Raw genomic sequence first — 67,284 nt, 5'->3', positions numbered from 1 at the left:
CAAATCCAGTATATATACATGGATTTATTATTGCTCTGTGTGTAAGTAGTGAACTGTCAAAACATGGTAAGTCTACTCAATACGTTTGAAACAAAATATCTCTTTTAACTGTAACGTGTAAACCCCGTTTCGTGTTTACATGCATGTCCTGAGACGTTCAACATATCAAGGCTAGTGACAAAGATTACAGAAGCACAGCCAGTATAGATCTACTCATTGTTTACTTCGTACATGAACCATAGCAAAGTTAAGGTACATTTTTAAGAATCAACTATCCTGCAGGTTGCACTACAAGAATGGCAGATACGAAAAACCAAAACATTGACTGATGTCATGATGGTCGGGATTTTTGTTGTTTGATTTATTTTTGTTTCCTTATGAGACAGTTTCGCAGACTTGGAATAAATTATATAAATAACAATTCATAGGATTCATTTATACAGTTGCAACACGTTTACTTTGCACTTTTGCGGGTCTCTGGTTCGATCCCTGGATTCAGTCAGTTTAAGGGACAATGTTTGCTTATTACTGATACATGTCTTGAATGTGTGCTTGTGCACGCTCTTCTCCATTCCAAAACCCGATCATGTCATCGTTCCTGCTGTCTATGATATCCGCTCTTAAAGAACGGTTATTAATTATTTTGTACTCATTGTAAGTTTGATATATGGTGTTTATGTTATGTATATCTATATTTTGTGTAACTCCTCATAAAAGATTTTATCTAATGTTTGTCATTTTTATTCATGGCTTAAAATGGCACTGTTTACCTTTAGATTTTGCCTACGTGAGTAGGGCCTGTTTTAGGGGTATTAAAGAAAGAACAAATGGGGTGGGATCTATAAATAAGTGCCTTCGTACGTCTTGATAGTTACTAATAATATAATTATTTGCAAACGTTTTTACGAGATTCTGTTTTTTTGCTATTGGACAGATCGGTCAGGTGATATATTAAAAGAATGAACTTAATTGTTATTGGATGTGTTAAGTAACATTAACAGGTATTTTGAGTTATTAGAAGGAGTATATGATCTGTCACGTGGGATCGTGTTGTAAAATATTTTCCAAATAGAATGTGTTTATAAGCGGAGAACTGAGCGATCAATATTCGTTTCTACTTTGAAGTCACTCTTATTTATTGTGCTCCTGTCGTAACACTAAGCCTGCAGACGGGTTTTATGTTTTATGTAGATAATTTGTGAGAGGGGAAACAAATTTTAGAATGGAATAAAAATAACTTTTGCAATAATTTATGACAGTGAATTTTTACATCGTTTTGAAACTAAATGCATTCAGAAGACAATTCAACTCTGAAAATGATATCAATTTTAGTGCTCTAAAATTTAATTTGTGATACAGTCACTAGTTACAATATTGTCAAAAATGAAATAACATCATGTGTGAGACACAAGAATCTACAGATTTCCACAATCAGTGAGTGTCTGGTAAACTCCACAGGTAATTGTAAAGAGCGGAGAAAACTTGTTAGATACATCCACATAATCACGTGATCTTTAGACACTATGAAAGAAGTTTACAATATCAGCGTTAAGTCTTTAATTAAGTAATGTAAGTATACAAATCAATGTAACCTTTGTTTGAATAGAACGTCACGCCATCGGCACATATGACTCCAAAATTGTTTGTATCAGAATAACTTTCAGATTGTATTAATTAATGAACACAAATGTCGTACCCAAAATAATTGTTTGTGTATTCCATACATTTTAAATGTGCGAGCCTTACCTGTTGCAAGAAGACGTCCAATCCATTATTGCTGATACAATGTTGCAAATATGCGCTCTCAAATATATATATATTTTTAATGGAATGTAAAATTGCACAAATGGTAAACATACATAATTGAATTATAGGTGCAGGGATAGGTCGTTTCTCTTGCTAACCACTATAAATGGTATATGTCTTAGGGCCACTGGCGCATGAGATTAAGCACAGTAAAATGAGAAATCCTTGATGACATGTACGAGTATTTCTCGGAAGAAGGCATGCCACTATTGCAGGTGACATGAATAAAAATTTGAAAGATTGCTTTAGAGATAATGCCCGTAGATAGGATAAAAATCGTGTAAATGCGATTAATAGTGACCAAAATGTACCGATATGAAACATTAGCATGCTTGTCTTCAAACCGTTCTCGACTACATTTCGAATGACACCTACATTAGTTCCAGTGTTAAACGCTGTGAAAAAGACCAGGAATGTACACTTCCTTACACATTAGGCAGCTTATGTTATGTGTATCTACAGTTTTCGTAGCTCTTTTTACGTCTATAGTATGTGTACGTATTTTTATGACTATAAATTGTAGTGAACTTTTATAAACATTACCAAATGTAGCTATTTAGTATGTAACATTATAGCATTCAATTTTAATATATTAAGAAGGTAGCTTTAGCAGGATCTATAAATAGTTATTAACGTATATGTTTACGATCATTCAAAATAATATTATTAATAATTCCTGGTGACGCGTTTGGGCAATTTCTTTTTGCTGCGATCAAGTGTGTTCGAAAAGAATTAAGTTAGTTCTCATTGGATGGGTTAGGTCATGTGAGTAGATATTGTTAATTAATTGGTTGAGTAGTAAGTAAGATATGTCACGTGGGGTATATCGATGCGTATGGTCGTAAGAGACATTTGCAGATGTACATAAGGAGATAACTGAGCAATCTGTTTACTCCTATATTGATTGATTCAAACTTTTGAGAATTATCTTTTGTGTTCTTAAACGACCAAGATAGTCACAATGCTAATCAGTAGTGGTTGTATATTAGTGGCAACAATTCTATAGTTGTTTCCTGCTCATCACCATTCCGAAAACTAGCTTACGTCACCATATCTGCTACCGATAATAGTTGTTCCGGTACTGTTACAAAATTGGAAACGTGATGTTAACCTACATTTTCATTTGCATGTGATTACCTTATGTAGGTTCTTTGTTTTCAGAATGGTGTTATCTTTCAGGCGATCAACACAGATACCTAGGTTATAGTTGTATCTTTATGATAACATACTATCCCAAATAAAGTGGATTTTGATAACCTATATACCTCCAAAGACATGTTATTGTTGTTGATTTTGGGCTTAAGGCCATTTTGCCAGCACGTGATTTACTGTGTATTGTGGTAAAGTGTATCTGGTGTAGGAAGCGCCGAGAAAAATCCTGGAAAGAGCTACCACGGGAAGTCTCCTGCAAGCTTTTTCACATATCCACAATGCCGACACAAACACTGGAACTCAAACGGACAGCGGTGAGATGTTGCTAATCTGTGAATGCGGAAGCTCTAACTACTGGGCCCCGGATTGGAGAGAGAGATAGAGAGAGAGAGAGAACGGAATGTGCTAACCTTGGTTTCTAGAGAAGAATGCTTGTTAATAGTAGACAGAAGTAATATTTAATACAAATAATAATACCGCTCCAGTGGATGCGGCAGGTCATATGTTCAATCCCCAGCCGAGTCATGTCAAAGACTTGCAAAAATTGTACTAACAGCTGCCTCGCTTGGCGCTCAGCATTAAGAGGTTAGTGTTAGGACTGGTCGGCCTAGTGTCATGATAATGTGAATGGGTGGGACATCGTGCTACATGTCTGCGGCATGATGCCCCAGTGCTAGATATCACTATAAATTGTCACACTGCAGACAACGTAGCGATATGACTAAAAAATTGTTAAAGCTACGTTGAAAATTTAAATTACACACACACACATACACACACACACGCAAATAATTCTATCATACAGGGTAGATAATTTTTAGTTCACACTCTCAGACCTGTGATCGAATCCCCGTAGAGTACGAATTAAAATTTATCGAACCTGTACGTCGGTATTATTTGTATAACTTTATAATGGCGACCCAATTTTTAAGTGTGTGTTATATAAGGGACAAACGTGGATCTTAAATTAAAATATAATGGTGTCACGTGCTGCAGCTAATGTATAATAATACAGTTAACTACGTCAAATTATACTTTTAATTCTTGATCGATATTATGCCTATTTTGGAAATGCAATTCGAGGTCATAGGTCATATATCTTCTGAAACTAAAATATAAAACAAATGAATTAATGAAATACTGCAGTTATTGCAGTGGTTTATATTAATGTATACGTAAAGGCACCTGTTTCTAAAATATTAAAATTAATGTGATCAGTTAATGTTATTGTACAATTATTCTCTGTTATCTATTATATAATATCAAACAAGAAAAGCGGATCTTTTATGGATTTATGTGTATTATTTGTGAAGAGGAATTGACATGTCACTTATATATATGTGTGTGTGTGTGTGTGTGTGTGTGTGTGTGTTTCATTTAATTTCATATTATAGACAGATATTTGCGTGCATGTATGTTAATACTTGTATAGAATGTGCAAATATAGAAGTAAACTAATGTAGAGTTATGTAAAATGAAGTAAATTAATTTGTCTCATATTTATTGAAAAGGACAATATAAAGTGGATCTTTGATACTTACATTTCGGTTTATATCTTTATTATCTGGCAAGATACAGCATCAGGTATTGGTGTATTATAATATAAAAATGTTGATGCAATCATTTAAATTTGATTGTGAATTTTTCAACTTAATTCCTGGTTTCAGTTACAAGCATTTTCTATACGTTTTCCATTTTTATTGAATTTGAACATTACATCCTAAAAGATGGTCTTGACTACAAAATATTCTCTTGTTATTTTAAGGGGAACTCAACATGCCAAAGACATGGGAGGTTCTTTTCTAGCGAACTATACTACAAACAAATGACAAAATGACCTTTCTTTTCAAGTTGGCACAGGCGAATTTATAAATTATTATTCACTTGGGTAGCATTTACGATTAAACCTAGCGCGATGTCCTTGTTTAAAAAGAAATGTGAGATATTATTAACAGACTGTGCTTTCAAAAGCTGATGATAATATAAAAGCTCTGCAATCTGAACTTGATTTATCCGGTGTGGAGATTATCTACCAAAGCATGCAGCGTCTCTAGTCCTTAATTAACGAATAAACAATGATGTCGCAATGGCCTTCAATAAACGCGAAATATCATAGGTTTCACACCGAACGTTTAGAATAACCTACGTTGACAAACTCGGGTTGTTTATAAATGTAATTTTCTACCATGTAAAACTGGTCAGTGTTCGTCATCCATAGACGGGACTCTTGTTTTGAAAAATGTAAAATTCCTCCAAAAAAAAAAGAAGCAAGGTTAATCGAAATGACCCCAAGTAATTGTTAAATTGACTAGATCATTATATAAATTTATTTCTTATATCAAATTATCGTTTCTTAATGTATGTGATCAAAAATTAAACGCCATTGTTCGTATATTATCGCTTAAGGTAAATCACATTATCTCCCTTTAGCACATTCATTTCACGAATACTGTTACGAATCAAGCTCCGTACAAGTAGCATGATGTCCCACCCAGTCACATTATCCTGACACCAGACCGACCAGTCATAACACTAGCCTCGTAATGCTGAGCGCAATGCGACGCATCTATTAGTATCATTCTTGTTAGTCTTTGGTCGGACTCCGCAGAGTTTCGAACCCACAACCTTCCGCTTATGAGGCGGAGGCTCTAACCACTAGGCCGCCGGATCGGTGTGTAATAGAAAGAAGCAAAACCGATAAATAAGTAAAATCAACAAGTTATTTATTTGTTTACAATATAGACTTAAAATGAAAGAGACACAGTCACTTCAATTCCGAAAAATCACAAATGTCCTATGACAGGTCCAAAAGCACAGAATGTTCGGACTGAATTCTGAAAACCCTGATGTAACACATTGATTCAATCTATAAATGTCTTTAAATTAGCTAGCAATAATGACAAAGTACTGCGTATAAATCAAAAGATCAGTCAAAACGCAATTCGGTAATTCCAGTAAATAATTTAAATAAATTATTACTCTTATATTATATCATAGAGAATTACTTAAAAAGGGATTAATTATGTGTTTGTCAAATCTATATTTATATACCTTTACATTAACTATATCATAATCTAACTGTAAACAGGAGTGACCTTGAGGTTTTGCTATGTAAGATATTGTTTACAATTTATAATCATGCACAACATTTCCTATATAAACATGTTCTTTACAACTTATATTCATGCACAAACTTTAAGCATGCAATATAAATTAATGTGCATAACAAATACATGTAAAGTAATACAGAAATTCGTGCATACCAACTTTCATATCCTATGTCCCTTGTTATTTTCGATTTGGCTTACATAAGTATTAACGATATAGGTGTTATCTATCTGCCTGTGTTATATTGTATGTGTACCTGTCTTTCGATGGAACATATGATACTATGACACTAAGACTTCTATTGCAATTATGTACACGTCAATAGAGGGAATGGTCGTTCGCTGTAAACTGAGAAGTATGTAATACGATTTTATAACCTTCAAAATAGATGATATTGCCTTTTTTGTATACACACATATTAATACGTTTGAGGCATGGTAAATTATTTTTTTTTTATTTTTCTTTTTCGTATTTTGTCTATTTGATATTATATGTGCCTCCTGTATGTGGCGTTGGCAGGGAAGTGGACACAATGCCCCGTTTCCCTTCACCATGAATACTTGAAGGGAAGCCACGTGAAACATTTGATTGATATTTATTTGTCTATTTCTTTTGATGCACACGCCGCTATCATATCACGGTCAGTTGATCTTTCGATTAGCCAATCTCCGTTCGGTAAAAACAAAATTTCTAACAATAAATCTCTCTAGCGAGAAATACGGCATTTATCTGATCGGTTAGGAAAGTAAATCGTTGTTGATCATGTGATAAAATAATTAAGCTTTTCTTGTCAGATCTACTTATAATACGCATATCTCATTAATATTCAAATTAAAAAATACTAATTGTTATTCGAGTGATGCTTAATATTCAAGTGATCATTGATTGCTTATTGAAGTTTCATACAATTTTCTTCAAAACCATTGACCATACTAGAACTGTTTCTGACTTTTTTTATTTGACAATGATATTATGAATTATATAAGTTTATTTTAATACTATCTATAAATATATATGCAAAGCGGACATATACACATATTATTGTTTAATGTGTAATGCAAATGAACTCTGGTGAACGGTCAATTTAAAGAATATTATGTTTTGCATTCATTTTACTATATCTTTGAAGATTTCATGCTCGTGCTCTCTAAAATTCCGCCACGACAGGAAACATCTTATTTTGAATGGAAGAGGGTAATGTGATAGTTAGAAGGTGAATATCATAGTTAGGGCAGTGAATATTGAATGGAGGACATGTTCATTTCACGCAAAACCTTAAGTTTTAGTTCGACATTTCCAAAACATTTATCGAAGCTCACTAGCTTTACGTTTTGTTCGTATGCCAGCTAAAATGTCAAACTGAAGGTTTTGCTGTAATATCGATTAATTTGATAATATGTGGCCCAGGTTTTCACTCAAACGTTTGGGCCAGATTTCTATATAAGACTTTGGGACATCACAGGCCCATGTGTTTCTAACAACTGTGGGACTCTGTAACCTTTATTTCTTGACAGGAATCTTGGGCCCAGCTGGCCCAGGTGTTCCTAAAACGCTCTTGGATCAGAACATACGTGTTAGAAGTAGGCGGTCCAGCGTTTTTCAACTATTTTAACATGACTTATTCGTTTGAGAACCCATTTAATGTCGTGGCAATAATTAACCCAGCATTTTAAACTGTAAATCACCGGCTAAACGACTAAGATCATAAACTTTCTCTCTCTCTCTCTCTCTCTGCCGTGAACATTCAAACATACATGGACATGCATTTGCGTTAAACTATTTTCTTCACTTGCATTTATAATTGTTTAGATTTTATTAGAAATGTATATTGGTTCGTCCAGGAAAGGAAAGGTTATGTGAATATTTATGTGAAGGATGATTCAAATTTAACGTTTTTCTACGAATATGGCTTCGTTCCTTATTTTGGGGATTAGTGATGTGTCAATAATAACCCTACGTTATGTATTAAATCCTCGGTTCTGAAGAAAGAATTTTTGTCAAAATTATATATAGAACGCATTATACTGCCTTTACAATTATACAAATTCCCTAATACATCAAATTTTAAATTTGTATTGCATATATTTGTCCACTGTATTAATATTACACTCCATAATTTTACCAATCAATCAAAATAATTATCTCGTAGTGATGCATCATTCTTGTTAACTCTCATTGATTTCAAGATTATATTACACAAATTAAATTTCGCTAATCTAACAAAAATGCCCTAGAGTCATTTTACGAGTTAATAAAGAAATCTAGTACTCAGTGCTTCCCTTAAGATTTTAAATTCGAAGAAAGCTGCCTGATGATAGCAGCCATCGCAGGAAACCGATTGCAATATATTGTTAATCCGATTTAATTTTGTATTAATTGGCAACAAAAAAAGCATACAATGCAAATATGCAAATGATCTGCTGCATAAAGTAACACATTAAGTTTTAATAATTGTTTAATATTTTCTTTAAACCTTTACTTACTTCAGTAATATGAAACACGGATGTGATGTAAACATATTGCAAAAGTATTTCAATTGTGACAAACGATGTAAGCACTTCTAGACCGTCATTCGGAATCACTCTACTGTGACCGATAAAATAAAGGTAAAGAAATAGAATAACATCAAAGAAACGAACATGTGGCTTAAATCAACATTTTAAAAGCCATCATTATAATATATAAGGCAAATATTGGGATCGTAAGTAACGCTAACAAATGTTCCATCTTGTTCTGACTTAAGGTCAGAAATGGGAAGCATGTGTCAGCAATATAAATAAATTAATTACATTGCCTGTTTCCAATTGTAGTCCTAATTCGTAGCAAATAACGTTATTGAATGAATTGTTGCAAGGTCTGATTAACACACCAAGAAGATATCATTTTACTATATTCTAGTCATGATTGCACGATTGCCATACAATATATATATATATATATATATATATATATATATATATATATATATATATATATATATATATATATATATATATATATATATATATATTGTATATATATAAAGTCCACGCCTCATAAAATAACTTCAGAATTATTGACTAATCTTCGTCAGTCTGTTGTTCTTCATCCTTTAATATATGTATTTCCATCTCATTGTCATCTTTAATTTTGTCTTTCCTTATGGAATATATCAATGCAAGTACCGTTGATATGAATGCAACAATTTTCAATCCGAAATCTACAGAAATCAGCCTCGTTCTCATTGCGTGACTGTCATAAAACGAGCATGCGCCCTCTTTTCCACACGTTTTATGCCATATAAGACACACCGTATCAAAGATTTTTCCGTACACCAAATGTGCTGGGAGGAATACTGGAATAGAAAAGAATCAGTATTCACCTGCTGCAATCCAAAGGCCGAAAAAATGAAAAAAATAAAGATAATTTCAAACCTCCAAGTAACATAATACAATTTATATCATAATTAATGTTTGATTTATGTAAATTAAATTATTTTCATTTGATCGTAGTAATCGCTAAACTTATTCGAAAAATTCATTTACAAATCGTAGGGTTAAGATTATGAAAATGTTATGACATACTTGCAAATCCAAAATTTAAAACAATGGTAAATTCAATTGACCAGTCAAGTATATATTTAAAGATCTATCCATTTCCAAGTTCAGCGAAATAGTGACGCATCTAAGAAAATCTTTTTCTTTCAATTTTATGTTTCGCAGACCCATTCTATATTTCAGCTGAGCGATCGGCACCAATTCAATAACTTATTATAATGCATAAATATGATTAAATCTATTTCTATCTATCTATCTATCTATCTATCTATCTATCTATCTATCTCTCTCTCTCTCTCTCTCTCTCTCTCTCTCTCTCTATATATATATATATATATATATATATATATATATATATATATATATATATATATATATATATATATATTTATATACCTAGGATGGCTTGCAGGAAAGAATGCAATCCGATAGCAAGGGACCGGTCTCGATCTGTAGCGGAGCTAGAATGTTGAAAACAGAAAATTATTACCAAGTGCCCTGTCTTAATCAGAACAGCATATTAACGATTTTGAAAATAACACTTATTCAGTGGAACGCTTGAACACTGTGTAATTTTAACACATATTCATATGAATGATGATGTTATTAATACATAATTAGTGTAGCATAAAAATCAATGTTGGTAATCAGACATAATGAATAATGTTGATATTAACATATTGCTAATCTACCTTTCGATAGGCACCAACAGGTGTCAGAATGGCATCATTCTTCATGTCTGTTAGATATTCACATAGTAGTCATGGAAACATGAATAATAACTATACGTGGCTTATACTAAATTATGTGCTAATGGAGTAAGTTTCATAATCTGAAAACAAATGTTCCTCTCTGATTTTGTTTTCTCTGTAGGTGTCAGTTTTCTTCTTCTTCGTAGTTTTGGTTTCTTATCTTCTCAGAAATATCTAGCGACAGAGTAGCCGAGTGATTACAATGAACAATTGTGATATATTGGTAACATAAACACATCAGCGTGCTGACACGTTCGCACCTTTGTACCTCATTTCATTTTGTCTAGTAAAACGAGTGTTTCTTCAAGTAATGTTTACACTTTTGTTTCTTTTTACTTTGGGAGGCAATAGCATGTATTTTGATTGATAATATACATGTCATTCGGATGACTTTGTCCGTAGGCACCTATAGTTACATGTAACAGGCATCTACCACTTCAAGATAGTCACTATGTGCTACGTTTACATCCTAAAGATTCAGAACGTGTCGCTTTCAGCAAAATTGTCCTTCTAAAACAAAATTTTGTCAGCTTCATAAAAGATCTTTAATAACCATGTCCATTTTCTTTATTTATCCTCGGTATCCTGAAAATTACCCTCTCTTCGTTGTATATTCAGTGTCTATCGCATGTGTTTCTATACAAAAGCGATGGACAGATGATGTCGCTATAATAAAAACCTTTTTTGTATTCAACATTTATGATATTTACGTTCCTTTAGGTACATTAGTTTTGCTGAAAGCGACACGTTCGAGACGTGGTTGAGCGAACAACACAAGTTGCAAATGATTTCTTTCATAGGTACAAGATGTCATATTTAGTGAAGCCTAAAGCGCATCCCACTTTGCCTGACGGTATTGTTTAATCAGACGCGAAAACAAACACAAAAAAACATACATCATGCTGTCATCTACATTATATTTAATCACGTGATAAAACCTGATGCATAGTTAAACATTTCTACCATGTCATTTATTTAAAGACGTACTAGTCAACTAGAGCTGCAAAGATTGACACTTTTGAAATATGTAACACGTACAGTAAGTAGTGCGTTATGTGTTTTTATTGTTGACGGAAGATACTTAAAGGATTATGTAGACTGTTGTATAATTTGAAATCTTTGTAGATTGAATCATTTCTGGCTGACCTGACATAGTCTAAGATATTTCACTTGCTTTTCTTTTTTGTTAATTTGAACATCCTTGATGATGATGTTCTAAACTCATCTTGTACCAAACAAATTCCAATTTTATTGCAAGAGAACCAAGCAAGGAGTTAGCAGTAAATGGGGCCACTTTAGCCTCAATGGGAATTAGCATTAAAACACCCCTGGGCCACTTTAGCCTCAATGGGAAATTTAACATTACGAAAACACCTGGGCCACTTTAGCCTCATGGGAAATTTAACATGGGAAAATTTTTTGGGCTTGTTTAGCCTCAAGGGGAATTTAACATGGGAATAAATCGTGGGCCTGTTGAGCGTCAAGGGGAATTGTACATGGGAATAGATCGTAGGCCTGTTTAGCGTCAAGGGAAATTGAACATGGTGAGTCTGTATAGCGTCAAGAGGAATTGAACATGGTGGGACTGTCTAGGGACAATGATGGTAGAGGGTCAAACACAACAGAGACAGAGACATACATACACTAGTACAAGCCTGAGATTTATATATAAAGACCTGAAATCTTGCTGGGGTGTTCAAAAATTTGCATATTTGTAATGATGCTATAAATAGCTATAATCAAGGAAATGTTCAACGACAAAATGGATGTGACTAAAAGTAACGCTAAAATGACGAAATTGTCCCAGAATTTAAAGGAAAATAAACATATCCCCGAAAAGTAAGTTACAATAGTTTAGACTAAAATGGATAAAATTAGTAACTACTTACAATATCAACTTGTGTGACGATCGTGGATAAACACCCATGTATCTATTTATTGCTATAATCAGCTAAAATTCACATGAAATCCCACTATCTATTTATACTACAACTTGTGGGTTATTCCTTTGGAAAATCCCACTATCTTTTTATAGCCTCAGCTTGAGTGACGTTCCTGTTTATGAACTCTAGTACATATGTATAGCTACAACCTATGGAAATCCCCAAGTCCATATTTATAGTCTCGAAATTTCCAGCGTCAGTGACGTCACTGTACTGAACACTAGGGGATAAATGTCAACAGTGTTGCAAGTGGCTGACCTGAATACACGCTACTGCAGGTAGGTAGGTAGAGTGTATCTGATAGGGATAAAGTGAGTTTTTATAGGGACAAACAGAGACCAATACACACACACCCACACACACACAACGTACGCGCGCAGACATACGCACACACACACACACATACACACACACACACAAACACACACACAGGGAAGAGGAAAAAACAACCCCCAAATATACTATCAACACAGAAGGGAGATAATACAAACCCCAAATAAACTATCCACACAGACGTACGCGAACGCATACAAACCCCAAATATATTATCAACACAGAAGGGAGATAATACAAACCCCAAATAAACTATCCACACAAACGTACGCGAACGCATACAAACCCCAAATATACTATCCACACAACGTCGCTAAAGCATACAAACCCCAAATATGCTATCCACACTGGGGAGGAAGAAGAAAAAAAACAACCAAATATACGATCTACACAACGTACGCGAACACACACACACACACACACACACACACACACACACAGAGGGAAGAGGAAAAAACAAACCCCAAATCTACTAACAACACAGAAGGGAGATAATACAAACCCCAAATAAACTATCCACACAAACGTACGCGAACGCACACAAATCCCAAATATACTATCAACACAGAAGGGAGATAATACAAACCCCAAATAAACTATCCACACAAACGTACGCGAACGCATACAAACCCCAAATAAACTATCCCCACAAAAATACGCGAAAGCATACAAACCCCAAATATACTATCAACACAGAGTGAAGAAGAAAACGTTTTTTGAAAGCACCTAAGCCCTCACCTGCAATGACCAACTCTGCCAAACACCTACACCCCACCCCCCACTCCCAACACTACAAAACCCATTTAACCCGTTATTTTATGGCATCAGTGTGTGATTTAGAAGACATCAAGACACAAAATGATGGATGAATATACTGACTATTGTTTACCGACTTGCATGCCTAAAGAGCGTGCGTGAAGGAAAACATCCTTCCATTTCAATTCTAACTAAAACATGATCCAGAGGGAAAGAGAGAGGTGAAAGAGCACAATTTCATAAAGTGTGAGTAAAAACAAAACACGCCATCCTTATTATACAGTGTTAAGACCAAGAGACACTTACGTTTTCTTTCTGGTCTATTCTCTTTTAGAAGGTAGTATGAAATTTCACATCAGGGCCAACGCATCGGCTCACATTGTCAATTTTTCCATTTCCATGTCTTCAATTTCTTCCTCATCTTCAGTTTCTTCTTCTTCTGAATCCCTCTTCTCTTTTTCGTCTTGTTTCTGTTTCTTCTCTTTTCTCTTAGGGCACTCTGAATCCCAGTGTCCTTTCTCCTGACAACGATATTAGGTATCTTGACTTTTGTCTCTCTTTCTTAGACGAAGCAGGTATTCTGGAGACAAATACCCATTTACCTTTGCAGATATAGCAAACTTCATCAGCACTTACACACTTTCGTATGACTCTCATCAAATCAACGACCAAAAGAGTAAGTTTTGTTGCCACTTTCGCCTGTGAATTATGCTTTCGTATGGCTTTTAGCATATATTCGACCAGCAGGTCGATTGTGCTGACTCTTCCATCCTCTTGATCGTTTGAGACTGGAATGAATACTCTGACGCTAAGACACTCTCCCTATATACAGGGACCTGCTGCGTATGAAACCTAGTCAAATGTAATTTTGCAATAAGATGAAACAATTTCATTGAGAAAGTAAAAGGCAATGACGTGCCGCGTCGCCTCACACAAGACCTGAAGTGTTAGCTCAAATCCGTGTCAGCGATTTCGAAGACGACATAACTGAGCTTTAATCAATGCTCTCCATTTATGCCACAAAACCACGAGTCCTCATTCACGCCAAAAGAAATTTCTTTCGGTCCATAAAAAATAGTATCACATCTGAGAAACGCAAAAACGAACTTCCAGAAAACTGAGAACGACGGCTTACACCTACAGCGTGAAATGAATGAGTTCAAGTAGTGCGTAAAACTTAGTCAAATTAAATTTTTTATAGTCAAGACGAAACGATCTCTTTTCGAAGAAGAAAGCAGACACCAAGCGACAATGGCGATCCGTGTCACACAACACTTTTCAAAATGTGTATTACTAGAGGTTTGTTCTAGCGATCTGCACGGTTAAATTAAATGTTGATGTATTTTTCAGTAAGACGGACACAATTTCCATGGGATCGCCCATGGTACCATTGTTCGTGCATTAGTTTAATTTTTTTAAATATTATTTTATATAAATCGCCTATAGGATAGACCCAGTAAAGCATGGCCATTCTCGTCACTGTGTGAATAGCTAATCAAGTCAATTCGAAGTGAACGCGGTAAGAAAATAGGTATAGCCAATGAAATGGCTTACAACGGGTGATGCATTGTTTTGTTCTAGGACTGTGTGGCATAATAATCCCTACGCTCTTGCGTTGTTACCATTACAGTGCAGACAGACTGGAATGTGAACTTACAAGCCCTCTTTGTGTATTGTACCATTTCTTCTTACCACATCAAAATACTGAGCGTCACAGTATTGGTTCGCGTTTTCAAGCTGACCATTTTTTTATATCTTACTTAAACATTTTAAGATAAACACTCACACTCACATCGGTAGAGTCAGACCAGACGTGTTACAGTATTGAGGGGCATGTTATCTTTTTTTTTTTCTTTCTTCAAACTAATAAATTTGGGGTTTGTATGAAGTAAAGAACCGACAGTACAGTGAACCTCAAGGATGATGACCCAATCTGTCTGTCTATTGATGCGTGTATTTACTTAAGAAGAAATATGACCTCTAAAACACAAAGAGATACGGCAAGCATGATTAGAATGAACACAACGATGTTTTCCTTCACGCCCGTGTAATTTAGAGTTTCAATCCTCTTTCAAGACAAACTTGGTCTCCTTTTGTAGGGCTTGAAATAAAAAAATAAAAAACTGAAAAATCTTAAGCACTTTGCTATAGATAATTTCATCAACAGACTAAACAACATAAATACCGTTACAACACCAGAAAGCCTTAAATCTTCTATCAAAAAGAAATGCATCAAAAAATTAAAGATTAACCATAACTAACCAATGAAACCGAATTTAACAAAGGCAATGACATGTGAAGAAATGTCTCTCACTTTGGAAAGGTAGGCGAATGTAATATGTCATGCACCATCAACTTGAAAAAATTATAAGAGAAATCTGAATTCAATATTCATTTTTTTTAAAAATTGTTTGGTTTCTTTTTTCTTTTTTGGAACAAATCTAAGCACTAATATAGAGTTGAAAAGGGAAAACGCGCATAAAAGCTTTGATATTTCTGAAAAAATGAAGGGATATTCCTAACGTTCATAATAACCTATATATGCTTGGACTTGTCTGTGACTTATCCACAAAACAAGATGTACATATTTCTGGTCAAGCTGCAAGTGTGTGCGTGTTTTGGAAAAGGATAAAAATTGGATATACAATTTTCTCGTGACACTTATAAAGTCAAGAGTCTGTGCAAGTGTCAAAAGCCAAAGTCATATAAGTTTTGTATTTTGTACGGCTTGTAAAGATTTCTACTTTAGAAAATGTGAAGTATCACAAGTTATTATCACAAACAGAAGTGGAACATTGGGCTTGCAAGAAAGAAAATAACCCAGACAGTTGGTGTCATCAAGAGTGCTAGAGACGGTAGCCGAACGTGCTTGTTTGCTTACTTGAATTAAAGTGATTTTCGCTCCAATGGAGCATGTATCACTGGTTTAATCACGCAACGCGTGATTTTTAATTACTTCTGGGGGAAAGAAAGAGAGCCTCATCCCCCAGGCTTTTATGTACTCACAGACTACTTTTAAATTTAGCCACTCAGGTGTAGGACTAACTAGTCCTTAACAACCTGACGGAAAGGCTTTAAACATGAGTGGAATAGTCTCACCACACACTCATTTGTCTGTCCGAGCGTGGTAAAGGAGGAAAAAAGGTGCTCAGCAAGACAGCCATGGATGTTAAGTACTCCCCAAAACGCCAGCCCGTACTTATTTCAAATCAAGTCCAGTTTTTGCTAATGGACAATCAAAAGTACCAATAATGTGTTAGCCACCTGTGCAATTAGTTAAAATCTAACGAGTCTGTTAAATTTCCTACTTCCTAACATATCTGTCTAATATTGATACTTCACATTTTCTAAATTGGAAATCTTTACAAGCCGTACAAAATACAAAACTTATATGACTTTGGCTTTTGACACTTGCACAGACTCTTGACTTTATAAGTGTCACGAGAAAATTGTATATCCAATTTTTATCCTTTTCCAAAACACGCACACACTTGCAGCTTGACCAGAAATATGTACATCTTGTTTTGTGGATAAGTCACAGACAAGTCCAAGCATATATAGGTGATTATGAACGTTAGGAATATCCCCTCATTTTTTCAGAAATATCAAAGCTTTTATGCGCGTTTTCCCTTTTCAACTCTATATTAGTGCTTAGATTTGTTCCAAAAAAGAAAAAAGAAACCAAACAATTTTTAAAGAAAATGAATATTGAATTCAGATTTCTCTTATAATTTTTTCAAGTTGATGGTGCATGACAGATTACATTCGCCTACCTTTCCAAAGTGAGAGACATTTCTTCACATGTCATTGCCTTTGTTAAATTCGGTTTCATTGGTTAGTTATGGTTAATCTTTAATTTTTTGATGCATTTCTTTTTGATAGAAGATTTAAGGCTTTCTGGTGTTGTAACGGTATTTATGTTGTTTAGTCTGTTGATGAAATTATCTATAGCAAAGTGCTTAAGATTTTTCAGTTTTTTATTTTTTTATTTCAAGCCCTACAAAAGGAGACCAAGTTTGTCTTGAAAGAGGATTGAAACTCTAAATTACACGGGCGTGAAGGAAAACATCGTTGTGTTCATTCTAATCATGCTTGCCGTATCTCTTTGTGTTTTAGAGGTCATATTTCTTCTTAAGTAAATACACGCATCAATAGACAGACAGATTGGGTCATCATCCTTGAGGTTCACTGTACTGTCGGTTCTTTACTTCATACAAACCCCAAATTTATTAGTTTGAAGAAAGAAAAAAAAAGATAACATGCCCCTCAATACTGTAACACGTCTGGTCTGACTCTACCGATGTGAGTGTGAGTGTTTATCTTAAAATGTTTAAGTAAGATATAAAAAAATGGTCAGCTTGAAAACGCGAACCAATACTGTGACGCTCAGTATTTTGATGTGGTAAGAAGAAATGGTACAATACACAAAGAGGGCTTGTAAGTTCACATTCCAGTCTGTCTGCACTGTAATGGTAACAACGCAAGAGCGTAGGGATTATTATGCCACACAGTCCTAGAACAAAACAATGCATCACCCGTTGTAAGCCATTTCATTGGCTATACCTATTTTCTTACCGCGTTCACTTCGAATTGACTTGATTAGCTATTCACACAGTGACGAGAATGGCCATGCTTTACTGGGTCTATCCTATAGGCGATTTATATAAAATAATATTTAAAAAAATTAAACTAATGCACGAACAATGGTACCATGGGCGATCCCATGGAAATTGTGTCCGTCTTACTGAAAAATACATCAACATTTAATTTAACCGTGCAGATCGCTAGAACAAACCTCTAGTAATACACATTTTGAAAAGTGTTGTGTGACACGGATCGCCATTGTCGCTTGGTGTCTGCTTTCTTCTTCGAAAAGAGATCGTTTCGTCTTGACTATAAAAAATTTAATTTGACTAAGTTTTACGCACTACTTGAACTCATTCATTTCACGCTGTAGGTGTAAGCCGTCGTTCTCAGTTTTCTGGAAGTTCGTTTTTGCGTTTCTCAGATGTGATACTATTTTTTATGGACCGAAAGAAATTTCTTTTGGCGTGAATGAGGACTCGTGGTTTTGTGGCATAAATGGAGAGCATTGATTAAAGCTCAGTTATGTCGTCTTCGAAATCGCTGACACGGATTTGAGCTAACACTTCAGGTCTTGTGTGAGGCGACGCGGCACGTCATTGCCTTTTACTTTCTCAATGAAATTGTTTCATCTTATTGCAAAATTACATTTGACTAGGTTTCATACGCAGCAGGTCCCTGTATATAGGGAGAGTGTCTTAGCGTCAGAGTATTCATTCCAGTCTCAAACGATCAAGAGGATGGAAGAGTCAGCACAATCGACCTGCTGGTCGAATATATGCTAAAAGCCATACGAAAGCATAATTCACAGGCGAAAGTGGCAACAAAACTTACTCTTTTGGTCGTTGATTTGATGAGAGTCATACGAAAGTGTGTAAGTGCTGATGAAGTTTGCTATATCTGCAAAGGTAAATGGGTATTTGTCTCCAGAATACCTGCTTCGTCTAAGAAAGAGAGACAAAAGTCAAGATACCTAATATCGTTGTCAGGAGAAAGGACACTGGGATTCAGAGTGCCCTAAGAGAAAAGAGAAGAAACAGAAACAAGACGAAAAAGAGAAGAGGGATTCAGAAGAAGAAGAAACTGAAGATGAGGAAGAACTTGAAGACATGGATATGGAAAAATTGACAATGTGAGCCGATGCGTTGGCCCTGATGTGAAATTTCATACTACCTTCTAAAAGAGAATAGACCAGAAAGAAAACGTAAGTGTCTCTTGGTCTTAACACTGTATAATAAGGATGGCGTGTTTTGTTTTTACTCACACTTTATGAAATTGTGCCCTTTCACCTCTCTCTATCCCTCTGGATCATGTTTTAGTTAGAATTGAAATGGAAGGATGTTTTCCTTCACGCACGCTCTTTAGGCATGCAAGTCGGTAAACATTAGTCAGTCTATTCATCCATCATTTTGTGTCTTGATGTCTCCTAAATCACACACTGATGCCATAAAATAACGGGTTAAATGGGTTTTGTAGTGTTGGGAGTGGGGGGCGGGGTGTAGGTGTTTGGCAGAGTTGGTCATTGCAGGTGAGGGCTTAGGTGCTTTCAAAAAACGTTTTCTTCTTCACTCTGTGTTGATAGTATATTTGGGGTTTGTATGCGTTCGCGTACGTTTGTGTGGATAGATTATTTGGGGTTTGTATTTGTTCGCGTACGTTTGTGTGGATAGTTTATTTGGGGTTTGTATTATCTCCCTTCTGTGTTGATAGTATATTTGGGGTTTGTATGCGTTCGCGTAGGCTTGTGAGGATAGTTTATTTGGGGTTTGTATTATCTCCCTTCTGTCTTGATAGTATATTTGAGGTTTGTTTTTCCTCTTCCCTCTGTGTGTGCGTGTGTGTATGTGTGTGTGTGCGTGTTTTCGCGTACGTTGTGTAGATCGTATATTTGGTTGTTTTTTTCTTCTTCCTCCCGAGTGTGGATAGCATATTTGGGGTTTGTATGCGTTAGCGACGTTGTGTTGATAGTATATTTGGGGTTTGTATGCGTTCGCGTACGTTTGTGTGGATAGTTTATTTGGGGTTTGTATTATCTCCCTTCTGTGTTGATAGTTTATTTGGGTTTTTTTTTTCCTCTTCTCTCTGTGTGTGCGTGCGTGTGTGTGTGTGTATGTGTGTGTGTGTGTGTGCGTATGTCTGCGCGCGTACGTTGTGTGTGTGTGGGTGTGTGTGTATTGGTCTCTGTTTGTCCCTATAAAAACTCACTTTATCCCTATCAGATACACTCTACCTACCTACCTGCAGTAGCGTGTATTCAGGTCAGCCACTTGCAACACTGTTGACATTTATCCCCTAGTGTTCAGTACAGTGACGTCACTGACGCTGGAAATTTCGAGACTGTAAATATGGACTTGGGGATTTCCATAGGTTGTAGCTATACATATGTACTAGAGTTCATAAACAGGAACGTCACTCAAGCTGAGGCTATAAAAAGATAGTGGGATTTTCCAAAGGAATAACCCACAAGTTGTAGTATAAATAGATAGTGGGATTTCATATGAATTTTAGCTGATTATAGCTATAAATAGATATATGGGTGTTTATCCACGATCGTCACACAAGTTGATATTGTAAGTAGTTACTAATTTTATCCATTTTAGTCTAAGCCATTGTAACTTAATTTTCGGGGATATGTTTATTTTCCTTTAAATTCTGGGACAATTTCGTCATTTTAGCGTTACTTTTAGTCACATCCATTTTGTCGTTGAACATTTCCTTGATTATAGCTATTTATAGCATCATTACAAATATGCAAATTTTTGAACACCCCAGCAAGATTTCAGGTCTTGGTAATGCTTTATATATAAATCTCAGGCTTGTACTAGTGTATGTATGTATCTGTCTCTGTTGTGTTTGACCCTCTACCATCATTGTCCCTAGACAGTCCCACCATGTTCAATTCCCCTCGACGCTATATAGACTCACCATGTTCAATTTCCCTTGACGCTAAACAGGCCTACGATCTATTCCCATGTACAATTCCCCTTGACGCTCAACAGGCCCACGATTTATTCCCATGTTAAATTCCCCTTGAGGCTAAACAAGCCCCAAAATTTTTCCCATGTTAAATTTCCCTTGAGGCTAAAGTGGCCCAGGTGTTTTCGTAATGTTAAATTTCCCATTGAGGCTAAAGTGGCCCAGGGTTGTTTTTAATGCTAATTCCCATTGAGGCTAAAGTGGCCCCATTTACTACTGGAGTTCGTTATAGCTGTAATAACTATTCTCTCTCTCTCTCTCTCTCTCTCTCTCTCTCTCTCTCTCTATATCTATATATATATATATATATATATATATATATATATCTATATCTCTATCTCTCTCTCTCTATATATCTCTATATCTCTCTCTATATATATCTCTCTCTCTATATATATCTCTCTCTCTATCTCTCTCTCTCTATATATATATATCTATCTCTCTCTCTATATCTCTCTCTCTCTCTATCTCTCTCTCTCTCTCTCTATCTCTCTCTCTCTATCTCTCTCTCTATCTCTCTCTCTCTCTCTCTCTCACGTAGTAGTAAACTAAAGCACATCCTCTTCAGTGTTTCACATTAACCAATAGCACAAGTGATTCGTAAATAACAAATGTTCCAGTACACAACATTTATTTGCTTTTGCGTTAAGTCTTAAATCTCCTAATCCATGCTAAATTAAATTAGTAAGGCGTCTGCATTTTCCGCTTATTTCTGTTTTAACATCATCAGTGTCGTGAATAAATCTACACATATATTAAACTTCTGTCCACGTTAATGAGATTTTCTCTTTCACTTCCTGTTTTTTTTTATATTTAGAACAAACTAAATGGTAGCACATACATTTTATATAATACGTACCGATCAATGTTCTCTTTTGTATATATTTTAGACGCACCTATTTCATCTTGCAATATGCTTTAAATTCATTCAATGAAATTTGTCGAATTGGCTTTAAATTCATTCAATGAAATTTGTCTAATTGGATGTTAGTTACATTTCTGGTGGCCTTTTGAGAATTTATTAACAATATCTGCTCTAGTTATGCCAAGGCGAGTAATTTCCGGTTACATATCATACATCAACCTCATGGCCATACTCAACATTTCTTTATTAAAATTTCTGTAACGCTTGCAAATGGCACTTGAAAGTATCATAATCGTCTAAAGACTTTGTTGCAAGTTTTGTTTATGTCACCCTTTTAATTTATATTTCATGTTTTAGTTTATTTTTGATCGATTTCACATTTTGTCTAGCCTTAGGTAAATTATGCGCTCTTTCTGTAGTTGATTGTACAATATGTAAGATGTTGCACTTCTATGGTCAGCCATTGTTTGTATGTTAGAAAGCTTGCCAGTAGCTTCTCGTGGGTCGGTGGATCTTTCCGGGATTTTCCTGGGTTCTTCCTCCACCATTAATACAGGCAGCCATGTTTAGCCTATTGTGTGCTGAAAAATGGTGTGAAACCCTACACCACCAACAACAACAGCAACACTCATATGGATTGGACACCACTTACTTGCTGAACACGGCCGTTCTTTTGAGTAGGAAAACACTATTTATTTGCCTGAGACGTTTAGTGGTCATTCGATAAACTAAAGGCCGTGCTTGAAGGTGCATAAGTTCTTGTAGTTTTAGATTTCAAACAATCATTTACAATATATGTTGATGCAAGTGATGTAAGGGCTGGTGGCGTACTAATTATAGATTCTAGAATACAACAATGATGTAGATCATCCAATGCGATATGTCTCCAACCTTGAAATATGCACCAGAGAAATTATTTGACTACCCAGAAGGAGTGGACTCTTTAATTATATTCTTACAACACTGTGAAGTGTGCACAAATTCAGATCTTTCTCAGATTCTTGTATTCAGTGTTTAAAGGAACTGCATAATGACCATTGGGTTAAATTAGTATTTAGGGAGTATTGTGAATTGTCAGACGAGTTTTGGATAATGCCATAGTGACATATGGACTATTTTCTGATGAGGTCTGTAAAATGTCATAGTGATAAATCTAGACTGTTGTATTGTTGTCTGATGAGTTCTGGGTAATGTCAAAGTGATAAAACTGGACTGTTGTCTGATGAGTTCTGGATAATGCGATAGTGATATATCTGGACTGTTGTCTGAGGAGGTCTGTATAATGTCATAGTGATAAATCTGGACTGTTGTACTGTTGTCAGACGAGTTCTGGGAAATGCCATAGTGATATATATGGACTGTTGTTGATGAGTTCTGGATAGGGTATTGTGTCTCTTATGAACTAAATGGTATGTAACGTAAAGCATGTCCTATTGATTATTTTATACAGTAGGTAATGTTTCGTATCTCTCATGGATTGTACAGTATGTAAATTAATGCATGTCTTATACATTATGTGATACAGTTTGTAAGGTATTGCATGTATTATTGGTTACATTATAAATTAGGTAAGGTACTGTATGTAAGGTATTGTATGTCTAATTGATTATAGTATGCGGTAGGTAAGGTATTGTATGTCTAATTGATTATAGTATGATGTAGGTAAGATATTGTATGTTTAATTGATTATAGTCTGCGGTGGATAAAGTATTGTATGTCTAATTGATTATAGTATGCGGAAAGTAAGGTATTGTAAGTCTAATTGATTATAGTATGCGATAAGTAAGGTATTGTATGTCGAATTGATTATAGTATGATGTAGGTAAGATATTGTATATTTAATTGATTCTAGTATGCGGTGGATAAAGTAATGCATGTCGAATTGATTATATTATGCGGTAAGTAAGGTATTGTATGTCTAATTGATTATATTATGCGGTGGATAAAGTATTGCATGTCGAATTGACTATATTATGCGGTAAGTAAGATATTGTATGTCTAATAGATTAGAGTATGCGGTGGGTAAGGTATTGTATGTATAATTGATTATAGTATGCGGTGGGTAAGGTATTGTATGTCTAATTGATTCTAGTATGCGGTGGATAAAGTAAGGCATGTCGAATTGATTATTTTATGCGGTAAGTAAGGTATTGTATGTCTAATTAATTATATCATACAGTATGTAAGGTATTGAATTTCTAATTGATTATATTATTCATTAGGTAAGGTATTGTATGTCTTATTGATTATATTATGTGATAGGTAAGATTTAGCATTTCTTATGGATTGAACATTAGGTAAGACATCATATCTCCTTCTTATTCTGCAGTAGGTAAGGTCCCCCATCTTGTATTGTTTGTACAGTAGGTAAGGTCCCCCATCTTGTATTGTTTGTACAGTAGGTAAGGTCCCCCATCTTTTATTGTTTTTACAGTAGGTAAGGTCCCCCATCTTTTATTGTTTGTACAGTAGGTAAGGTACTGTATCGCTTAATGATTGTACAGTAATTACGGTGTTGCATTCCTTACTGTTTATAACGTTGTATCATTTATATTTTATCATAAACGTCTGCTACATATGTTTAACAAGTTGTGTTCATAATGAACTTTGCGTTCACACTAATCTTGTTTCTATGCTACCGTCTTATTATTCCATCTGTTTCTGGAATTCTGACACTATATTAAATAGCTATTAATTTTTTTATTCAGAACTGTTATTTTTGCGACACTATTTTCAGGTGTTTCATGTATTGAGCTATCAATTTGATTATAATTATTTAAATTTCTAAGCGACTATTCCACTTGTCTTCGTTTTGATCCATATTTTTCCAAAGATTCTTTTTATTTTCTCCATTTCCGTTTCCAAAGCATCTACGCCATTGTTCATCCTCTGATCGATAATGTAAAGTCCCACGTTTAGTAAATCATGCACCCAATGTTAGTATTATTTGCCTGTCGTGAATATTGGTACACAGTACTGAACATATGTCTAAATAATTGTATTTCTAGTAAAATGTTAGTCTGTTGTCAGCAATAATTTTAATTAGATCTCAGACTTTGTCATAAACTTTGTCATCATTTCCAGTACGACACTTCTGAAGAGCATTTAACATACAGTTGTTATGTCAATATATTGTTACTTTTCTAACAACAGTTAATTAGTATACATTTGACTGTGTACCCAATAGTTATTACCTGCATCGCGTGCTTGTACAGAATCAGTTGAATCGGTAATACTACTATTTCGGAAGTTTGCTATTTCTTTGACATATCTCAGACACATTATTGTACGCTTCTGCCACAGTTTTAAAGGTATGAACTCAAAGTAACCTTTACGAGATATGTATTCAAACATTATGTAAAGGTTCTACGCTCTTTAGTTTACAGGTGAAGCAACCAAGGATCTTGACATAAGAGATACAGACATACCCCGAAAATCTCACACTTATACTTCATCTGCCAACCACTGCGGTGCCTAGTGGTTAGAGCGTCCGCCTCGGATGCGGGAGGTCGTGGTTCGATCACGGCTGAGTCATGCCAAAGACTTAAAGAAATGGTAATAACAGCGGCCTCACTTGGCGCTCATTAAGAGGTTAGTGCTAGGACTGGTTGGCCTGGTGTCAGGATAATGTGACTGGGTGGGACATCATGATACAAGTCTGCCGCATGATGGCCCAGTGCTAGACACCACTTTAAAACTGCCACGCTGCAGACATAGTAGCAATATCACTCAAAAATTGTTAAAGCTAGGTTAAAAATCAAAATCACACACAAACACATACTCTGCCAATTATATTCCTTTATAGAGCGTCATAAAATCGATTAATATTGCATAAAACGATTTTAACCGGCAATCGCTGCAACAAACACGAATACATGCCATTCGACTAATCTCTGTTGTTATTGACTTGATTGAGAAAACTCTATCACTTGGAGTTTCAAGACCAATGGATTGTATTTCCTCACGGCTTGCTGTACGCATTATAAGATATATATGTTTGAAAGGTATCAAAATATACTAAAATTAATAAAGAGATATTACATTTTTTCTTCTAAAATTCCAAAAGACGTATCTAAACATATGCGATGCCATGTAGTCATGTATCAGTTCAGTGTGCCTACGTTGTAGAGTTGCCGAAATCTGAAAATTAAATGACAACATCTAACATTTATAGGAAAAGTATAGCAACTCCATCCCTTTCAAATGGTTAGTATATATGTAATTATTTATGATTTGATTCTCTTCCTTTTTTTGCAACATATTTTCTGTCGACGTTTAACAGGCAATCTTGGGTCTTGTGTGATATCTATGTTCAATGTTTTTTCTTCGGTTTTTGAAGAAATAGAACTACAGCAATTTTATATTTATTAAGCGAAGTTTGGTCCAAGTTGTAGATAGTTAAGGTTTTATTCTCGTACTACATAAATTTCTTCATTATGTTGTTGCACGAATATGGCTTTTTCTGCAAGGTAGATTTGTGTTGTCTAAAAGCTCTATTTTGTGACATTCACGGGGTTGTTTTTTTTTTTTTCGCTCAGACACCTCCTATCATGAAATAGTTTCATGCCTATGTTGAGTAACTGTGTACTTCTGTATGTTACCTCTGCTTCGTGGCAAGAGATTGAACTAATTTACAAAATGTCCAAGTGTCCTCAAAGTGTTTTCATAATCCAATAGTTGATGCTGGTCGCTAAGAAATTTCCAAATGTGGTCAGTTTTCAAAGTATCCTCTCAATGTTAGCATGCATATATAGTACATACAATCTGAGACATCTGAGATTTAGAATTGCAAAATGTCTGTTTGGTTTAATCAAATTTCTTCCGGTAGTGTATTAGTGCTGCCAAACATTATCTACTGGCTCACTCTGCCAGATTTTTCGGGAACTGATCCGACCACCTTTGAAATACATTATATTTTACCAGACTTTGGCTGGTCATAGCTCTCTCTCTCTCTCTCTCTCTCTCTCTCTCTCATAGTCACGAAAGAGTCTTGTTGAACGAGACAAGATGTATCCAGCTTTCTTCCTACGCTTCTTTTTCGCAACATAATTTGAACAGGATTCCATCTTTAGTGACACAATGGCCTTGCGTCAGAGGATCAAAACACAGCATAATATATTGCGCATCAGAATTAGTAGTTACAAACCTTCGTCCAATTCAACTATATTATTTCGTGATTCTGAGAGATCTGCGATATGACTTAGTCTAGTAGAGGTCTCTATAGATAGCTGAAGCTCTCAAAATAAGAAATGTCACAATTCTGTAAAATCGCTGATTGGTGGAAATGGCACATTTACTATAAGATTTATTCAGATAAGTTCACTTGAAACAACTTAGAAAACTTGGTATGAACATAACTAATTTTGTATAATCCAGCACAAACGTTGCATGCACAGCAATATTATCCGTTCAGCTAACATATAGCCAAATAAATAGTACACTGAATGGAAGGATAGGTCACCATCATTGAGTGTATGATGATTTTTGTATGTTTGCTTTTCTTGACGTGGTAAGTATAACGTACAAATATCGAATTGCGTTTTTGCCGTAGAAAACACTTAAAAACATTACGATCTGGCAAAAATGCAACTCAGATAGGTAACATTTGGGTTTAACGATTTGTATACACCATCGACTAGCATTGATATCTTAGGGGCAACTGACAGCCTTGATGAATAAGACCACGGTTGGTACAATTTATGCTCCTTTGGATTTCTAAGCCAGCTAACAGGCTTATCGAAAACTGGATTCTCTGATCTCCAGTCGTCGAAGACATAAACTTACCTCAAAAAGACGACCATCGTTGGGGCCATACCAACAGACCCGATTAGGGATCCAAGTGCGCTAACGATGACGTAAGGAATCAGGTAGTCACAACTCTTATCGCATATCCCTGACGTGGCCTGGCCGGTTTCGGACAGACTGCATTTAGTATAGCCCTATAATAATACAAGAAGAAAAAATCCACGCTGTCGCAATTTATTACATCAACACAGAGAAATAGTAACGTTGAGTAAGTAGTATGGCATATAATTATTCATAATTACATACATGCACAAGAGGCAGTTATGAATCAAAGGTTCAGCTTATCCATTTCGACGAGGAGTGCAGACACCTGTAGACAACTTGTACGTCAACCAGCTTATCCATTTCGACGAGGAGTGCAGACACCTGTAGACAACTTGTACGTCAACCAGCTTATCCATTTCGACGAGGAGTACAGACACCTGTAGACAACTTGTACGTCAACCAGCGAGCACCTTAGACAATTCATCTCCAAACCCACACTAATTTAATAACAATAAAAGGGAAGTATTGGATCAGACCATCATCCATCTCCTCAAACCCTTAATTTATTACGGCATGAGGTCATTAAGATTCTCACTTAAAATGAACGAAGAAGAGAATATATTATTGTAATTCCACATAGATTTTCTTGTTGACAGTTTCTTGGATGCGAAAAATATGTTATTTTCGAGTCGCTATTACTTAGGCACGTGTGCAAATGGATGACATCTGGATTTAGTGTTTCTTTCCTGATTGGATCCATAATTTGTATCTGGTGTTTCATCTCTACTGATATTCCCCTTATTACCTTATGATTAACTATGGTTCGTCTATCCGTGTGACGTTTAGTCAGGTCTGCTAACAATTTAATGGGAAGTCTTAACTCCAGACAAAAATTCCAGTTCTGGAATCGGTAATGTTTTAAAGCAAATTCAACCTGGCAACAAAATTGCATTTTTACAGACGCATTTCGTTTAATGTTCGTAATAACTCAACATTTGCATGTCTTTTCTTTAATACCTCTAACGGTCGCATAATTAAACATGATGCCGTCACAGTCCCTGAAAGAAGGGAACTGCCAGAAGATGCAAAGGATGCCTAATGACTTAATTGGCCACGAGAATAGTTGCTGGTCTTGATTAAGATATATACACAATGTCTTCCTTGTTGAAAATGAAAAGGTAATACAGATATGAACTCTGCATGTACGTTTTTGTTTAATTGTAGACAAGTTCAGACATAGTAAATGTATATATCAATAAAAAATGTATATATCAATAAATACCACGCAGTTACACACACACATACATACACTCACATTTCTTAGACTATCCTCTTAACGTCAGAGGTCCTCCTACTATTGCTGTGTAAACATGGAGTTTTCCTCCTAATGTAGATATGGTGTACACATACATACACACACATACACACATTCCTGTATTTGGTGGATATCGAGGACTCGCGTATGGAACCGCGTACCGAGGACATTTGTTCTGGTGATGTTAGAACGAAAAGAAATACAGTTTGAGGCAGTAAATTAATAGCAAATGGTGATGTATCAAAGTATTATCACTTCTAAGGAATATGAAATTTACCAATGCAATAAAAGACGCACACGTTTACACAACTATTATGTATAATCCAACGCACACCATTTGACAAAATCACGGAGACCGTGGACATTGGTACATTATGACCAACGAGGATATGTTTCCATATCTAGTCCAGTCATAACAATCAATACGATCGCTCAGGTGGCCTAGTGGTTAGAGCGTCCGCCGCAGATGCAAGATGTTGCGGGTTCGAACCTAGGCCGAGTCATAAAAAACCTATAAAAATGGCACAATCAGCTGCTTCGCTAGGCCCTTAGCATTACGATGTTAGTGTTAGGACTAGTCGGCCTTGTGTCCGAATAATGTGACTGCGTGGGGTATCATGCTACATGTCTGCGGTGTGTTGCCCCATTGCTCGACATCACTATAAACTGCCACACTGCAGACATCGTAGCGATATGACTGAACGATTGTTAAAGCTAAGTTAAAATCAAATCCAAATCACATACTAGTATTAAGTAACTGTAACCTCCATGAGGGACTCGTGCACAACGATTACTTAGAGTAATTACATTATTCTTTGAATATATATATATATATATATATATATATATATATATATATATATATATATATATATATATATATATATTGTTGTTGTTATTGACTGACTGGTCAATGTATTGATTGACTGATTGTCATGCGATTAGACTATAGTACGATATAACACGCTTCGGACTAAACCAACGCATTGGAGATCATGTTGTAGTAAATTTGGAGTATGCCCATTTTGTTATAGAATCCGTTTTAAGGAATTCTTAGATTTGTGTGATTACTTGCTTGATTATGGAACTCGGTGAAAAGGAAATATCCCTTAGCCCGAAATAATTAGCCAATGAGAAGGAGCAAACGTCGCAGAGAAGTGTGAGTTTCCATGATACCATGGTTGACTTTTAGTGAATTCAGGTCAAAGTCGCATGAGTGTCCCTGGAGTAATATAGTCCTTATTTAAAATTAATGGTGTTCATTGGTGGCGTGACTTCAGTGGCAGTATTTACGCTGGAAGCCGGTAAATTACACAAAGGAATAAACAAAAAGGGACTCAGCAGATACCGTTTATGTCGCCATAGTGGAACATGTGAAACACTTTAACTGGCGAAATGTGCCTTGAAACCATGAATTGACTGGCCTACGGTGGCGCGGTAAAAAATAGTTCACTGTGTTTAGCAATAGCTGTAAAGTTTATACGGTGTGAACTGCTGACGGTTCGGAAAGTTGATGAAAAGAAACCATGCAACTGTACGGTTAATAGATATTTAGCAAATTTTGAGATATGTGGTTTTGCATTGATTATCGAAAATTATTTGTATAGAATGGACACGTCGGTCTTTCCGATTTACAACTGAAATTGTATGGAAGTCTTTGGAAATTTGGGGTAAACATGATTTCTAGCGTAATCGCGCCAGTGTTTGACACCGATTGCTCAGGCAAATACCCCTGGCTTGTAGCAAATACTATTTCGCTGGACTTAAGCATTTATGGAAGGAAACTCGCCTCATCGGTAATGACTATTTGCCTTTTGACTAAATAGAGTAGTATCTTCGTTGCATAATACAGATACCAATCTTCTCTCCTCTCTCTCTCTCTCTCTCTCTCTCGGACATGTGCAGATGTAATGTTAAAAATAAGAACTAATGTTTGTGTTACCCATATTGTGTATTTCACAGAAACATTGAAGAGGTCTCTATAAACATTGTATTGTTCAAATCACTTTGGCTGAATAAATCGATGATGCATACAACACTATTTCTGTTGTAATCGGTATAGTATTTTATCTCAACCTCAAGACAAAGAATAATGATAGACTAAAACAACGATACCAACATCAACAACAACTTATCCTTTTTAACTGAATTGAAACCTACTAAATAGCTATAAAGTTCAGTAATTGCAGAAGCGATGAACAGAGATTTATGATAGTACATGTGTGTATAGAGTTAGTGGACGGGGATATTTTTCTAATACCTTTTTACAAACAGTTTATGCTGGTTTTTTTTTTTGGTTTCTTTCTTTTTGTTTTGGAGCCATGAATGAACAATAATATAATAGAATGGTACAACACTCACTTAGTTTCCCTTCCAAATCACTTAATTTATACATTTGCTAATTCAAGGTACCATGTCAAGGTGATTTGTATCGCTGGTTGGAAATTTTAAACAGTTTTATTTTTGTTCACGCGTCGCCTTCTGTATAAAACACTGAAAAAAAGACTAAATGTGTAAGAATATTACAGTATAATGCAACTCTAAATATATATTCATTTAAGTTAGAAATTCAAGTTGGTCCAGTAGAACATCCTGCGCATTTTCCTATTCTTAAAAACCTTTGTAAATTTGGGGAAGCAATATAGATCTACGCCTTGTTTTTACATTTTGTGTGTTGTTTTAATAAGACTTCGTTTGCAATAGAACTATCGACACAAATATAATTCATGATATGTTACGCAAAGTCATGAAATCACCAGCTGAAGTACATATATACATGTAAAAGAAAATTGAATGCATTCAATAGTTTATGAGTGCTTGCAATTGTAGTTGCAGGTCCTAAGAGCGCGATAATGTACAACGTATGCTGTAATTAACTGTTTCATTTTGGGACTATCATCTTGACGATAAATGTTTGACCTCTGTATAATATATTTATCTTTCTATATATATTTATTGAAGTTATATGCATGTAACTTGCAAATTCGGTTAGTGATAAGTCGATCTCACCTTAACTAGATTTGTCACGTCTTTTCTCACATGTTTGAATACTAAGTAGGCAAATGATGAAATAAGGAAGGATATAGCTCATTTAATAATCAAAAAATAAATTTTGCGTATCAAGTATGTCTTTTCAATATCTTTACGTGTGTAAAATCTCGCCACAAACAGGACGTTTCAACTTTACAGATGGGTCGGATAATTAGGCAATTTAGGCAAACTCTACAACGAATTCACGCGTATTTCCAATAACATTTTGATGAACCTCTTTCGTACATGTCGTAGATTTATTTGCCTGTATTGGACGTGTATGGTATGAACGTACAGTGAGTTTCCCAACAATTTTGTATCACATGCATGATCTATTAACAATAATGAAAAACAGGGACTGTTATATGCACCAGCTTATCTTCTTATAGTTCAGCTAAGTAGATGGTATATGATGCTTGGATCTAAATGGAGATATATTTTCGCAACGTATAATTTGATTGTGGGGATCTCTTAAGAAGTGTTCCACATGGCAATCGAGGACATGGTTTTGGGCGCGTCTATCGCCAGTTTTGGAAGAAAGATACACTCCAAAATAGCGAACAAGTACCAAACGTGTTAACGGGGACCTTTCTAGAAATCATGATTTTACGTTACGTTTATTCTAGACTAAAATAGTTAGGAGAAGCAAGATTTTACCATTTTTCCAACTGATGATGTCCTCGGTTGGAGGCGTGTCCTCGGTGCGTTGGTGTGTAATATAATGAATGTCCTCAGTTTACACCAAAGACAAACGCACGCACACACACACAGACACACATAGACACACATACACGCACCAACACCTTCAGATTACAGCATCGGAAATACTTCATCAATAAAAAGATCTACCAAAATTAATTTTTAGAGGGGTCAGTTGTGAACATTTCATATAGATCTTTACAATCGCTAAGTAAGGGTCCATATAAATTTAGCCAAATTTCATCTGACCGTATATTTTAAAACTCATTGTGTATACTCACTGAACAAAGTATATAACTGAGTTCATTGCCACAAGCACTTGAATATTTGTCTACCCATTTTTTAATGAGTATGCGTGCTTCTGTGTTTGAAAGAAAGGGGAATACAGACCATTGCATAATGGAAAGAAGCAAATCGCCCTTAAATCTTCTGCAGTGTTCGTTACAGATCATAGTAAACTTTCTTACCCCGCCACCTTTTTCTACACAACCAGCATGACACGGCGAGAAGTAGGTCTTACTGCCATCTAAGCACACAGGGAGGTAATTCACATTGGAGCAGTCGCAAGGAAAGGAGTTGTTTCCGCCTCTTAACAGATTAAAGAACAGAAACTTTCAAAATCTTAGAATCCAGATTTCTACATCTAGTGTTATCTCCAGTAAGTATGTATACTACTAACTTGTTATCAATAACTTGTATTGTTTGTGTATGTCTGTGTTTGTAATGATGTTTATTTTGTTTAAATTTCAGAATATTAAACGCACCCAAATATAAAAAATATTTGTCAGCATCACAAAAAGAAAATTATATCAGCTTGGTTCAAACTAAATCCCACAAAATATGAACCAAAAAACTTTCACGTACAATTCATCTATCATGTTTATATATGTATCCAAGTATAAAGAATCGTTTAGAAAGACAAAACGGTTAATTGAAACTAGAAGAGAATTTATTTCATGCTGGTTCTAACTAGCCAGACCTTAGCAAGGATCCTAATGGAAAATACTGACCATTTAAATTTTGTTTAGACAATCGGGAGCATCATTTTTTATTTCTTCTGTATTTTTAAGAAATGGTTGAAAAAAATGTGAGGTAACATTAACGCTGCAAAATATTTTTTCTTCAAATTTTCTTTTAAGTGCACAGGAATGCAAAGACTTGTTAAGATTTCGCTCTAACATCAATTCCCCAAAATAGTACGCGTCCTTTGAATAATCGTAGTGTTTATTTTCGTTTTGTTTTTCCTTTTGCTACGTTTGATTAAAAGTAATGATTTTACCTTGAAGTGTCCATCCCGTACATATGTGAATGGTCACAACCCAATAGATAGTTGAATGCCGTCAAGCACGTGTAGGTGAGTCTAGTGAAAAGGAGCAGTTTTAAACATCCGGTTCGATCAAGGCGCATGCGTCTACTGATTAATCCACCTGCCATTATGCCAATAGAAGTCGTGACAAGTTTCTCAGCTCCTGAAAAAATTGAAGATAAATGATAAGATTGTTTAGAAAAAATGATTGCTTCAAATTTAATGAACTTTGTTGCTCTCTTATTAAAATCTTCCTTATATTGATCTTTAATGCCGATCAGCTTGAATGTTGTATAAATTTATATTGCTGTCGATATTACTATTGTCATGTATACATTTATATTGCTGTCTATATTACTATTGCATGTATACATTTATATTGCTGTCGATATTAATATTGTCATGCATACATTTATATTGATGTCTATATTAATATTGTTATGTATACATTTATATTGGTGTCTATATTACTATTGTCAGGTATACATTTATATTGCTGTCGATATTATTATTGTCATGTATACATTTATATTGCTGTCTATATTACTATTGTCATGTATACATTTATATTGCTGTCGATATTACTATTGTCATGTATACATTTATATTGCTGTCGATATTAATATTGTCATGTATACATTTATATTGCTGTCGATGTTACTATTGTCATGTATACATTTATATTGCTGTCTATATTACTATTGGCATGTATACATTTATATTGCCGTTGATATTACTATTGTCATGTATACATTTATATTGCTGTCCATATTAATATTGTCATGTATACATTCATATTGCTGTCCATATTGCTATTGTCATGCATATATTTATATTGCTGCCCATATTACTATTGTCATGCATACATTTATATTGCTGTCGATATTGCTATTGTCATGTATACATTTATATTGCTGTCGATATTGCTATTGTCATGTATACATTTATATTGCTGTCGATATTACTCTTGTCATGTATACATTTATATTGCTGTCGATGTTACTATTGTCATGTATACATTTATATTGCTGTCTATATTACTATTGGCATGTATACATTTATATTGCTGTTGATATTACTATTGTCATGTATACATTTATACTGCTGTCCATATTAATATTGTCATGCATACATTTATATTGCTGTCCATATTGTTATTGTCATGTATATATTTATATTGCTGCCCATATTACTATTGTCATGCATATATTTATATTGCTGTCGATATTGCTATTGTCATGTATACATTTATATTGCTGTCGATATTACTCTTGTCATGTATACATTGATATTGCTGTCGATATTACTATTGTCATGTCTATATTTATATTGCTGTCGATATTACTATTGTCATTGTCGGAGTTACAGTCTTCCTATCTTATTTACTTAAAAGAAGAAGAAAAACCCTCGATAACAAAGAAACTAAATTTTTATTTTATTGTAAAACAATTAAAGAAAATTGTTGTGTTTGAAAAGAAGATATATGTCTAATTTCACTTGTTTTATTTTTCCCAAAGATATGAATTAGGTATTGAAACCGTTGAAGACTGGTAATAATTCGTTTGATCTTTCAACTGACTGGCATGAGCTTGCAGCCACTTTATTCACGTGATATTTTTAAAGCATGGTTTATTATTTAGGAACATTGATTATTATCTTAAAACATTGATTGCTACTATCAAGCATTGATTATTACTCTAAATCATCGTCTTTTACTTTAAACAAAAATATTATTACCCCATCGATTGTTCTTCCAAAACATCGAGTATCACCTTAAAATATCAACTATTACTCTACATACGTCTTCTGATTGATCACGATAACCTTAGAAAACCACAAACAATATCTTTGAACGTACATATGATCAGAGAAGAGAAACAGGATTAAACAATACTCTGCTGTGCAAACTCTCTCTCTCTCTCTCTCTCTCTCTCTCTCTCACGCTCGCTCGCTCTCGGTCTCTTCTTAATCTATTATTTAAACCAAATAAGTTTAACGTAAAAGAAGCAATTTTCTTAAGTATTCAATGTACCCTATGCATAAGTAACTGTATTTTTCATTAGTTTTTACTTTTATGAGATTGTTCCATAATATATATTTACCTAAAATCATATCCGCTTTCCAGGTAGGGAGGAAGAATTGAGTCTCCATGTATTTTGGACCAAACGAACCCAAAGCCATCGAACCAAACATGGTGGTGATAGAATGTATACAACTTAGGCTATATACTGGGTCCTTTAGTACACGCAGAATGCTGTGAGGAAGGTCTATAAATAAATTAATATCACGTGATACAAACAAAGATTATATATATATATATATATTGCATAAGAAGGAACACGAGCAAAACGGTTCCGATGTTTGCGACTTTCTGTTGAGCTGCGTGTCTTAGACAACGTGCCCTCCATTGCAGCATCATCTAGAAATTGCAATGTGAACTGACCTATTTTATTTTAAAAACTACGAATAGTATGACACTGAATATTGATATGGCCGAGAGATTTTTAAATATCAATATGGCCTAGAAATTGTTAAATATCTATATGACCTAGAGAACGTAAGGTTATTTTGCTCTTAAAAAAGTGGCTCAAAATTTTTATATAGAGCTTAGACATATTTAAATATTGATTTCAAAGCCCAGTTCCAAAATATCATTGCGTGCAAGAGACATTATGACAAATTTGATGTGAAAAAAAAGTACGTGTTGTTTTGCAATAATCTCGAATGTAAATATTAGATTTTAATTCTTTCTTTTTTTTTTTTTGTTTTTAAATGACCTCTCGCCCTCCCGGATACTAAAATTTCTTGGATTCATTTTATTTTATAAAATATTATCTTACTTAATTGCAAGTTTAAAATCACGATTTATGATTGTACAGTATATTTGGAATTGTATGTTTATTTTATTAATTAACGTCATCTTTTTTATTTATACAGAAAGATGCTTTTCTTGCAGCATTTAAATATTTGACTTCCTAAAACAATGTCTGGATATGTTTCACATGGCAGGAAGAAACAAGTTAGTAGTAGAAATAGTGTATGTATGTATGTATGTGTGTATGTGTGTGTGTGTGTGCGTGCGTGCGTGCGTGCATGCATGCATATATGTATGTATGTATATGTATGTATGTATGTATGTATGTGTGTGTGTGTGTGTGTGTATGTATGTATGTATGTATGTGTCTATGTATGTATGTATGTATGTATGTATGTATGTATGTATGTATGTATGTATGTATGTATGTATGTAGCGACAAGTAACAAATTATTACAGAGAGACAGCGATTCTCTATGTGCCCTCATTGTATAACAAAGCTATGTTATTTGCTCCACGGAAATTCTCAAGTTGTGTCAATTTTAAATTGAACAAACTTAAAGTACCCAAGTGCATAACGGCAAAGGTTACATAAAAGGAATGATTTTGGCCCAGAAGCGATTGACGCGGTCAATTCGTGTCAAAAGGACTACTCCAGGAAAACAAACTTTGCTGATTTAGGATTACATATCTGATAATATGCACACACAAATCAATATAAGAATTGTGTATATATTATTAATTCAAAATCATATTTTATCCCAGGAAATTTTGTAGCACATCAGTGTAGGAGGCAGATGTACATGTGAGCCGATTATGATTACCGTTGGAATGTTCAATTCAGCATCTTTTCAATCACGCCCAACATGTGGGCCAACATTAAGACTGGTATTCAAACTGGACCAAAAGTCTACAAGGAAATGAAACTTTTAATACAGTTACCTCTTAAATTCTGACAGAATGACTGGTATTGCTTTTCCGGATCTTTTTCTTGACGTTCGGAAGGCAAGCCTCTCCCCCGAGGAAAGCAGAAAAGGAACACGGAGCTTACTATACAGCCTCCTCCAAACACAAGGAATCCCAGCCACCAAGCCCCGACCCAGCGGGGATCAGTTGGCGTCAAGGACGTTTCTGCGATCAGTCAATCAAAATGAAATTTTAAAAAAATCAATCAATCAATTAAACTGTCTGGCTATATATTTTTAACAGTCAGAAATATACATTGTTTGTCAATCGAAATTGATCATTATCTGATATAAATTCGTCTGATAGATTTAACACTGTATTATGCAAGGGGGGGGGGGGAGACTGATAAATCTAAGACGCGTTATGCAAAGGAGACTGATAAATCTTAGATGCGTTATGCAACGGAGACTGATAAATCTTAGACGCGTTATGCAACGGAGACTGATAAATCTTAGATGCGTTATGCAACGGAGACTGATAAATATAAGATGCATAAACTAACGATGATATGACTTTGTTTCACAGTATTTGCTTTTAAAATTAATCACATACAAATTGTATGGGTGCATTATATGGGAAACAAAAAATTAACCTGAGGCATTAACAATGAAAAAAAAAAAACGAGTTAATGAATGACAGCTACCATGCTTCTGCATCCGATGTACCGTATATGCTCGCTTATAAATATATTCCAACTGAAACCTTCACAGACCCTGATCAGCTGTAGCAAAGAGAGCATGTAAATCTGGAGCTCTGTAGCTTGTTACGAATAATTCGTGCAAACAGCAACAAAGACCCTGATAAATGCCATTAACAAATCACTACTTTCATACGCTTTGCTAAACATGTATTAGAAACAATCAATATGCAAAAGCACCCCACCAACCAAGAAACATTGGCATAATAAGGAATTGTCATTGTCCTTTAAAATCTACTACATACCTCCATTAGCTCTGATTATTATACCTCGTCCATGCACAAAACACCAAAATTGATGTAACAGTGCCGGTTGAAATAGGTATCTGTACGTAGCAGATACACCCTCATGTGGACCTCTATGAGTCAGTGTTTAAAGACAAGGCAATGGGTGACATTTACGCGTGGTGCCGAGTTTAATCTCCGTAGAGTATGAATTAAAATTATCTAACCTGCATGCCAATGCTATTTATTCTTATTTATACATATTATGATAGTATTATTAAGTGTTCTGTAGAATCCAGAAAAAGCTCTTTTTCGTCCTGCTTGATGTACATAATATACACTATATATATATATATATATATATATATATATATAGAGAGAGAGAGAGAGAGAGAGAGAGAGAGAGAGAGAGAGAGAGGCTGGAGGCAGACAAACAGATAGACACAGTGACTTAACCTTTCAAGTTAGTTGGCATTTTGTTGAAGTATCCACCAAGAACCAATGCAAAGAATGGACCGAAGATGCCGAACGATGACAAAATAGCTGTAAGGTAAATAATAATTATATATATATATATATATATATATATATATATATACCACATACATAAAAACAACATGGCTTTTAAAGTGTTGGTATAATGCTTTTGCTATATCAAATTGTGCTTTCTGTTTCCCCCTCCTCTCTGATACATAACGGACAAGCTACGCAGAAATGTGGAGTCAGAGAGAAAAAGAATTTTGGCTAGATTAAAACTTTGATATGGAAATTACACCGAGTAACCTGCAAGAATATGGTTCGTCTTAACGATACGTGTGCACTTTCCATTAGATTTGTCTACAATGTTTATCAATGATACAAAGTTCCAAACCGTGTCGACATTATACGGTAAATTTCTCTAGTGCGTGGTACATATGCTGTGATGTATTTAATGTTTTGTTGTTGTTGTTTCTTAAACATAGTATAATGTTCAAAAATCGATTATTATTAATTAAATATGAAAATGTCCAAATCTCTCTCTCTCTCTCTCTCTCTCTCTCTCTCTCTCTCTTAACCATCGTAGCAAGATAAGGGCTCAAATCTATGAAAAGACGTACGTAGAGGATTTTCATTTGTGTCATCTCATGATGTTTCTGGACTTAGGAATGTTGGTAAAAGTTAAGTCAAACCGACCAAAGAATGAGAGAGAGAGAGACCGGGCGGGGGAGCGGGGGAGGATGGGAGGGGAGAGATTATGGTCGGAGGTACTATTACAAAAGCAGAATAATGACTTAGATCAACTATATATATATATATATATATATATATATATATATATATATATATATATATATATATATATATATATATATATATTGTAATTACTTCTTATTCGCCCGTCATTTGGCTTAGTTTCTTATCCACATTAATTATCATGCGCCGGAACGTGAATGGCTAATCGTTCATGTGAATAGCGTAGCTAGCCAAGTGTTTGTAGTGTTATAATTTCATCATTAAAACAATCTTTCATGTTTATGTCATAACTACGTATTATCTTGATTTAATCAATATGATGAAAATATAAACTAAAAAAAACAAAAGACAAATTATCAATATGAAAAGGTGATTGTGAATAGCTACAAAAGGCATATAACTACATTTTGTTGCGGACTTTGTCGGGGATGTAAGGAGTTCATTCACTCGGACAATGCACGGCTGCCTGTACTAAATCTTAACTCCGTTCAAATGGAAAAATATATGTATTTGTATGTGATATAAATAAAATATTTGTATAGTATGCACGCTGTATCAATGATATACCAGTCGTATAAATTTTTCATTAAAGGGAAACTCGGCAGGCCTCGTCTCCTTTTAATGAAAACTTTATACAACTCGTGGTATATCATTGATACAGCGTATATATATATATATATATATATATATATATATATATATATATATATATATATATATATATATATATATATATATATATATATATATATATATATATATATATATATATATATATATATATTGAACCATGCAAAAACCGTTGTTATTATACTGTTGAGTTGGCGAAAGACTTTTCAGCAGATTTGTAATGTGACCTGGTATATGACTAGTTCACGCTTCATTCATACAGGTTTGTGTGGATTGTATAAACTATGATGACTATGATTGCTTACGGTAGATGTTGTTGCTGTTGTTGTAGGGTTTAGCGCCATTTTTCAGCTCACGATAAGCTATACATGGCGGCCAGTATTAATAGTGGAGGAAGAATCCGGGAAATTCCCGGAAAGAACCACCGACACTCGAGAAGCTACTGGAAAGCTTTCCAAAATATCCACATTGGCCGAATCCGAGACTCGAACTCACGCAGACAGAGGTGAGATGGCAGTGATCCGTAACGGAGAGCGCTTTAGAACACTCGGCCACTCGGGGCCCTCTCTTACGGTTGATGTTAAAATTTAAAAAAGCTCTAAAACTCGTTACTCGCTAGAAAACCAGTCAGTTATATCAACAGTTTTATCCTACAGCATTATGTAATTTTAAATTATTCTTTTCCCTACTGAATGATCCTCTACTCTTAGCAACTGTAATACTTATCTCTAATATAAAAACCTGACCACAATTGGAATCTTGCAAAATCATACTGTTGATATATTGAATTTTATATTCTCTTTAGACCGTAGAGTCGTGATAGAATATTGCGAGAGATCCAGGGTTCATATTCCGGACGAACTCCCTATGTTCCATCACCACTCTATATTCTTAAAATAAGTACTATAAATGAGTGAAAGCTAACACGTTTTATAAAATTCAACAAATAATTTATTTCCCTATCATAAAATGTGAAACATTAAAAAGACATGTGCGGTATTGTGAATTAAATCCCTAATAATTCTGAAATTACTAACACAACTCCTAATTAATAAAGTTCTGAATAAACTTCAGTTTTAACCTAAATAATTTCCAACGCTGAAGGTGTTGATTTGCCTGTATGACCTGAATTGTAATGACGTGCCAGCAGTCTTTTGTTGAATCAATTTATTATCAATCATACGTTTCCTTGTTAAAATTCACTATACTTCCTAAGTAATGCCTCTTTTTATGAATAGTAAAAATAAACACTTTGAATTTCCAATGAAGAATAATTTGAATTAAATAATTAAAACTCAATTCAAAAGCTGGACACAACAATGATTCTTCCTCAAGAAATTACAACACGAATGAATAAGTTCTAGAAATGTAAGATGTAAGATTATATGAACACAAAGAACAAATTTAGACACACGCGTAGGACACAAATTCATTTTTTCGAGTTCGCGAACACAGACTCAGACCAAAATAAATATGTTTACTTCTATTGGTACTGGTAGTCAAATTAAACCCACACTCATAGAGAAAATATAACCTGTGTATTGGTTGTTTACAGAAATAAAAATTAAATGATTCTGGTCAGGTAGACAATGATTTTGTTTCTGGACAAAGTCAGCTACAAAATACATTTTATGTAATCTGTATTATAAAATAAAACAAAAATAATACCAGACAATGCAAACTAAATATACTTAACAGTACATTCAAAGAAATCCACACAGCAGCCATATAGTGGAAATCTTGATTTCCTTAAACCGCCTAACATAATGTTACCATATGATAGTGCCAGACCACTCTCTCTCTCTCTCTCTCTCTCTCTCTCTCTCTCTCTCTCTATATATATATATATATATATATATATATATATATATATATATATATATGTATATGTATCACGTATACCTTACAGGTTGTCTCTGTACATTCATTTATCTTGAATTTTCTTTTTCTAAAATACTTAACTAACTTTTAGTTACAGTATATGCACACATGTGGACTCATAAAACTCAGTCTTTTAAAACTATGAAAAATCTCAGTAGTTTGTTAACTGCAAATATAAGCAAAACTCACTTGGGTGTTCTTAAAAGCGCTATCTATTCAACCCTTTAACATTTGTTATCGTCACTAGATTTTGCATCCATTTCAATTAAAAAAAGTTAGATATGGAAATATACTTATACGGTTATGGTGGGAAATATATGCCTAACTTACTATACTAACCAATGTAAAAGCCAGCTTTAGATCTTTCTGTATTGTTGTCCACGTATATCGTCTGTAATGCTTGCCTTGGTGCTTTGGCCGCCCCTACGATAATCAAGGCGAAACCCATGAAGACTAGCAACCATGTGTTATTGCTGGAAGACCCTCGCGTATCATCGTCTTCTTTTGACTCTGACGTACATGTAGAACCCGGAAGTGTTGAAACGTCACTAATGTTGTGAAGAACGCATAGGCTGGTTGTCGAATTGCGAGTTGAGTTCAACATCACAGGCTGCTCCTCAGATGGTGCATCCGAAAGGAAAAGCTTCGGTAGTGCGATAAGGATAGCAAATATCCCGACAATTAAGATAGAAATGGCCAGAATTCTAGGAATATGATACCTAAAATGACAAAATGATTCTCTTCGAGTGCCGTCCTCCACCTTTCATGCTGGTACTCACTAAAACAAGTTGTACATATTAACATTTACAACGTTTTTAGTACCTATATAGTGGTGGTTCTACTGGGGAGGTTTGCCAAGCAAAGCAGAGGTGTCGTGCAACGACACGGAACAACATTACATTTTCCCTTAATATTTAGCAAATTTCGAACTATTGCATACGAAAGCTTAGTACATCGTTTCTTGTCACATGGTCTTGTTTTGCATCTAATCAAAATGTGAAAAATATATCACACTTCAGAAATTCATTTTCTCCTTGACATAACAAATTAATTATTTCCGTTATTTTACATAAAATAACTAGTTTTAATACCATATATTGTCACTTATTGTGGTTTTTAAAAACAATCCAAATATCGCCAGAAACAAATATCATATAAAATATCAATTTGAGACGAACTGTTGTGAACCTGAAACCCTATTATACCTGAGAAAGATTTGAGTTCATAAATTTGGATTGCAGCGCCAAAAATAACTTTGTATCTCTATACTAAAGTACATTTTATTAAAGATACACAATTCATTTAAATACGTTTATAAATGATGATTTATTTGACTACATAAGAGAATAAAGCCGCAAACTTACGACCGATATTGTTAACCTCAGCAGCCACAGTAGCTAAGATAGTAGAGTGTTAGTCTCGTTTCCAAGGGTAAGCGGGTTCGATTCCCGACCATCCCAGCCCTAGTCTGCTCTCTAGTTGTGTCTTTTGGAAAGACCCTTAACTCCCATAACCTCGAATATACAGCCAAATAATGTGAAAGAAGTGCCATTTTTACCAACAACAAATTATATATATATATATATATATATATATATATATATATATATATATATATATATATATATATATATATATTTATATATATGTGTGTGTGTGTGTGTGTGATATATTTAAGTTGCCCGTAATGTACGATGACTTTATAAATAAAACTTCAACCGAAATGTTCAGAAAATGCTTAATGTACTTTTTTATCTGACGATTCTTTTTCTTTTTATTATCTCTGAGGATTGTTAACTTTTTGTTCTTCAAGATTTATGATCTCGTTAACAAACTGTAATCATATCAAAGATGATATTGTATATAGTATATTAGTCCGATGTGATAGCAGCGCAAATGACTTACAAAAGAAAGAAATAATATTCAGTTCCCATTAATAATGCGATGGTGTTGAATACATTAAAACAAAATGTTAAGAAAAAGTCCAGGAACATTATTTGCGGTTACAAGTAAAGTTGAAATTTAAGTTAAGAAGAACAGATTAATATTAAACCAGTAAATTCTACCAAATAAATTTTCAATCTGCGAATCCAGTCGTATAAAAATTTATATTACATGTATACGTCACGGCATTTTTCAACTACATGTAGTCGGAATGAGAAATTAGAAGTGGTACGTTTACTGAAGTATGTTTTTAACAATAGCTATAGACTTTCCAATGTATATTTACCTATGAAGAAAATGAGAAGCAAACAACACTGTTGTCAAAAAGCCGACATCGTTTGCACTCAAAAGCATGCCACTTTTTGAGCTGCTCAGTCCAAAGACTTTTTCAATCGTAGTAATCTGGGACGACAGGTATGAGTTGACGGTGTAAGTGAACATAGAGCCGATACCAAACACGATGGAGAAACTAACTAAACTGGTAAGGCACTTCACAGAGTTCTGTTCAACATCGTTTTCTTGTTTTTCTTTCTTTTCCGACGACGCCGCCGGTTCCTCATTGCATACTTTGCCGCTTGAAATTATAGACAAGTCGATTTCGTTAGAATCTGTAGTCCCAGTTGTGACTGTTGGACTTGACATCCTACAATATCTGCAAAACAGATGGTCTTTACCTTGATCTAAGATATATATATATATATATATATATATATATATATATATATATATATATATATATATATATATATATATATATATTCATTTTGTCACTGAAGACATTGCTCTTGCTTACTTGTCATTGCCGTTAAGTCATCATCAAGGCATAGATATAAGTATTTATAGAAATCTTGGTAGATGTTAATGCACGTTTTTTATCTTACCTTGTCATTGAAAATAAAATATATTATGTTCGCAGGTGCTGCTTTAGAATATATTCTCTCTTTCTAGGCTTTTATTTCCGTATCATAACTTAAGTGTGATGTATTCATGTTCCACCCATCTATGTGGTGTTCTTCACATTCTTTTAAAACACATTTTATGATTGTGTTTGGTCATCTTTACAGCCATCTGAAAGACAACAGCATCGATTCTTGCTTTAAAAAATCACAATCTTGAGCTTCAATTTGAGCTGAGTGTGCAAGTCAGAATTGGAACTGGTCAACAGCCTTGACAACATGGATGGCCATTGTTATTAGAGAGGTCATAGGAGATTGCAAAAATTGTCACGATCTGAAAAATATGACTCTCCAAATATCGTTCGAAGTAAAATTGATGCAACTTAAAAAGTTTGTCTACATTGAAGGCAAGACCTAACTAAAAGGAATTTATGGAATATGTCCAGGCTGGGTCACCATAGTTCTGTGTGACAGTTTGCCAGTAGCTTCAAATTATCGACGGCTCTTTCCGGGTTCTTCTACTGCTATATATATTGGTCAGAATAAGCTGAGTAATAACCCTGGATGATTCCGTTAAAAATCACCAACCAACGAGAAGCTACTGTCAAACTTTCTCACATACCCACATTGGCTGAGTCTGAACTAAAAGCCACGCGGAGATAGTGAGATGTAGTTGATCTGGGAATGCGAAGCGTATCACAAATCAGCCACCCGGGTACACCATATATTTAGGCATGACAGAATAATATAATTTAGGGAAAGAAGGGTGGTGGCAATGAAATAAATTGTCACACAAATATATTATGTTTTCTAGTTTTACAAGAAAACGGTATGTTAATTTGTATCTGGGTCAAAGTTTCAAGAAATGTTTACATGGATCTGACACGAACTATGTACCAAATCTTAAACATGTTACTCATCCAAGAACATTGGTCAACGGTGTAAAAGGTATTATCAGTATTTTCAAATTTATTTTTCAGTATTGACAAGTAACTATATTTAGTATTTATAAACTTACTTTACATTCTCAAAGAGTTTATGGAACCTGATATTTCAAAAATCATTCACCAGTTTTCTCGAGTAAGCAAAGAATACATTTTGTAAATCAAGATCAATGAATCATTGTCTCCCAGAAAAAGTTCGAACGTAAGGTTACACTCAAAGGGTCTCACTATCGAGAGAAGCATACGCCTGCAATGGGCTGGATTTCGGCTAATTGTTTTCCCATATTTCCAAGGGCTTCAAACGAATAGTCGTTGTAAATATGAAAGGTTCTTATACGTGTGTTAGAAACTACAAATATAATTCCTCTCATAACATTAAAACCGCAAATAGTACAACTCTAATTTAAGGCTAGCATGGTTGTGTCTTGGTTTAAATTTGCATGACGTAGTAGTAACGTTTTCCGAGCCGGATATTAGTTACTTCACTCTTTGCAATACAAAATACGACACAACCACATAATACGAAAGTATTATTCCTATCTCAAAACTGCTAAACACGTATACCATAAACATGCAGATGATTTTGTATGTTAAGAAATTAGGGAGTGTCCATTTTATGAAACTAATCCTTGCCATCATACAGTCAGGAGAATATATCATATTAAGACGTCAACACAAACAGCACATGCTATATAGCATATTATGTCGACAATACAAATAGCACATGCCATACAGCTTATTATGATGGCAATACAAATACACATGCCATACAGCATATTATGATGGCAATACAAATAGCACATGCCATATAGAATATTATGTCGTCAATACAAATAGCACATGCCATACAGCATATTATGACGGCAATACAAATACACATGCCATATAGAATATTATGATGGCAATATAAATACACATGCCGTACAGCATATTATGATGTCAATACAAATACACATGCCGTACAGCATATTATGTCGTCAATACAAAAAGCACATGCCATACAGCATATTATGTCGTCAATACAAATAACACATGCCATACAGCATATTATGATGGCAATACAAATACACATGCCGTACAGCATATTATGATGGCAATACAAATACACATGCCGTACAGCATATTATGATGGCAATACAAATACACATGCCATACAGCATATTATGACGGCAATACAAATAGCATATGCCATATAGAATATTATGTCATCAATACAAATAGCACATGTCATACAGCATATTATGATGGCAATACAAATAGCACATGCCATACAGCATATTATGATGGCAATACAAATAGCACATGCCATACAACATATTATGACGGCAATACAAATACACATGCCATACAGCATATTATGATGGCAATACAAATACACATGCCGTACATCATATTATGATGGCAATACAAATAGCAAATGCCATGCAACATATTATGATGGCAACACAAATACACATGCCATACAGCATATTATGATGGCAATACAAATAGCACATGCCATACAGCATATTACGTCGTCAATACAAATAGCACATGCCATACAGCATATTATGATGGCAATACAAATACACATGCCGTACAGCATATTATGATGGCAATACAAATAGCAAATGCCATGCAACATATTATGATGGCAACACAAATACACATGCCATACAGCATATTATGATGGCAATACAAATAGCACATGCCATACAGCATATTACGTCGTCAATACAAATAGCACATGCCATACAGCATATTATGATGGCAATACAAATACACATGCCATACAGCATATTATGATGGCAATACAAATACACATGCCGTACAGCATATTATGACGACAATACAAATCACACATGATATACAGTATATTATGACGTCCATACAAATAGCACATGCCATTCAACATATTATAACGTCTGGTCCTAGAAATTGGCTAATTACTTGGTATGAGAAATACTTTCCCAACACTAAATCCATATAATCAACAAATAATCGCTAAAACCAGAAACGCTATAGCACATGTCATAGCCTTGTTACAATACTTTTCATACAGATACTGATGAGAGAAAATGCACGATATATTTTATGTTCGATAAAGGATTAAAATTAAAAACCTTCTTAAGTGTATACCCTTTCATCATTACGAAAAAATTATTTCCAAAATTTCTTATTGACAGCTTAATCTATTAAACATGGAAGAATTGTTTCAGTGCAGTGAACTGTATAGATCCACCACAATAACTATCTTTACAATAATACATAATGCATGTAAATACATTTATGCTCTGTCTATTAGTTTCCACACTCATTTAAATCTCTCCTTGATTTATCAATCTAATCTTTACATTTCATCGACTGCAATGTCATTGTATTCTCTTTGATTTTACGCATCGTTATATCTCTGATATTTTTCATTTCAATTTCTTTATCCTCTACCAGATATAACACAACTGTAACACAAATGTATTTTGTGACATCCTCACTTTTAAGTGGATTACTGAGATCCCCACTGATTATAAAGAACCACATGGCACAAAACTGATTTGTTAAAGGAATGTTATCTAAAACTGTACATAACCTCAGAGGCATCGCGTAAAATAACGAAATTCAATACCTTTGACATTTTACTAACTTTTCCATTAACAAGTTTAGGTTAATGTAACAGCTCTAATTTAGGTTGTTGTTGTTGTTGTTGTTGTTGTTGTTATTGGGTTTAATGCCATTTTTCAGTTCCAGATAGGCTATACATGGCGGCCAGTATAAATGGTGGAGGAAGAACCTGGGAAAACCCAGGAAAGAGCTACCGACCCACGAGAAGCTACCGGCAAGCTTTCTTACAAACCCACATTGGCCGAATCCGAGACTCGAACCCACGCAAACAGAGCTGAGATGGAAGTGATACTAACAGTTACAAACAGTGTGAAAACTACACGAACTATCCTAATTTTGGTAGAAATATTCGTAGATGCCTGAATGTCTCTGTGTGCAACATATATAAATGGGTAGTTTTCCTTAAAAAAACAGTATAACAATCTTCGTTAGCGCTCTATTCTTAAGAGTTAATTTCTCATTTGCTTGGTTGTGTGTAAGTTTATTTTTTTTAAATGGGGACTATTTTTATTATTATTATTTTTATTATTATTATTATTATTATTGCTCATTACTGTTTATCCACACGGTAAATACATGCACATGATCTGATGATATTCAGCATATCTCCACTTTCAAGTCACTACATAGAAAATTCACCCAGCAGTTATGCCTCGCTTTGATATTTAGCGTTTGATATGAGGATAGGCAACTCGTCCGAAACCGTTGTTATGAAAAGGGTCCATTCTAATCTGTACTGTTTTGGCACTCTGTTAAACGGACATTCAAGTCCATCCCACAGGCGTTTCCTTTCCTCTATCAGTCTAACGATTCACGTGACTGATAAAGTGATAGATAGTTGTTGTAAACGACGGTTGGTCTTTGAGAACACATTTAACTTGATTAAAATCCAATTTTAACAGAATGTCAAAACAATTACAAACAGTGTGAAAACTGCACGAGCTAACAAATCAAAATGAATTCATACTGAGAATATATATATATATATATATATATATATATATATATATATATATATATATATATATATATATATATATATATATAATGAATTATTATTAATTGGAATGGATGTGAAAATTGTAATAAGATATACCCCGAACTCACAAACAATGCAAAGTGCACCGTAAATAGTGTTAGCTAGTTCTTATCTTCCATTTCCGTCACTCTCTATCCGTGTTAGAAATCACAATATTCTGTTCCATAACGCAATATATAAATATATTTTTGAAACGTTTTTGCTATCAAATAGAAATCTGAATCAGAAGCAACAAATGCTGAATTAACATATATTACTTTTCTTTTTATACTAATGAAACCTAAATGATATTGCCACAAAACGATCTGTCTGTGTGTGTGTGTGTGTGTATATATATATATATATATATATATATAATAAACTGACTACGAACAATGCAAAACTAGTATCTAGCTAGCCTCAGCGCGTTCGACTCTTAATGAGTCTTTTTCAAAGGCGAATACAAAACATAGACAAGAGAAACAAATAAAACAGACAAACCGTTGTCTTTGTAAAACTTTGCATAACTATGACTTGTTGCGGATGCTGAATGATATTTTATATGACCTAAAATTCGATGAGCCATAGCTCATCTGTTATTTAATGTAAATTGTAGTGCGTCACACGATTCCACGATGGGGCAGTGTTTACCGATGATTTTACCTAATTTGGCGTTTTCTGGATGGTACCGATGATTTTACCTACTTTGGGGTTGGATGGATGGTACCGATGATTTTACCTACTTTGGGTTTGTCTGGATGGTACCGATGGTTTTACCTAATTTGGTATGACAAAGAACTGGTTGCGGAGGCAAGCCAAATGGGCGAAACAAACAAACCGCAATGAGTTACTAAAATATATAGAGAAAGAAAAGGCTGATAGGATACCATTTATCCTGACCTACATTCCAGACAACCCCAAAGTAGGTAAAATCATCGGCAAACACTAGCCCATCGTGGAATCGTTTGACGACTAAAGCATTTCCATTTTTATTTTCTTTTAAATATATTTACCTTATTTTCAAATATAACGTTGAACAAAACAAAATGAAAGTACTTTTTTAATATCTATAAATTATGAGAAGTCCTTGTTACTGTATTTTAATAATGCAATTGATGATGTGTGTAATATAATACAATGCTATGTAAAAATGAACATACATAAATTCAGTGCAATGTTTGACTTGTTATTGGAATTATACACATTTTGTTTTGTTTGTCTTCATTAAAGAGGTTTACCTGTAGCGTAAGGATGAGGACACATCAAAGAGTAGCTTGAATTCCGACGACTCGATCGGTACCTATTACTTACCCGTGCACAATGTAGTGGCATATTCGATACGTACGCTTTACACACGTACATCTTAAAATCGTACATATTGCAAGTTGGGATGTTTGTCAGCAGATCATCCTGTTTCAGGAACATGCAATGTTTAGCTAACATATATATTAACAAAATTGCACACCATGAATATTCCGTGATACCTACAAAAGACATGCAAAGTTACAATACTTTCATGTTCACGAAAGGAGTCAGCACTTGATGTCGTCACTGATTCATATTAGCAAGCATTGTCGCTCTATTATAAAAATGTAAACGCATTCGAAGGTAGACTTTAATCATCCAATACCAGCCACAATTGTATACAGATGATACGGTAACGAAGGTGTCACGTCTGATGTCAGATTAGCTAACTCTTTTTTATACTTGCAAGTCCACAAGACCCAATAGGTTTTCTGAACTAAGATATGTTGAAAGGACACAAATTTTAAAATTATGTAATTGATCTCAATTTATATGATTATAGTCCATTATGCGATGTCAAATTATCATAAAACATTTGTAAGCAAAAAATCAACCGTACCTGTAGAGTCTCACGTCTTGCTTCCTTCACTCCCCTTCCGGTTACAAACATGTGCCAAGACGTCCTATATCAGGGTCAATGATACAGATTACGGTTGTAACATGCGCACTTCAAAGGAATGTACGGCACATGATTTCAAAGCCATAAGGCTAGCATGTGCAACTTACTACCGCGAACAGAATCAGGCAAGTGTCCTAGTTTACCCGATTATTTATATCCTAGGGTTTGTCAAAACCGCTTATCCAGCGCGCCCGGAAGAAGATGATCATGGCTTCCATAAATCAATGCCAGCAGGATTCATTCCCACACTAACGAAAGCGGAACACGGAATAGACGACAGGCGACAATAAGGTTGTTTTTGCCGTTTGTGATTGATTCGCAGATTTGATAGATTCATTATCAAAATTTAAGCTGATATTGATATGAATCTTTGCAGTTATGGCACATTTGCCTTGCATCATCTGGTCTCAGGTTCGCTCCCTGGAATAAGTAAGTACAGTGAGTACTGGTTGCATATCAGAAATAAATATCAGGAATATTTGTTTCCTGCTCATCTCTGTGCTAAACTCCATCTCCCATCACGGTCTCTGTACCCCATAATGTATTGGTGTCTAGTCTGGTCAGCATTTCGATTACTCGTCATACAACAAAAGTTTGAAATGCATTAGTAGCATGTCACACTGTCTTCTTGTGGCTACGTCCCGTAAGTTCTGTTTCTAAAACATTAGTATCGTTCGGGCGGTCAGTATGGATGACTATTACATTATCGTAGCGCTATGATAATATAAAACTACCGTGGCGATTAGTCTCATAACCCATGTATCTTCACAAAAAGGGGAAATCAACGAACCTAGATGTATATGGATTTTATGAACGATCTGTTTGTAAGTATAGAACCTCAAACCCATATATACGTATATTCTATAGTAGGGGGACAGCAAGCGATCTTAAATTGTAACGTGTAAACCCAGTGTTTGCCTTTGCAAAAATGTAAACTTGTCCTGCGACGTCCAGTTAGAGATACTGATTATAGTAGCACTGCCCGTATATATACGTTCATTTTTATTCATCCATGAACAGTAAGTAGCAGGGCAAAAAATTCAGATGCTTGCGTGGAATAAGCAATGTCAGAATAGTTCGTTTCCTGATTGGCAGATACCGAAAACCAAAAGGGCGAACGATGACAAGATGACAGTTGTTCGTCTTTTGCGACACTTCTGCATATTCAAGAAAAAACGATATGATTTCATACAACTGTAAACAATTGAATTTGCCCTTCTGTGATGTCGGGTTTGATCCCTGCAAACAATATGTTTAAGGGCTAATGGTTGTCCATCCGTGGTAAATGTCTTAAATGCGTACTTATTTGTTTGCTATCTCCCAAATGCCTAATATTGCGTACCAAAACCCAAATCACGTCTTCGTCGCTACAATAACGGATTTTACACCCATAGTACATATCTGAAAGTTTGGAGAAAAAAATAGTAAGTATTAAGCCGTATGCATGTAATAATGTCATGTGGATTTATTTGCTTCCGGTGACATCACTGCGCTAGTCATTACTGATGAACAGCGTACATTTGTAAAGTTCAGTATGATACAATGTTGCATTCCTAACACATATTATGATAACGCATGTGTCTTCCAAAGTATGGGGGAATCGCGGAAACGTATAAGTATACGGATATTGAAGATATCTGCGTTTTCGGAGTAGATATATTAAATATTCACGGGTAAAGCAGAAACATTGCTTTGGCACGAGCGGATAAGTCACAAGTGTTAATATGACCGATATCATAAGTGAAATATTTTCTTCCATTTAAAAGTAAATTTTTCTTTATTTTTCAAAGGCAAACGCGATCAATATGGTGGATTTTATGTTCTCAATATGTAGAACGACGTCTGTATTACTAAATGGATTAAAAAGAGGCTAAGAACTTGGGAAACAATTTATGACAGTGCCGTTTTAGAAAACATTGAAAACTGTTAACATTCTAAAGGCAAATGTGCTATAAATGACTGATATGTTTATATGATGAAGGAGATTATACATTGTTAAAATCACTTCTAAGTCCGATATATTGGATGAAACTTTTGGAAAAGGAAACGATATCAGTGATAGCGTCGCTAAATTACAAAATCTAATTTTGACGTGCATTGGGTCAACAAACTGAATTTTTATAAAAAAGATCCATTCTCATTGCGCAGTGAAAATAGAAAACTCTTTAGACAAAGAAAGAGGCTTTACAACTGAGCAAATCGCACACAAAACACAGCATCGGTTGTTATAAATATCTATATTTTTTTAAACCTCCAGCACATGATATATCTATTTTTTTTTTAATTTTTATTCATCGATGTAAATTGTCCAGATGATCTTTAGTTAGATTTTGCCTACGTGGCATATTGTCTGTTTTAGGAATATGAAGAGTGTAAAGTTATGTAAAGTTACATAGGATCTATAAATAAAATAAATGCTAATTTATGTGTTTGCAGTTACTACTAATAACATGAATAGTATAACTTTATAACAACTTTGGGTTAATTTGGGCAGTTCTAGAATACTTTAGTAACTTACCATTACTTGGCTATGTCACGTGAATACAAGATGAACAGGATCAGTAGCATATTTCAGGTTACTTGTCCTCTGGGATTGCAGTCGTTTTCGTTGGGCTTAATGCGTTGTAAGGAACTGACCTCGAAATGCAACTAAATTAAACACAGCTTCATTTTCTGGGCCAGCCCATATTTAGTTGATATAACTGTTAACATTAGTGCAGAACCTGAATGAGGCAAAACGCATCTGTATATATGTAACTAGTTTACATGATTTAGTCTACACTAAGGTTAAAAATGCATCCTTGTTCCGATAAAGCTCTAGCACTTGAAGGGTTCACTAATTCGCACCAGCCGAAATCGTTTCATTGACATATAAAAGTAAACATACTCAAAAGTAAACCATGTTTATCCACCACAGTCCAGTAAGGCATAGATTATGTGACAATGAGGGTGTTACATCAAATATCTGTTTAGCAAATCCTATTTATATTTACATGTCCACTACATACAACAGTTTCTTTGAATAAGGCTAGTTTGGAAGCGACACGCTATTATTTTAAAGGATCATGATAGATCTAAATTTATAGCATTAATTCCGCCAATGTAGTCGATAAACTGTTACACTGAGACAATTCTACGCTCAGAGACGAGCATGCATGCAGTTCATCACCATGCGTCCTCCACCACCCGCCTTGTTTTAGTTACAAACACGTCGAACATCACGCATGCGCCTATCTAAGAAGAAGGTACATCGGCTGTATTCTGGCAATTATATGGTGCCATTTTTCTGTTCCCAAATTAACAGAGACAGAACACGGAATAGACAACAGGTGTCAGCATGTGCAACGATTAATTATTGTAAACCAGTGGTAACTATTGTTGTTTGTTATGTTTCCTCTCCTCTCCATCACCAAGACCAACTAACGGCACCACCGCAGCTACCTGTAACATGTGGTCTGATGCAGCATTTGGCACACTTGTAATTAGAAAGCCTAAAATCTAATATTAACCTATTGGCCTTCCTGGATATGATTACCTTGTGTGTTGTCTGTGTTATTGTTACTGTCTTTCAAAATAATGTTATCGTTGGAACGGTCAACATATATGACTAGTTTACCTTTGTAACGCGGCGATAGCATACTACCCTAATAACAAGTATTCTGAAAACATGTACACCTTCTCAAGCAGGTAACATCACTGAAGACTACATGAATATCCATACTTTCATAAATAGTCAGTATGCAAATATCGAATTGTAAATTTATACGTATCTCCTTAATATACCATGGAAAATATATCTCCTTAAACTGTAACGCAGTGCTGTCCAACCTTTTTGACACCATGGGCCACTGGAAAATGTTTCTCTTGAAGCCGATGGCCGCAGCAGAAAACTGAAAAGCAACGACCATATAGCTGCTCGAGCTCTGGCGGGCCATTTAAAATCAGCCCGCGGGCCGCTGGTTGGACGGGATTTTCTTAACGTTAAATCCTACTTTCTACCGCTTGCAAAAATATCCGTAGGTATCCCTTTCTGGGCCATTGATACAGATTGCACCCGCTGATCTGGTACCTCTTGCAATCCCAACAGCTGGAAAGACAAAGCAGATGATTTACACAACAACAGCGGTTAGTTTATATGAGAGAAACATAATACCAAACGTTATATAATGCTTCGAACTTGGAAATAAGCCTCAACTAAACGAACTACCTAAGTTCAAATTTTTTTAACACTTTACTGCAACTAAAAGTGTAGCAGATTCCCTGAGCGCAGATATGTGCAAGGTGATGATAGGAATGATAAGAACTTGATCGCCGTTAATTTTCTCTTTCCAGATAAAATATACACACTGCCTAAAAACATCATCAATATGCAGATATTCCTCATACGTCTGTACGTGTATTTTGAATACATCCAATCTCTATAATCATGTTTTATTCTAGATTTTATAAAACTAGTTCCGAAATGAGTTTACAGACTAACACTTGAATGTCCTTAATTAGTAAATTTTCTATTAAAAATCATCAGTGGAGACAACTACTCAGCACGACTATATTTAAAACGGAAGAGATTTATTGGCGTGACAGAACGAAGAGACGATATCATATTTACGATTTCAACAACTAAAAACACACTTTATTAAAGTAGAGATACAAAGCTTGCTAGAATAAAATGATGCCGACACGAAGTGCTAGAGCATTACTCGCAAATGAATTCACTGCAACTCGCATGAGCTTTCGTATTTCTTTCTAGTCACAATAACGTACGCATCTTACAGGTAAACACGTATATCATGACACAATCGGCTGCTTCACAAACGTAAATATTTTTATCAACTAAACATGGACCGGCCAAGAATTAGAGTAGTCAACTGGGATACATTAGCTTACCATCTACAAGAGTTTACAAGAGGTCAGTTCCTTACAAGACTAAGCGACGGTCCAGTAAGAACCTCCGATCCACGGAAAGCTACTGGTAAACATTATCCCATACCCACAGTGGTCAAACCCAAGGATTGAACCCAGGCGGACAGAGAGTATGCGATTACTTTAAGGCCCAGTGTAAGGACTTCAATGTGCCAGTACATGTGTACAATTAAACTGGCTAGCGCAGCGTGCGATGTTTCATGGGAACTAATAATATAACCCCAATTTTCCACAGAGTAATAGCTGAATGAATATTATAATCTTCATCACATTTAAGCTTTTCTTCTGTTGATTTTACGCACATTAGAAATATGTGATAACCGTGAAAATGAAGACTTAATTTCATTTGACTTAGTCATTTCTTTGGCATGAATGTTATCACAACTGTTATTATTTTACAAGGATTCTGGTTTTTTCGTTATTTCGGAATAGAAAGCTTCTAGAACATAGTGTTCTTACGTTCAATATCAGCAGAAATCATATATATATATATATAAGTCACATCATCTTGGTGATGTGTTGATATAAATCACATCCACGCATGAAAAATTTATATTATAAAAGCGACGTTCTTAAAGGTGATTTTTGCTGACTTTGCTGGGTCCCATGTTTCAAGTAGAATTTTCAGTAGCTATTATTCATCGAGTTGCAGTGGCCTTGGAAAAGAAAGCCGTGATATGTTTGGTTTTTGCCCCACCCATGCTGCGAGAGAAAGTAGCAGTATTATAAGAATAATGAAAATGGGACTATCAGCTGGGTCGAAAACCCACAGCTGTAGGAAGCTTATATACGCCAACAAATACCGTAAGTTTTTTATGCAAATGGAGACACTTTCAGTAGGGTTGGTACTTTTGTGCAATCCTTGCCGACTACTTGTAACCTAGGAGTGCACTATATGTTCATAAGAAATTAAAAAATAGCGCTTTAAATGACCTGTGTGTGTATTACAGTTTTCTCACCACCATCACTTAATCGATAACCAATCAGTCTGTTTTCTCACCACCATCACTTAATCGATAACCAATCAGTCTGTTTTCCTCGATAGGTAGAGATCGGTAAACATTCCAGAAAAAAGAATGATAGCTATGTAACTAATATAGGCATGTACCAAAAGGAGTTTAACAAACAAAAAGTACTTGCAATCATATATAGTGGCACATAATCGTCGCAAATAATTATTCACTGTGATTTAAAATTACTTCAGTGAAAATACTTTATATATCTTATTTATAATTACATTATTTCCGAAAGATACAATTGATCCTTTGAATAAAATTACATTTGAAATGACACTTATTTTAAAACATTATTTTTAATCTAAATGTATAAGATTATATTTCACGATGCAGGTGGTAAAAGTTTACAATAAACCCTCTTAAGTACAGGCTGAACCGTACTTGGTACAGCAAATCACGCTGCCTCTGTCACTCCGCCTTCCATTTACAAACATTGACTGAGATATCCTTGATCAAGGCCAGTACTACAGATTACAGTAGTAACCTCAGTGTGTACCAGCTTGTTGAACTAAAGCATGTGCATGGCTAAGGAATGTACGTAAACTACAGCGGTGCTTAATTCCCAGCTTGACATAGGCAAGAACACCAATAGACGACCGAGAATAATATAGATGTTTTCCCGCCTTTTTGCGACAGATTCGCAGATTGTATGAAATACTGATCAAATTCCATTGATGTGGTTACAGCATTCCACCTGTCATGCAATTGTAGTCAACCTTTCTAATCCAAGTTCGATCCCCAGGGTCATGAATCCCTAGTGTCGGATGTGAAATGATTAGAAATAGCATATCAGTGACACAAATCTCTTTGTTATATTTTCTTTCTGTGTTTTTGTTATAAAAAAATTTACTTTTGGGTTTTTCGGTTATTTTTGTTGTTTTTTTTTTTTTCTTTTTTTGTTTTTTTTGTTGTTTCCGACAAATCTCAATCCCACCGAAGAACTAGCATCACCGCCTCTGTTGCCTTTTTTCTGATCTAATGAGATTTGTACACTCGTCTTTACTGCTTCAAAGTTTGAAATGTAATATTAACCCATATTTCCATCTGTATGAGATTACTTCATTACGGCTGTTTGTTCTTAAAACCGTATACTCACTGGGGCAGTGAGCATACACGAATAGTAACCCTGATAACGTTGACTATGATAGTGTCATTACTTCAACAACCTGTATTCTGATAACCTAGCCCGGTTACAAACATGTCCCGAGTCGTCCAATATCCAGGTCATTGATACATAACACAGCAGCACCCCATGAATATAGCGTTCATTTGAGCAGCATACACGCACAGTAGCAAGACAAGATACGGCGACGATATCCCAATATTACGTTGCCACCAGGATTCGTTTCCAGACTGACTTTCTCTCAAACAAAAAATAAGAATGAAGATCCCTAACTGATAAAGATGACTCCATACAGATGAATCACATTTACTTTGCACACCAGGAGTCTTGGGTTCGATGACCTGAATTAGTGCCTGCTAAGACTAAACGTTCCATATCGGTGATAAATGTGTTTGATTGTTTACATGTTTGATAGCTGTTCTATATTCTAAAAGCCAATTCATGTCAATGTCCTGTTATCAATGCTTCCGATAGAGGTTGCTAGTATCGTTTGTAAGTAAGATGAAAAAGCTTTGAAATTTGGTAGTGACCATGTACAAGTAAGAGTGTAATCTAGATTTCGTTTCGTACTCAGTGTCATCGCCGTGGTGGTCTTTACTGGTAAATAGGGTACATTTGTAAATTTGATTTTACACAAATATATCAACTTCGGGAGTGAAATAAATTCATTATATATATTACGAAAAGAAGAAAGACTCATGTTTTATGTATATTATACACTTTTGAAGACCGTAGAGGTCCAGCATTCGTATTTTTGTTTTCCTATTCTTTAAAAATGCGATTATAGGCTGCATGAGGAAATAAGGAATATTAACAATTTATATTAATTTATGACCAAATATAGTGCTGCATTAATACGACTGATCACTTTGTAAAGTTAATATTATTTAATAGTTTTATTTTCATTACTACATGCCATGCAGGATGATAGATTTAATGTTGACGGAGTAGGTAGTGGGTATACTAGACTCATTAGAGCGTTGTAGTATGGAGAGACTTCAGAGAGTAACATCTTTAACAAAATATTGTAACAAGTATGAGATTACATATAAGCAAATGGCTATTTGTTCACGAAGTTTGTTTTTGATTTTATTTTTATGTTTGGGGGTGGGGGTATTTTTTTGTGTTGGTTATACTAGACTCATCACAGTATGGTGAGAGTTCAGAGAGTAACATATTTAGCAAAATATTTTGATGATTAAAACAATTACCAGTAAGAAATTGTGTTTGTTTTCTGTTGAGATTTTTGTTTTGTTGATATTTTTGTGGGTTTTTTGGCGGGAGTCTTTTTTCGGTGGATACACTGAATCATTACAGTGTAGAAGTATGGTGAGACTTCAGAGTGAAACTTTTTTTAAACAAAAAAGTTTAATGTTTATGGGCTTACGTATAAGTAAACATTTTTTGTGTTGATGTTGGATGTTGTTTTGTGATTCTTTTTTTCCTTTTTTTGTTAGTTGGGATTATTCGTCTTTTGTTACTGTTTGTTTTGCTTTTTTGTACATTGAAGAGAGTATTGTGTGAAATCGGCAAGCATCTGAATTTATCGTGTCACTTAATATAGGTTACATTCAATAATCTCATATCAGTTATTTATCCATCCGTCAATCCATCCATCCATTTCAATGAAAACTATAGGCGTGATGAGAGTCCAAATCGCCAATTAAACACCGTGCTACTATATTTAATCAAGAGTTTTCTCCCTTAAAATTTATATCGTTTTATTGTATAATGGTACTGTGTGTGTGTGTGTGTGTGTGTGTGACGCCGAATATCAAACAGAAGCAGGTATGTAAGTTTAGTCACTGGTGATTCCTGTGGAGAGGTGGTTGTAATATTGTAATAAGTTAACCATTTTCTTACTATGCATACTCCAAGATATTTACATACAGTTTTTATATATTCTGATATATTGTCTATGAAGATTACGGAATGCAGGAATGGATGCAGAGGAAACGGAGTATGAAATATAAAATAGATCTAAATATGGATTTGCAATTTTGGGTCGAGAAAGGAAGTTCCAATAAGTGTGATACCGCCACTGAAGTGAAAGGCGTCATCGCCACTATGACGCTATCAATCTTCAGCCACTGATACATTTTAAAATCTCATTTGGAAATATACAATAGGTAAGAAAATTTTGAGTGTTATTGTTTTTTAATTTATTGATATGTATAGTTTATGTCAGGGAAGAAGTATATCTCTTCTAATAGTAACATGGTTAGATTAGTTCTTAAGGACCATACAAGGAAATGCTTTTTAAAATCTGGTATATTCTAGCAAGTTGATGAGTTAAATATTACATACGACACGCACTAATGGATGTTATACTTCAGAGAGAGGGAGCAGTTTTAAACAATACATGAATGAAAATACTTGGATGTAATTATAGATACATAATAAGTCTGGCTTCCTCCGAAAGAAATCACGGCGTACATACTTTACTACAGAATGTTACCAATATAAACCAGTTAAAATTGTTATCATTGAGTCCCATTTAAGGATTTGTTATATATTGACATGTATTTATGTATACACAAGAAATATTATAATACAAGATAGAGATTCTTTATTTCCTCTTCCACTTTCAGTGGTTTACGTTATCCGTCGTCATGACAGCACACATTACCATCATTGCCATTTCAGCTAATCGCTTGACCGCTCCGGTGGCCTAGTGGTTAGAGCGTCCGCCTCGGATGCGGGAGGTCGTGGGTTCGATCCCCGGCCGAGTCATACCAAAGACTTACAAAAACGGTACTAACAGCTGCCTCGCTTGGCGCTCAGCATTAAGAGGTTAGTGTTAGGACTGGTCGGCCCGGTGTCAGGATAATGTGACTGGGTGGGACATCATGCTACATGTCTGCGGCATGATGCCGCAGTGCTAGACATCACTATAAACTGCCACATTGCAGACATCGTAGCGATATGACTGAAAAATTGTTAAAGCTACGTTAAAAATCCAAATCACATCACATCACATCACATCAGCTAATCGCTAATCCGAGAGATGATAATAAGACGCGATGTTCAGGATCTTCGATATCGTTACCCATCGAAATGTTGGTGATTTTCTACTCTCATTAAAATGGGCTGGTCATTTTCAACGTTTGTTTGTGTTATTTCCTGCTGAGTCTGTTGTTTTTTAAAAAAAACTAATTTTAATGATGCAATGCCTACCCATCTCTATTACGTAGCTATTGCTTTCTTGATGTCAGGAAACCTCATCCGTGTGATGTGAATATATCCTCTCACAGAGGACAGACTTGTCAATTAGACAATGTTGGTTGGTGCGCCTCGCTGCTCCTACCCGGAATAGTCACCTTTCTCGTAGACGACAATTACGTCAGGACAACGGAGCAAGGTAGGAGGAGAACAATTGACAATAATGAAGTGTAACTGTTGCATACTTTAAAAATAATTTTCGATAGCAGCAATGCCTAGCCAATCGCTATTGAATAGCTAAATATTTCACTTAGGTGGGTAGGCTGTACTGTTGAAACCGATCAAAAGCAGGATATGACATATACTCACCTTTTGAGGGAGATATCCACTATACTGGATGTTGGAGTTCCTTTGGGCAATATGTTGTGTTGTACCTATTTGTCTTAGGTGAGAAAAGACATATTGGCACTCTTTTGTGCTAAAAGATGTTGGTAGAAAAAGGAAAGACTAGCATATAATCTCAAATTTACTTGTTCATGACGTCATCCAAAAAATGATTTACGGAGGTCCAAGAGATAGCGACGATTTGTTTCGCGTTGGATTCTAATGTAATAAAGGAGGCATCTATCGGTAAGAGGTTGAGAGGTTTTTAATCTTAGTGATCATCCACTACAAGTGACGGAAGCTGAGTTTTGACTGAACCCTTCTGAGGTTGAATAAGTCATGGACCCTTTGTTGTCCTTGGAAGCATTGAGATATAGTATGGTACCCAGACATGGCATACCAGCCTATCGTGATCATCCCCGGCCCAGAGTCTGCTGAAACTGTGGATCTCTATGGGTATTGATGCAACCAACATAGTTGATGCTGGTAACAATCCCTGTTGTCAAAAAAAAGAGAAACGGAATAGAAACAGCCAGTACCCACAAGCGGTCAGTGTCAAACGCACGAATCCCACTTCAACTTCTCGCAGACGGCAAGGAAGAAAAAATGTTTTGTGTTAAAGGTCATTGAAAGAAGGATCACCCAATGTTTCGTATGATATTGTGTCAAAACCGCAAATACAGGTAAATTTCCGTCTGGATGTTAGAAAGCGAAAGATACGTGTCTCTGCAGCTCAGACGAATTAATGAGATCGCAAGATGCGAATCCGAACCAGCTGCCATGACACGGATTTAAATGTGTTGGAAATGGCAGCTATGTAGACCTTTATAGTAAATACTAAACATTCTTTGTTTCGGACAAGAAGTAAAATAACCCAGGAAAGGGACTCATGCAGGCACAGCTACGCCCTCTATTGCACCAATAACAGAAGACCCTCCACTGACATCTAACGCCTTGAATGCATAATCTCTTCAGGCATGAATAATGCAAATAGAAGAAAACTATTTTGACAAAGGCAAAGTATCTGATGACAAAACACTCTAAGCACCTTGTGTCATTCTTAATAGTTTAACATGGATCGGTATGGTAGAATCACCAACATGATTGGTCTTGCACTGTTTGCCATAAAGAAACGAAAAAATCAAGCAAAACAAAATCAACAAATAAATTATTTCTCTACTTTACAAAGTAACAATTTAAGAGAAAACTATATAAATTGTGAATTAAATCCAAAACATACTCCTAAATATTCTATGAAAAGTCACAAAAGTATGGAATTTTCATGATCTGTTACAATAATTTCGAATATCTTGAACTATCCTGAGACATGTATTCCAGAATTAAAACACAAAACAATGATTGTGTTCAGGTAGACTATGACCTTGATATCGGACAAAGTCAGCTGAACATTACAACTTTGTATAACCATATAAGACTATTATGAATTTTTGAAAGTAGCCAACAACGAAATGCCAATTAAATATTCATAATACCCAAAAATACATCAACACAGTCTCTAGCGCAGCATATGTTTCCGCTCTTACGTTTTTCTGAATCATGATTTTGATACAGGTATTTGGGGTTTGCAACTGATCTGCAGTGTGGCTTAGACATTGGGGTTTTAAACAATCCACGGCCAGGTTTGGACACGGTTTTTACAATTGATTCTAGACCCGGTTCGGACTTTGGATTTTACAATGTATCCACGGCCAGGTTTGGACACGACTCTTTATCATTGATCCTGGGTCTGGTTCGGACGTTGGGGCTTACAGTTTATCCACGGCCAGGGTTGGACGTTTTGGTTTGCAATTGACAAGCTGCCAGTACTTGTAAAGCAGAATTTGTGTTTATTTGCCAAAAGAACGTTGTATCTCTCTTTTTAAAGTGTAGCCAATGTAAATGTATGCAGCATCTGCAACTTATCAATGGAAAGTCAATGCAAAACAATACTGAACAAAATCTCTAAAGAAACATTTTCGCACACTGACACAAACATACACACACACACACATGTTTATACAACGGTATTGTGACACATAATGTTGTTCCGATTATGGATTATAATCGATCATTAGTGGGTTGGACAAACCAATAATATAATCATTGTGAAACTCCATAATCGATTGTGTGTAAAGGGAGACTACTTCGTTTTAATTGCATGCAATACACGAACGTTATTGAAACTTATGTGTAACTGGTAAGCTATATAGGACTTCCAATCCACCAAAGTTTATCTCATTTATTTATTCGCGTCACAACTTATAAATATAAACCTTATCATATTCAGTAGGTGCAATTAGGGGCAGATAATCGTGATTGCATGATTAGGCTGTTACGTTGTTGAGTTAATAAATATAACACATTATGATGATTTGTTTCAGTTTGAGTATAAAATCCTTTATAGTATTTGTAAATAACCAACAAAGAAACCAAGTCCTTCTATATTTCAAATTATAGACACGTCATATTTGAAAGAAGCATTTTGGGATTGCAACAGTGTTTCAGTTACATAAGACTAATCAGTCATAAAAAGTTGCTTTCATTAAACAAAGATGTAGAACAAAAATAACACAAGACAAAATAGTTTGATTAAATTGTTTTAATGAAGTTAAAGTTAACATGTTATTAAAAGAAATGACTCCCGTACATTTATCAACATGTCGAACTCTTTAGCAACGGTATAACTATATATAATAGAAAAAAAAAACTTCTTAGTAACCCTTGATTATAATCGATTATTAGTTGGTAATGTTGAACCGATTATCGATTATGAAAGTCTGACTGACACGTTTAAAGTGCAGCTAACCACTACTGTTATTTTGTGGTGATATAGCATATTTTTTACAAAGAGATTAGATGCTTAAGTAAAGTTGAGTACATGAATGTTTTATTAGAGCCACTGTCCCTCAATGGTTAAGGCGTTGGATGCGCCAGCAGAAGGGATGCGGTTCGATTCCCAGTGTTAGACAAATCTGGGTCGCTACCGTTGTGTACCCTTAGGCAACTCCACAAAAGCCACATTAGTGTATTTCGGCCTGCACGATTTAAATCGAAAATAATAATTACTTTGCCGTAACATATCAACCCGATCAATAATTAGTGATCATTAATAGCAGTTTCTTTTATATACAAGTGTCTTTTCTGACTGGCATTACAGTAATTGGATAGAAAACATGTCAGCCATTGGCAGCTAAAACAGTATACACCCACACTTAATGCACAATGGGCTTTAGAAAATCACACACTTCGATCAGATAAAATAGATCGCTTTCCGGTAGTGTAGGCACAGACTGTAAGGACACATACCACGTCGAGTAGTGATAAAAGATCATATTACATGTCACCCATAAATTATCCACTTCAGCATGTTACCCTTTTGAACAACTGCGAATTTTCCCCGATTGTGAAGGACAACTTTATCAATGCATCCTGTCAGTGGAGCGTGGTAATACCAATATACAGGTTTATCTCGGTAGTTTTTTTCGATGGTACCTACGCGGTATGTTTTCACTATGTCCGTCAGTAAGGAATTTGCATACATTTTCCAAGCAATCGTTTAACGAATTTAACGATATGAACTGCAAGTTTTCATATTTCATGACAAAATAATTATAGAAATTATTATCATAGTTTTAGAAAATCGTTGTATTTGTCTTAAATTAATGTTGAATGTTGCAAACAATACTGCAGTTATGATCATTTTAATTGCGTGTCACGTATGCTTACTTTGGCCAAATGTGATATTATGAAACAACATAGGATTATATCAATTGTTGAAACATTTTGGAATATATACAGAAGGAAAATATAAAATCATTTCCTATCATATTTGCTACTGTATTGCGTTATTGTGCTTTGTTTACTGGCCCTCGGACAAATATCGTGTCAGTGTGTTGGCCTCACAATCTAGTTTTCTTTGGCTGCTATATCAATAGTGTAGCGATTGGCTTCTGTGTCAGCACTTCCATATTTTTGTCATCAATCTCTCCAATGTCAGCACATTGTCCTTCACAGGGTGTCAGCAATAGCGTATTGTCCTTCACAGGGTGTCAGCAATAGCGTAATGTTCTTCACGTGGTGTCAGCAATAGCGTAATCTTCATCACCCCAATTTCCTTATAACTTTTAGATTACAACTTATGCGGCAAGTGACATACATATAGCAAATTCAACTAATAAAAGGTACTTTTCATTTCATTTTGTAGGGATTGTTGCGATTTTATTTTGAGTTAATATATTGTATTGCACTTGACATCAAGGTAATTCTTTCTTTAAAAATTATAAAACGGATATAATATGGGTTTAACTTCCCATAAATCACCGCGGTACAACATTTGTCATAGTATCCAACTCTACCGCATATTAATATTGTCACTACGGTTTTCAGAAATGCTTTGACTTGGTTAATGGTGGTCAGCAATACCTTGACATAGGCAACAATGGTCAGCAATGCCTTGGCATAGTTAACAATGATTATCAATGCCTTAGCATGGCTAACGGTTGTCATCAATACTTTGGCATGGTTAGCAATGCCTTGGCATTGTTAACTGTGGTTAGCAAGTGTTTGGCGTGGTTAACAATGGTCAGTATTACCTTCGCATTGTTAATACATGTCTGCAATGCCTTGGAATCGTTGACAGAGTTCATTAATTCCTTGGCTTGTTAAATAATGGTCATCAGGTCCTTGGCATTGTTTTCAATGGTCGTGAGTACCTTGCCATGCCAAACAATGTTCATTTATCTATTGGCGTGGTTAACAACAGACAATATTTTCGTAGAAGCTTACTACATCAGCTAGTTGCTAAGCTATACCAACGAATCGATAAAACACGATGATAGTACTTAAAACAAATAATAAGTGAAGTCTAGACAACAAATATGGCTTGACAATATATGGCCAGTCGACATCTTCTCTACTATCTCTAGTCTTCTCCCGAATCCTAAGACGTTTGTATT

The 67,284-nt window shown here is 35.0% G+C and overlaps 1 protein-coding gene and 1 long non-coding RNA gene across 2 annotated transcripts; both read right to left on the bottom strand.

The window, feature by feature from the left end:
- Positions 1 to 9,125: 9,125 nt before the first annotated feature.
- LOC149788643 (solute carrier organic anion transporter family member 2B1-like) lies at positions 9,126 to 36,063 on the bottom strand. Its single transcript, XM_089973532.1, has 6 exons — positions 36,054 to 36,063; positions 33,925 to 34,114; positions 33,113 to 33,233; positions 27,596 to 27,750; positions 9,999 to 10,063; positions 9,126 to 9,400 (listed from the first exon to the last, which is right to left on the bottom strand). Exons 1-6 carry the CDS (start codon positions 36,061 to 36,063, stop codon positions 9,126 to 9,128), a joined length of 816 nt encoding a protein of 271 aa, XP_089829658.1.
- An 18-nt stretch (positions 36,064 to 36,081) lies between these two features.
- On the bottom strand, positions 36,082 to 39,189 carry LOC149788642 (uncharacterized). Its single transcript, XR_016424413.1, has 3 exons — positions 39,110 to 39,189; positions 37,709 to 37,897; positions 36,082 to 36,218 (listed from the first exon to the last, which is right to left on the bottom strand). It is a non-coding gene; the product is annotated as an uncharacterized LOC149788642 (long non-coding RNA).
- Between the last annotated feature and the right edge of the window lie 28,095 nt (positions 39,190 to 67,284).

This window comes from Sinohyriopsis cumingii, chromosome 11 (genome assembly GCF_028554795.1).
Source record: "Sinohyriopsis cumingii isolate HCF-2022 chromosome 11, ASM2855479v2, whole genome shotgun sequence".
Classification (NCBI taxonomy): Eukaryota; Metazoa; Mollusca; class Bivalvia; order Unionida; family Unionidae; genus Sinohyriopsis; species Sinohyriopsis cumingii.
This window is presented reverse-complemented; position numbering and strand designations above follow the sequence as displayed.

What these genes read in the sequence shown, in the direction of transcription:
- LOC149788643 (XM_089973532.1), bottom strand. An exon ending in TACGGGATGGACACTTCAAG is followed by an intron (nt 33,234 to 33,924) that starts GTAAAATCATTA and finishes TAATCTGTTAAG; the next exon opens with AGGCGGAAACAACTCCTTTC. An exon ending in GTGTAGAAAAAGGTGGCGGG is followed by an intron (nt 27,751 to 33,112) that starts GTAAGAAAGTTT and finishes GTATTATTATAG; the next exon opens with GGCTATACTAAATGCAGTCT.